Here is a 72,089-nt window from a genome sequence, read left to right on the forward strand (position 1 = left end):
TTGTTTATATTCGATTCAGAGTTGGACTACCATCTCCATATAGCAACTATTTCAGCATCCTTATGCATCATCAGTGAAGATTATGCAGTCACAACTCTGAAGGGAATATAAACATTCTGCCTCTTTTAAGACAAAACATCGCGATGCAATGAACCCACCTTTTGAGACGCAAATCAGCGACATCTCTCGTATTACGAGGAAAACAACGAAAAAAAATCGTTGTTTTTTCGTTTTTTTCGTTGTTTTCCTCGTAATACGAGAGATGTCGCTGATTTGCATCTCAAAAGGTGGGTTCATTGCATCGCGATGTTTTGCCTTAAAAGAGGCAGAATATTTATATTCCCTTCAGAGTTGTGACTGCATAATCTTCACTGATGATGCATAAGGATGCTGAAATAGTTGCTATATGGAGATGGTAGTCCAACTCTGAATCGAATATAAACAAAACCTGCCTTGAACCCTTTTTAATCTTTTTCATTTTACTCAGTTTTTGAGTATTTAGAAACTGTTTTCGGTCCTTTTCCTAGACGAAGAGAAGGTAAATGCGTGGCCTAAGTGTCCTCTATTTGCTTTCTCCTATTTTCGTCGTCTCTACGTGATTATATATTGTAAAATCCGGAGATATGGGATGCAGCCAGAAAGCAGTTTATTAACGAGAAGTCTTAGATTTAAAATATTGTTTATTATATTTTTATTTCAATTATTCTAATTGTTTAAAAAGTAGTAAACTTTGTATCAAAATTTCTATTTATGTTCAGACATAGTTTAATATAGTCTAATATTGTTAACAATATTAATATAGCGGATCGTATAATTTTAGTATACGGGATTGGTCGAAACTCAGAATGAGTATTTTCTGAGTTTTCTTAAATGGAACAACCTGTATTTTGGTATTGTAATGAAATGATATTTTATGGTACTTTTTTTATTTCAGTGTCACTCCTAAGGCACGTCATTTTCTGAAATATCGAGAATTTTCGGCATTAAACTGACAACAGATTACTTGGAGGGTTTTTGAGGTTGCTGAAAATGAAGATGCCTTCCCAACGACACCCGAAGCAGCTGGTAGCTAGGGTCACGTCGTCTTGTAGAGTTTCGGGTAGGTTCAGTACTAGCGGTACATGAAAAGAGATTACACTGCGGTTTTTGAGGTTGCTAAACGCGAAAACGCCATCAGAAGTTATTACCGAAGCACCTGGTGCTCAAGTTACTGCTAAGGAACGTCATCTTCTGGAGCTTCGAAGTCTTCGGCACTGAATGCATGCAAATATATTACTAGGTGGTTTTTGTGATCGCCCAATTCTAATACGCCATCAGAACTGACCCACTGGCCACCTGATGCCCAAAGACACTGCTTAAGCATCACAAAAACCGCCTAGTAATCTATTTGCATGCATTATGTGCCGAAAATTTTCGAAGTTCCAGAAGATGCCATTCCTTAGCACTAACTTGAGCACCATGTGCTCCGGGATTTGGTTCTGATAGCGTTGTTGAGTTTAGAAACCTCATAAACCCCCGTGCAATCTATTTTCATTAACACTAGAAGGACCCTTCTTCTTCTTCTTTAAGTACCGTGCCCAAATTTTTAGGCGTGGGTAGCTTCCATAACAATTTGCCGATATCATTCTCGATCTTGTGCGGCATGTAACAATTAATCTGCTGATAAGCCAGTCCATTGACGAAGGTTTCGGAGCCATGAATACTTCTTTCGACCAATTCCTCTTTTTCCGTCGTACTTTCCATTGAGTATTAACTGCAGCATCCTGTATCTGCTACCTCTCATTATATGCTCCAGATATTCAAGTTTTCTCTTTTTTATCATCTTCATTAAGTCACCTTCGCCTTGACCTACTCTGTTTAAGATTTCTCTGTTTGAAATGCGTTGAACCCAAGATATTCTGAGCATTCTACGATACGACCACATCTCAAAGGCTTCTAATTTGTTCATCATGTTAACCTTCATGATCCAGGTTTCACATCCATATAGTAATACAGGATACACATAACATTTTAGGAACTTGATTCTTAGTTGTAAGTTCAGCTGAGAGTTGCTCAGAATAGATCTAAATTTCATAAATGCTCCTCTTGCGATTTCTATACGAGTTTTAATTTCTTCATCCGGATTTAGTGTCTCGTTTATCCAACATCCTAGGTATTTAAAATGGTTAACTTTTGTTATTGATTCATCATTGACAATTAGTTGCATAGGGCCGACGTCTTGTTTACTAACCACAAGTAACTTTGTCTTTGTTGCATTTATGTTAAGTCCGTTATTGGAGCATTCTCTAGTGACTCGATCTATAAGGAATTGAAGATCTTCGATATTTTCAGCCATGATCGCGGTGTCGTCTGCATATCTGATGTTGTTAATAGTTTCTCCCCCGATTCGAACTCCACATTGTCCTTCCAAGGCTTCATTAAAAATTATTTCTGAGTATACGTTAAACAAAGTTGGAGATAACACACAACCCTGCATTAGAAGGACCCAGTAGGGTTAAAAAGTATCCACAACATTGCATTACATCCAATTTTCTACATATCTTTGTTCCTAAATATCTCAAATAATTAGAAGTTGTCGGCGTGCTACTAACATATTAGATGGCATAATTAGCATTTCTATAATTTAACCCTTAAACGCCCAACCTTTTTTAGGTTCCATGTACGCCCAAGGGTGGGTAAAAAATGTCCACCTCGAAAATAGCTAATATATTTATTGAGAGTTGTTGAAAATGGATTAAACTTAAGAATCTTATACTTAATAAACACAGCATCTTCTAAAATATTAATATAAACAATTTACAAACCTTACAAGAAAATTACAATGTACATCAAAATTAACATACCAGTAAAAGACAGTAATTCAGATTTGTCGATTTTCTCCATATTCTTTCTTTCAGCCTCCTCATTGGCGGATAATTATGTAGGTTATGTAATTATACATCGATAATTTTATGGATTATCTTCCTACCAACGAGAAATTATATAGAAACCTTTAGTAACAACTTTTACCAAGGGTGTACTTTTTATGCCCATCCATATTTAACTCAAGATGCTGCTTTTATTTTCAAAAATATTGGTAGAACCAAATTAACATTCGATAATGGGCTGTCTTTTTAACAATAAATAATTTAAAAAAAAAAATTAAACAGGTAATAATTATGTTACAAGGGAATACGCGTTAGGTGGACATTTTTTACCCACCCTTGGGCGTTTAAGGGTTAATTCATTTCCCCATACTTTTATAAAAACTTGACAGTTGAATATAAATAATTTGCTTGAATAACTTCAACACCATCCCAAAATGGAAAGTAACGATATCGTTTATGTGTCATACGTCTATAAGTGGGCAAAAACAACCATAGTTTGTTCAAAATGCAAGTATGTATGCGGTAAGCACAGCATGAAGTCAAAAAATGTTTCTGTATCCTACGATGATGCCAATTCCACTGAAGCCGAAGACTCTGGGTAAATTCAAAATTAGTATCTGTTAACTGTTCCATTAACGTCTAGGAATAATATAAAAGTCTTATTTTTTAATTAGTCTAAATAAAGAATCACGTTTTTGATTAATTTATGTGTGGACATTTATTAACCCTCCTTGGTCCTCGGTGTTTCTAATAAAAGGTTGGTCCTGCAAGGGTGAATTTAGTACCGAACGCACTCGAAACTCCAGAAGATGACGTGACCCTAGACACCAGGTGCTTCGGCTGTCGTTCTGATGGAACATTCGTTTTCAGCAACCCCAAAAACCTCCTAAGTAATCTCTTTTCGTCAGTTTAATGCCGAAAATCCTCGAAATTCCAGAAGATGACGCGACGTGCCTTAGCAGTAACACTGGACACCAAGTACCCCAAGGGTCGGTTCCGATAGCGTCACCTCAAAAAAATTTTACTTGCTTTAACCCTTAAAGGACGGACTTTTGTTTTTATTAAAAAACTGAAAAAAGAAATCGTGATTTATGTTTTATTTTGAACAAATATTAAAATTATAATAAAAAAAAATAAACAGTTTAAGTATTTTTTATAAAAAAAGAAGATTGCCATATGACAACCGTAGTCCTTCCTACTACCTATATTATAATAAACATAAAAAATCATTACAACTATGAATAACAATAAAGACTATAAATTATTTAGTGTGAAATTGCACATTGCACGCTAGGCATAAGCCAACGTTACATTTAGAGCACATCGTTCTCATTATAGACTTACACATTTTATTTGCACATTTTTTTTCTTATTTTCCGGAGTAGATACCAGAAAATAGCTAAAATCATCATACCTATTATCATGTCATATTCCATGTCCCAGTAGTATTTTTTGCCAGGTAATTCGTTATATCCAGTTATGATCAAAATTATTATAAAACATTTCATGTCGTTGATCCTAATTTGGGGATCTGCTAGATTTTTAAAATGTGCATACCTCGTAGATTCTGTAACCAATAGTTCGATTAATTCGTCATCAAAAAATTTTTCGAAAAGTTCAAAGGGCGTGCAATTACTGTATCCTTCGCAGCTGGATGCTGGAAATGGCCTAGCAGTTGCTTCCAAATCTCCCTCTTTGTCCCAGTCTTCCTAAAATAAATAAAACTTTATCACCTATATTTTTCGTAAAAATACAGCGTATTTTTTTCTCCATTTTAGGTAGCGTCTATTTTCTCCATTGCAAAATCCTTTTCTTTCGAATTGCGAACCTGAAGCTCGGTTGGAGCTCGTAATTGGCTTGCTGGTAAATTATCTACCATACCACCATTAGCCTCATCAGCAGAATCTTCATCGGTCAATTCATTTGTGTCTGGTGGTTCAATGTAGATTCCCTCCACATCTAAATCGTCCGCGTACGTACGCCATTTGTAACGCCTCTTCAAGAGTAAAGCCTCTTCTAAAATAAAATAAAAACATTCAATAATAGGTACTGAAAGAGACTCTGGTTGCCATATGGCAATTTCAGTTTTTACCGCCCTAAAATAATTACACACTAAAAGAAAAAGCCAAACTAATGCAACATTTTTAAAATCTAGTATATTCTTATAAATAAAATCGTATACTAAACAAAAAATAATTTATATTAGGTATTTAAAAGTTACTTACACAAATCTGATGTCCACTTTCTTGCACCAACAAAAATCGGATATATACACAACGATGTTAATCAAACAAACACTAACTTGAGACTGAACTTTCAGTACTACCTTAAAATATACTTATTTTACTATTCAGAACAGCATGCGCCACTGAAAAAATTATTTAGATCACTGCTTACAATGGTTACCATATGGCAACCATAGTCTTTTAAGGGTTAATATTCCAATAAAGCAAACAAAGCATAACTAAAAATATTCCTGTATATTATTATGCTCTGTATTTTCTCTGTGCTATGAGATTGATCAGCATCTTATTAATGCAATTAATTAATTAATTATTTTAATTACTACTCATGGAAACAAAACCAACATTTAATAAAACTTTCCATTAAAAAATATTCTGAGGGCTAATTGATTTTAATGATAATCACCTTTAGTTTGTGGCTTCTAATGTAAATTCTACAAATATTATTTATTTCTATACTATATCATAAATACAAGATTCAAAATGTATACTAAAACCTTATTCTATTGTACAAATTTCTTATATAATAAAATTAATCTTTAATTCTACTATCTCCTCTTCCTTTTAACCAAATTTCATTTAAATGATTCGGTAGACTGTTATTATTATTATAAAAAAAGGAAAAATTTAATTTTCTCCTTTTAAATAGATTATTGATCTCTTCTATGAATTTATAAATGAATAAATTATGCTGGAAAACTATTAAATTGACAAAAAACAAATATGGTATGTAATATTCAACAACTCTCTTCTTTTTACAAATAACCTGATTAACCTTTTTTATCTTTTTTACTTCTTGTCCTGGATTTTGTTGTCCTCGGTTCTCCCACATGTGCTCCTCGGATGCTGCTACGATCTTTCTCTTCCCAAACTGTTTTACCCACAAAAACAGCACTTGCTCGATCTCTCTTGTCTATTTAGTCTCCGACTCGATACAAAAAATCTCAATCTTTATAATTCCGAGATTTTGTCTCTCAGCTCGATAGCTTGTGCAAAATTGATACAAACCTGCTACTCGTTCCAGACAGAAAACTGGAATCTCTTCGGGCACGAGGAGATTGTACTTCTCGACCCGATCAATTTCGTTTCAACAGGAATCTGCTTACACAGCCACCAAATTCACCACTTTAAACAAAATTAGTATTTTTCGAACTGGACTGCTCCCTTCCGATCTTAATTACACAGTAAACTTTTTCCTTCATCAATCTGAGACTCAACCACTCTGTTCTCCCTCCATTAAGCTCTTGGCCAATCACAAGCATTCTCTCTACACATTACATCCCTGCTTTCATTTCTTAAGAGCAAATAGTGTTGTATACAAATTTTCTGTCGTGTCAAATTTCCAGGAGATATTAAAATTATATGTTTTCTTATATCCTAGAAAAACCCTATATTCTAAAACTAAATAAAATTGTTTAATCCCTATTACACGAACATATGCCTGTTTTGGATTATTTCGACAACGAATATTTTACTGTACGAAATAAGAAGAACCAAAGTAAATTGCAAATTACATTGTTGTTTATCGGAATAATTATTAGTGCCATTTACTTTCTTACTTTTTATGTTGCACAGTAAAATATTCGTTGTCGAAGTAATCCAAAACAGGCGTATGTACGTGGAATGGCCTATTACCGTCGATTTCTTTCTAGGAAATCATTTAGAAATATTCTATTATCTATTCCAAAGCGGCACATTAACTTTCTAAAACCGACCGTAATTTAGTTCATTGTTTGAATTACATAAATCCGTACGTATAATCTCTATCACTAACGTTTTTCTCTTTCCACGAAACACTGCTTACGGCTAAATGATATTATTTACAAATTTTGGCTATATACAAGTTTACAACTATATGAAAGTTTACAATCTCGTGGTCTTTGACATAAAATTAATTCCTTAAATTCTCCCCATAAAAATTATTTAACAATATATATTGTATTCGCCTACCTTTCTTCCTTATGTTGTTAAAAAGTCTTGTCTTTTTTCGTTTATAGTTATAATTTTGATTTAATTGTTCTTAGACACACACTTTTAAAAACAGATCTAAAACAAACCCGATAAATTTTAACTTCTGTTTTAAATATCAACCAATTTACTGGTTTTTCCAATAGTCCAGGGCGCATCTGTTTTGAGACGGACGTTGAGAGGTGACTCAAATTTTTTTGCAGAAATTGCTTGAAAATAAATCAAATAATAATATTTGAGTTATCGTCCCTCTCAAAAAGGTCCGCAACATTGTTTAAATAATCAAAATTTCAAAAATTGAAGGAAAAATTCGATTTTTTTCTTCGTTTTGTGATTATAACTTTAAAAGTATTCATTTCCGAGAAAAGTTGTACTGACATAAAAGTTGCGTAATTAAATTTCCTATAATATAGAATTGGTTACAAAATTTAAAAAATAGTCACCCTAGTTGCAAAATAGCAATAATTGCGAAAAGACCATACAAAAACAAGTATTCGCATTTTACGTTTTTCAACCATTTATGCTACACTTAGGACCTTTATATTCCTCCCAGAAAAACTTTATGATACATTAAAACAATACTGTAAATTTCATTAAGATCGGTTTAATAGATTTTGCAAAATAAATTTTGCAATCCAGCTTTCGCAAAAAAAATTCCATTTTTTCAAAATGTTACAGGACTGAAAATAAAGCAGATAGCAAGTTGAATTTTTTTTTTGCTTATAGAAGTGTACTGTATCTTTCATTTGCAATTTTCAAAATTAAAATCGATTAATTACCACGGCGTCAGAAAATTTTTGAAATAAACAATAATTTTTGGTGCTACGCGTAGGACAGCGGTGTTCGATTCACACAAGTTGATTCCCACCAAAATTTTTTCCAATCTTTATCTAATATATTACGTTCGTACTCTATATTTTGTTGTATTTTAATATTTTAATTCCACAAAAATCAAACTAATTTTATTATTGTTTGTGAAATATTGTTTAAACAATTGCATATGTTTAAAAATAATAAACTTTTATTTATTTAAGTTATTAAGTTATTTTATTTAAGTTAAAATATATTAACAAAGAAAGTTTTTGCTAATAAAAGTGTTATTTCAAAGGATAGAGTATGTGTTTTTATTTTGCAATAAACAATTTATTTATTTATATCGAAATGTAATAAAAATTAAAATGTATCAATCATTATCAAAGGTCATTGGAATGCCCAATCAAAACAAACTATCTATCCGCTGTCCTGCGCGTAGCACCAATAATTAATGTTTATTTTAAAAAAATTCCTGACGCCGTGGTGTTAATCGATTTTAATTTTGCAAAATTTCAAACGAAAGGTACAGTACACTTCTATATGCAAAAAAATTTTCAACTTGCTATCTGCTTTATTTTCAGTCCTGTAACATTTTGAAAAAATGATTTTTTTTTACGAAAGCTGGATTGCAAAATCTATTCAACCGATCTTAATGAAATATACAATATTGTTTTACTGTATCATATAGTTTTTCAGGGTGAAATATGAAGGTCCTAAGTGTAGCATAAATGGTTGAAAAACGTATAATGCGAATACTTGTTTTTGTATGTTTTTTTCACAATTATTGTTATTTTGCAACAAGGGTGACTATTTTTTTTTAATTTTTAACAAATTCTATATTGTATGAAATTTAATTACGCAACTTTTATGTCAGTACAACTTTTCTCGAAAATGAATACTTTTAAAGTTACAATCAAAAATCCAAGAAGAAAATCGAATTTTTCCTTAATTTTTTGACATTTGGATAATTTAAACAATGTTTCGGACCTTTTTGAGAGGGAGGATAACTCAAATATTATTATTTGATTTATTTTCAAGCAATTTCTGCAAAAAAATTTGAGTCACCTCTCAACGTCCAAATGTACTAATATTTTTACAGATGCGCCCTGGTCTAAAAGTGCTTCAGAACTAACCATCCAAACATTAAATCACGTTCCCGGGTAATCACGTCGTTTCCGTTGATTACACAGCAAATCCCAAACAGAAAACAGAAAACTAGTAGTAAATTTACACAAAGTTATATTTTGTTTCGTTCGTACTTGTTGCGATAGTGTCCGCAGAGGGTTTAGGCCGCAGAATCATTAAATTTTGCTCTATAAAGTAATTACGAACAACAGTGAGAAGATACGGGAGTGGTTCGGGAAACAATTAGCACCAACAACGAGTAGTGGTGTAATAAAACGTTGGTCTGGGAATAATATCAATGCAGTATTCAAAATTACTTTTAATAACTATACATATTGGTTGTTAATTAATAAAAGTTCATTATTGGATACGATTAGCGGTTTCAAACGTAAATAATAAAAGCAATGATTAAATATTTATTCTTTTAATTACGAATATACAAATATACAATTTTAATTATTAATATTTTATTCAAAATATGTTTTTATTACAAAACTGAACAAACTCATAACAAGTTTAATGCCTGGTTGCACCAACAGATCTTAAGCTACAGCTTGCTAAGCTCTCCTTATAGATAGGGCCTCCTTGAGTATTACTTAGTTTGCACCATAATTTTAGAGTCTTACCTTATTATCGATTATACATATTATGGAATTATGGTATTCTTACGCCCGGTTTCCGAAAGGACGATCGTCTCAAAAATTATGTAATCGGCGATAAACAATAGATTAAATGAGTCAGAAACGTCAACCAAACTAGTTTTAACAACAGTCCATCACCTGACATAAGATTAATCGTTAGTTAACAGCCGATCATGAGTGTTTTGAGTCTCCGAAAGGTCGATTAACCAGTGTCGCTTGTCAAACGGCGGTAAAAATGGACTGTTACCTAATCTGCGACTATCCGTCGATTAACGGGCTGTTAAGAGTTTTTTTTAGTTTTTAATTACTGTAATTAAAAAATTCCGGGAAAAAATTGTCAAATAACACATACAGGGTGAGTTTTTAGTGCGGGATCGGTCGATAACTCCATTATGGTATAAAATATCGAGAAAAGTTATTTAAAAAAAATGTAGGCAATGATATTCTCCACGTTTGGAAAATATGTCCATTTCTACAGGGTGATCAGTAACTGCGTGGTATATCAAATATATAATTTTTTAAATGGGACACCCTATATATTTTTTCATATTTATATTCCCCTCATAATTCTTGTTCATATAATGTATGGTTTTGCATCACTATACAGAGTATTTAACAAGTTATGACCATTTTTATTTCGAAATCACTATGAGATTAACACCCTGTATATAAAGAAGTAATTTGTAGACAATAATTTGTTTTATGTAATAAGATAAACAATATACTGTAGTTTTTAAATTATGTCCAATTCACATCATTGACGAATATTTGTATACAGGGTGAACTACAAAACCAAATTACGATTCTCTCTATTTTTTAAATGGATCACCCTATATTTTATTTTTCAAAATTATTGTATTTAATATACTCTCATTTTTATATAGCATTCCCTATATCTAAACTGATGACTTTCCGAGATATTTTTAGTTTTCTTCAAATTTTGGGAATACATTCAATTTTTCTAGTAGAAATAGGTTAGTATTGAGTGATAATTAAACAAAATTATTTTTATTAGATAAATAACTAACACAAAATATAAACCATAGCAATATGCAGTGAATATACCAATAAATGTGATATTAAGAAATTATCATATTTCCCTAATATACAAGAATCGTAAAATTCCTACAAAAAAAACTTTGTATTGTATATAATAATATAACAAGATTATTTTTATTCAATAAATAACTTATATGAAACATAAATCAAAACAATATACAACTGATGTAACAGTTTTTAGATTGGTATATCAACAGCATTCTAGGCCAAGAATTTTTTAGTAGAACATTCATTTTTATAAGCACTTTTAAACTACAAAACAAAATTACGATTTTCTCAATTTTTTTTTAATAGATCACCCTATATTTTTTTGAAATATTGTATTTATGATACTCTTTCATTTTTATATAGCATCTCCTATACCTAAACTTATTAGTTTCTGAGATATTTTTAGTTTTCTTCATTTGCCATGAATACATTCAATTCTTATAAATATAAATAACTTAACAAATACGTATTATGCAATAATATAACAAATATTTTCATTCAATAAATAACTAACAAAAAAATAATAAACCATAACAAAATTTAATGAATGTACCAATTAATGTGATGTTAAGGATATAAGTATAAAGTAAATGTTGAAAATGAAAACTTTCAACGTCTATGCAATTTTGTAACCGATATTCAAATGACCGAGCCACATTTCTAACATTTTTGTAAGTCAATATTATTAAAAGCTTCTTTTATTCTATTTTTCATATTATCATCAAGCGTTGTTGGATGCTTCTGGTATACAAGGTTTTTTATATAGCCCCACTTGAAAAAAATCAATTTTGGAAGAACTGGAGCACCGTCGTATAAAAACCTCAACCGTCAAAAAATGTGGACCAATCACATAATCTCTAACAATATCACCTTAAACATTTATAGATCACCTAGTTTGAGTGTTAACAAAGTTGGGATTTCTTGATGCATATTAATGAAATTTAATATGAAAATTATATTATTAATAACTGCGGGTCACAACCTGCAATTAGGAATGTGTTATAGTATTTTTACTACAAAAACGTTATTACGTAGGTCAAAATTTTTGACGTAAGAGAACTGTCAAAACATTAGATTGTGACTTTTCATTATTGCCGTGTTTATAATAAACATAGCAATAATGAAAAGTCACATTCTAATATTTTGACAGTTCTCTTACGTCAAAAATTTTGACCTACGTAATAACGTTTTTGTAGTAAAAATACTATACTAAAAATTTCTTGGCTTAGAATGCTATTGATATAATAATCTAAAAACTATTAAATTTGTTGTATATTGTTTTGATTTATGTTTTGTATGAGTTGTTTATTAAATCAAAATAATCTTGTAATTTTATTATACACAAGATACCTATATTTTTTTTGTAGGAATTGTATGATTCTTGTATATTAGGGAAATATGATAATTCCTTAATATCACATTTATTGATACATTCATTGCATATTGCTATGGTTTATATTTTGTGTTAGTTATTTATTGAATAAAAATAATTTTGTTTAATTATCATTCAATACCAACTTATTTCTACTAGAAAAATTGAATGTATTCCCGAAAGTTGAAGAAAACTAAAAATATCTCCGAAAGTAATACAGGGAATGCTATATAAAAATGAAAGAGTATAATAAATACAATATTTTTGAAAAATAAAATATAGGGTGATCCTTTTAAAAAAATGGAGAAAATCGTAATTTGGTTTTGTAGTTCACCCTGTATACAAACATTCGTCAATGATTTCAATTGGACTTAATTTAAAAACTACAGTATATTGTTTATCTTACTACATAAAACAAATTATTGTCTATGAATTACTTCTTTATATAAAAGGTGTTAATCTCATAGGGATTTCGAAATAAAAATGGTCATACCTTGTTAAATACTCTGTATAGTAATGCAAAACCCTATATTATATGAACAAGAATTATGAGGGGAATATAAATATGAAAAAATATATAGGGTGTCCCATTTAAAAAATTATATGTTTGATATACCACGCTGTTATTGATCACCCTGTAGAAATGGACATCTTTTCCAAGCGTGGAGAATATCATTGCCTACATTTTTTCTTAATAACTTTTTTCGATATTCTATACCGTAATGGAATTATCGACCGATCCTGCACTAAAAACTCACCCTGTATATAAATGATATAAATCATATTATTCAATAAAAATAAGATTTTTTTATGGAAGAAATAATTTAAAATATTTATTTAACTTGCAGAACATGGATATCTCGGACATTTTTTATATTTGATTATATAATTTATATTTTTTTTCTTTTAAAAATGTAAGATAACAAGGATGCTAGACTCATAGAGCTATTTTTTTAGAGGCCAGAGCTCTAAAAGGCAGGACCTAAATGATTATAGCGATGTAAATAAGAGGGAAAACGTGTGAGAAATTATAGCAGCTAACTTTGAAGACAATAAAACAGCCGGTAAATAAATTAAAAATAAATATAAAAAGTAAATATATAGACAAAAAATAAAAATACGATTATAAAATATTATAGATCATAAATAAAATGTTTTTCCACCTACCTCTAGCGAAAGTATACTTTTCCGGACCTGATTGTAGGGAGCAAAGTTGTACTTTTCCTCCCTAGGGAGGAAAATATTTTTCCTCCCTAGGGAGGAAAAGTAAAAGTGACGTCATGGTATTTCATTCATGAAATATAACTTATTGACGCCCTGTACAATATCTATTTTCTATTACGTAAGTATCTATACATTTTAACGTTTATTTATAATACACCCTGTATTTTGCAGAACGGTAAAAACAGTAAATTGTTATTTTGATTTAACAATGTTTACATTAATAATTTGACTTATATTTGACAGTTGACAGTTATATTGTACCTACTTATTATTATTAGTTCTAATACATTTTGTTGGTTAGTTACATAAATAAATTAAGTAAAAATGAAAAAATTACTTGTTATTTGAGAAAGGTGGAAAAATCATATGTATAACATGGGAGTAAAGTGCCTTTTCCTCCCTTGAATGATTACTGCCCTCCGCTACGCGTCGGGCAGTAAACTTCATTCTCGGGAGGAAAAGTAGCACTTTCCTCCCTTGTTATACAAATAGCTATTATATCTCCAACTCACTCTCGTCACATTACCTAGCCTCATTTTTAAAATGCTCTCGTTCAATTCTTGCCCCAAACAAAAGTGACAGTACGTAAGAGAGAATGCACCTTTAGAATCTAAAGATACAAGTTTGGATTTAGAGGTTAATATAATTGAAATTTTGAAAGATAACAGCCAATTGTGACAGTATCGCTACCATAGAGGTATATATTAACATAGAGGGAGCCTACCTTCCGCGCTTCCTGACGACAAGATCTCATGGACTGGTTTGCTGCATCTCTTTCTAACACATTGTATCGCAAATATATGATGACATTCAGTGTGAAGATAGGCACGGAAGAGGAGGACAACTGTAGCAGCTTTACTATGCGTAAGAGTGAAACAGCACTAATCCAAATAAAAAAGATGGCGTCGTCACTTCACTCTGAATGACACTCTCTCTATGCTAATATATAACTCTATGATCGCTACCAAATCGTATGTCAGATCATCGATTACATGATCTATGATCATGCAATTTTACAATAATTGGCGTTTGAGAAACCCATCACAGATTAACAGTTGATCAAATCTGACAGCCGATTAGATGATCGGAGATTTGAATAACGTTTCGGAAACCGGCTGTTAGTATAATATATTATAATTATATTATATTAATTCTTATGATATTCTCGACTTAAGCTTAAGATCTGTTGGTGCAACCGAGCATTAATTTTATTTAATTGATAATAATTGATAAAGCATTTTTAGTATATGTTCTATTTGCTTGAAGAATTGTCATTTATGTATTACATTTTTTGCAATATTAGTACATTTTGGATGCATTTTATACACTTTAAAATGCAATTTCAAAATGCAGCACCAATTTTTTATTGTGGACTTTTTTCTTGACATCATCCTGAAGATAATGCAAAAAGCTGCAAATTTCTAATACATATTGTAAATGATTCAGTAAAATTACATTACAATTATTACAATTTATTTTTTACATTAAAAATGGTACAATGTCGCTGGTGAGTAAGGAAATGAGCTCAGGGGATTATATTATTACTATAGTTCTTCCACTATATCTTTATCCATGCATGAAATTATTTATGAATTAGGTACTTTATACACTGCGCGTCATAGAAAACGGGCACCATAAAAAATGGGTCATTTTTTATGTCGCGTATCTCCTAAACTTGTTGTCCAATTTAAGTGTTTTTTTGAATATATTATAGCCTTGTTCTTTGTCAATATCCCTGTAATAATATTTTTGCTAAACAAGTAAACTTTCATTGTATACCGGGTGTACGAAGCAACACCTTGTGAAATATTATAGCGTTTATAAAATACTGAAATTAAAACCTTATACATAGCCTCAGGTTTTCTTAATTTTCTGTTTTTTAATTCATTAGCTTATGTTGGATAATACAAAAGTTATGTACTTTAACAACTAGGCATGCTCTTTATTCACCATTGGCGTGCATACGGGTAATATTTTCGGTCATATTACGCGTATGCGCGGCAAATGGTGATAATAAAATTCTTAATTGCATGTCAAAAATGCGCAATAACTATCTCTTAAAACCCACCAAATTTCATTTGCGTATCTCAACCGGTTTTAGGATAACAAATAAATCGTCAGTTTGTAAGGAAAATTTCAACATCCTGTATCTCGGAAACCAAGCATTTGCGAACATATGTTTATAGAGCAAACGGTCCTTATTTTTTCATGCAAAATTACCCCTTAAAGTTTGTCGCACTTATTTAAAAACACCCTGTACTGATAAAGAGCATGCCTAGTTGCTAAAGTACATAACTTTTGGATTATGCAACATAAGCGAATGAATCAAAAACCGAATATTAAGAAAACCTGAGGCTATAGTTGGCTTTTAATTTCAGTATTTGATAAGTGCTAGAATATTTCCCAGGGTGTTGCGAACTTTGAGAAAAAAACACAGCTTGATCCGTACACCCGGTATACAATGAAAATTTACCTGTTTGGCAAAAATATTATTACAGGGATATTGGCAAAGAACAAGGCTATAACATATTAAAAAAACACTTACATTGGACAACAGGTGTAGGAGATAGGCGACATCAAAAATGACCCATTTTTTAGGGTGCCCGTTTTCTATGACGCGCAGGTATATGTATAAGGTCTCTTTTTTAGTCACAGAAATTAAAAAATTAGCCGTTTGCACATGGATATCATACAAAAATAAACAGAGATATACGGTATGTCGTTGACACTTTGTTTACTATAAATTTTTAAAATTTTCAGTGACGGTGATATTAGCGTATTTGTCTTGTTTATTGGATTATCTGCATTTATTGTTTATTCTGTTTTAGAAATAAATAAATTTTTAAAATAAAAATGTATACCATTTTTATTCAGTTGCAATGCGAAGGCAAAACAATCTTACTTTTCAATTAGAATACGGAGTGCAGTCCAGTCCCCTGAATCGCGATTTTCGGCTCTTATTGGAGCCTTCATCGGAAGGAACGTAGGCACTGTTCTCCATATTTTAACTGATTCGTATCGAGAGGTTTTCCCACCCATTGCAACTGAAGTGATGATAGTAGGTGGCTAGCGCCATCTGGCATTGAAAGACGAAGTAGTTTTCAATCCTAATAGTAAATTATTAATATTGAAAATATTAAAAATATTACTAAAAGATTTTTAAATTGAAAACTTATTGGTACACTTTCCTGGTGACACCTCCAAGACTTCTACAATTTGCAAGTCAAATGGATGCTGCAGTGAAGACGAGAGGGAAGGAATTCTACACTATGCAATTCACATCCCCCGTCTGCAGCTGGTAAAGTTCCAACGGAAAAATGCACCTAGTTACTCTACGGAGTAATACGACTAAAAAATAAAAGTAACTAGGTGCATTTTTCCGATGGAACTTTACCAGCTGCAGACGGGGGATGTGAATTGCATAGTGTAGAATTCCTTCCCTCTCGTCTTCACTGCAGCATCCATTTGACTTGCAAATTGTAGAAGTCTTGGAGGTGTCACCAGGAAATTGTACCAATAAGTTTTCAATTTAAAAATATTTTAGTAATATTTTTAATATTTTCAATATTAATAATTTACTATTAGGATTGAAAACTACTTCGTCTCTCAAATAAATTTTTATTTATTTTATCGAAATTATTACACAAAATAACCAAAATGGCTATCTACAGAACATTGTTAAGTAATTTATGGTTTTGAAAGCTGGTTTATAAAGATGCAGCCGAACTCAGGACATTCGAGAGAACGATACTGAAAAAAGTATATGACACGAGGCAAGAGGAAGACGGCACATAGAGAATCAGGAGAAACGACGAGGTTAATGAATTGAATGAAGGGTATGATAGTGTAAGATTTGGAAAAGTCAAAGACTGTCACGGCTGGGACATGTCGAGTGATAAGGAGATACAAAAATAGCAAAAAAAAATAATAAAATGGAAGCAAATCGGAAGACGAAAAAAGGAAGGCCCAAAACTAGGTAGTTGGATGAGGTGGAAGACAACCTGAAAACCATAAATATAAGACAATGTAGGAGAAGCGCACAACAGAGATCTGAATGGAAGAACATAGCCAAACAGGCAAAGACCCATCCAGTGTTATGATGCCAACAGAAGAAGAAGAATGAATAATGAAGCAATATATTAACATAAAACATGGAAACAACACCAACTATTGGGATGGATGTGCTAAGATTGTAGCATTACAAATTTCTGCTACAATGTTTGGTTAATTGCATTCGTTAATTTTAATGCTATCCCAAGAATAATATCTATTTTTATAAAATATTTGGTGAGTTAATATATCATTAAAAATTCTAAGCCGTCCCTGCTTTTGAGTAATACCGTTTATTTCACAACATAGTAAAATCATAGGAAATTTCCTGTTTACTTGTATAAACATTTATTATTCTAGAAGGATTCGTTGAGAGGTCCCAGTATATTTCCCTTGGTTTTGAGCGCTAAAAACCCTATGATATTATTGGTTTAGAAGTTGTAGCGTTTTACATGTCTGTTCTAATGGGATCAAGGATATACTATCTACTAAGATACTGGGGGTCGAAATTGGGCTAGTAGAAGAAACAGACACGCAAAACGCTTTCATTTCTTGTTTGAGAATATGTTTATTCTCAAAGTAACAATAATAAGGTATAAAGGTTTAAATAAACATTATAAAATGTACACATTTTTATTTCTGTAACCTATGTTTTGGAAAATTATTAACCAGATAACTAATACAAGCGAATTAAGTTTTAGAATATAAGAAAATGATATGGCATAGAAGCCAATAATGGTAAATAATAGCCCAGTATGACCCAACGAGGAATCTAAGATGAATGTCCCTAAATTGGTTCCCATAAGTATGGAATATGTCCAGTAAGTACTCGATATGTGAATTTGAGGATTTTTCAAACGGCGTCCAAATTTCTTTAAATAGTAGGAAGGTCCTCAAGTCTGTGTAAGTATCCTTTGCTTATTTGGTTATTTCAGTACTTCATTAAACCCTCTTAAAAATACAGGTAATGGTTGGAAAAACGCTTCATCTTAGTCTTCTTTAAACCCTCCTACCCCTCCCAACGAACCTACGACCTGCCAACGCACAAAAAATGAGCTGCCGTATGCATGAAGGTTTGCATGTCTGTTCCTTCTACTAGCCCCATTTCGACCCCCAGTATCTTAGTAGATAGTCTATCCTTGATCCCATTAGAACAGACATGTAAAACGCTACAACTTCTAAACCAATAATATCATAGGGTTTTTAGCGCTCAAAACCAAGGGAAATATACTGGGGCCTCTCAACGAATCCTTCTAGAATAATAAATGTTTATACAAGTAGACAGGAAATTTCCTATGATTTTACTATGTTATGAAATAAACGGTATTACTCAAAAGCAGGGACGGCTTAGAATTTTTAATGTTAATGATATATTAACTCACCAAATATTTCAGAAAAATAAATATTATTCTTGGGATAGGATTAAAATTAACGAATGCAATTAACCAAACATTGTAGCAGAAATTTGTAATGCTACAAGATGGTTTGCAGGAGTTTCACGTGTAGGTAAAATACTAAACCAGATCACATTTGCTTCTGTTGCTGCTTCTTTGGCTTTCTTGTTGACTTTTTCTAGCTCTAATTAATGTTCTTATTGAAGTTATACCTCTTTAGGCGCGATTGAGAGTAAAATTTAATAATACTGCGCGCATGCGCACACAGAGAGTATGGCGTTTAGTTGCTAAAATCTTTCTAGTTATGTATAAATATATCAGTGCAAGGAAAGGTGTGAAAAGAATATATTAGTGTTTTTAGTAAATATATTTATTACTTATAATTTTTGTGTCTTTGGACTTGTCTTCCTCGGGAGTAAGATAAGTATTATTAAAACATTGTATTTTATATTTATTCACCTTTTCTGTTTGTTACCGTGAATTGTCATTAGGTACGTCCGAACCGATACAGACAGAGTCCTCGTAGCGTATTTGGTATAGAATTCAGTCGAGGCATTGAAGGATTGAAGTGTCGATTTTTCAAATGTTTTGTATAAATGTACCTATTTACGAATGTTTCTTCTAAAATTTAGGAATATATTAATTTTATAATACATTTAAGTATGTAGTAATTTTCTTTACAATTTCTACTTACCTATTTGTTTTTGTTTATACCTAATATCGCCCCTATCTATCAAGTGTCTGCGTAGGCTAGTGGTATGTGTATCTAGTTACGGACGGGTTAGTACTTGGTTCGACTTTCCATAAGAAATTTTTTTTTGTTTATTATTAATGGTTATTGACATCTTAGACTATTATATGGACTTAAAAATGATTAAAAATAATTAAAATTATTAATCGGGATGTTGCCCAACTATTTACCGAGTTGCAAATTTATAATAATTGCCTATTTCAAAATGCACTTTTGAAATGCATTTTTCTTATGCACAAATGCAATTTCAGATTTCTTATTCATTACATTAGTTCACAAAATTTCCTGAAGTTCTCACGAATCCAACGCACCAAACTGCATTAAAATCCGTCTTACTGCGCCAAAAATCGACACTAAGGCCTTTTTTTGTGCTTTAATGCCTCGACTAATTCTGCCAGAGATCGAGAGGTCTTGAGTTCGAATCCAGTGCAATCCTATACTTTTTTTTATTTTTTTGAAAGCGGTAAGCACAAAATTAGTTTGGTGTATAAAAAAATTAAAACAAACTGTTTAAAGTATATTTATTTTTAAGAAATCATATAATAGAAGTATAACTTCTTACGTGCGTACAAAGTACACACACATTCTTTTTTTTTATTGATATAATTTTCTGAAATGTTTGCTTTGATACGTCTTTATGTCATTTCTATGTTAATAGACCCATATTTTTGAATAGGCCTTTGTTTGCATCTCATGAAACTCTATTTATCTTATACACGTATTCACACACATTTCCAATGTTATTGGAATAATAAAACAACATTTTTATTAAACATTATACCTCGATGTGTATATTTCTCTATACTTTTCAAAACTAATTGACATCTAGATAATTGAGTAATCATCGTATTGACATTAAATAAAAAACAAGTTTCATCCACATGAAAAAAAATACAGCATGTTATGTTTTGACCATCGGGATACAAACCTTTAGAAAACAAAGCAGGATGCCGGATTTTTGTATCTAGTAACAGGAGTTTCCATGAAAATAAACAAAAAGAAATACGAACCGTAGGACAAATGTACGTTATAAAGCTGGCCTGAATTTGTTTCAGCTACAAAGCGTAATGAATATTTTTGAAGCATGAGGGAAATAAACAATGGTGTAGATTTTGTGTTGAAGGTCTTATGTACCTCATATTTGAAATTTTTTATTATTCACATTCGTTTTAGTGGGGTTGGCGTTTAAATCTATAATAAATATTGATATAATTTGGTTAGGAGATTTGTGAAATAAATTTCTTAAACCAAATTGTTCTGGCCCATTATCCTCTTTACATTTTTTTTTCAGATATAACTTTAAAGCATAAATGAGGCATGAGGCTTATAAGTCGAAAGTTGTTACATATTTTATAGTTTTCTGAGAATCGACAGAAAGGAAATAATATGCGTTATTGTCACCTAAAAATTTTACAATTTTAAGGACAAAGCTTACAAAGAGTTACAACCTTAGGAACTAATAAATTTAAGCTGCTGCATATGACAATCAAACAGATAAAAACATTTAAGTTACTTGTATATGTTATAGTCAAAGCCCGAATTTCAGGCACTCCTAGGTTTGACTAGGCAATCCTCAGGTCTGACTGACGATCTTAGTCAAAGCCCGAAGTAAAGTTACAGTTTCGGCCTTTAACTAGTCAAACTTAGGAGAGACTAAGTTGGTCAGGCAAAGGTCGAAATTTAATTTTATGAAATCGGGGTTTGACTAGTCAAACACCGATCAGCTATTAAAATGTCGTAATTTTAGATTAGATTTAATAAAACCTCATTTTTTAATTTTAATGTTTTTTATTTTTATATTGTCGTAATTAAAATTAAAAAAATAGTGTTTATTCTCACATGTTGAGGCATTATGGCATTTAGAGTTGCACAATACGTTACACCTTTTACACTTTTGAAGAGTATTTCGTATTGCAGTAGCATTTTATAAAGCCTTGTCCCCCAAATTTAGAATCTTTTGTACTCATTTCTCTTAGAGACCAGCTTAACGTCTGGAACATCTTCGAAATTAAGAAAATTCTCTTTGCATTCTCTTATTTGATTTCTTGAAACAAGTTTGTTTATTGTTCCGTATTTCGTACCAACTCTATATAAACCGTCAATTGTTTTATCTTTTGTGATACTCAAAATATTTCGAGCATCTCCTTTGGCTGTATCAAAGCTGGGGATACCTAGTTATTGTTACAGTTATTCCGATCGATGTTGGAGGAAACTTTCTTTTTCACTTAATTGTTTCATAGTATTAGCCTGGGTATGAAGACCTTCAATCGCCTTTCCTACATTTATTTTAATCTTTTCTGTCTGTGTAACAATACCTATCCCCAGCTTTGATATAGCCAAAGGAGATGCCCGAAATATTTTGGGTATCATAAAAGCTAAAACAACTGACGGTTTATATAGGGTTGATACGAAAAACCGAACAATAAACATTATTTTTTCAAGAAATCAAATAAGAGAATGCAAAGAGAATTTTCTTAATTTCGAAGATGTTCCAGACGTTAAGATGTCTCTAAGAGAAATTAGTACAAAAGATTCTAAATTTGGAGGACAAGGCTTTATAAAATGCTACTGCAATAAGAAATGCTCTTCAAAATTATGTAAGTGTAAAAAAGGTATTAGGTATTGTGCAACTCTAAATGCCATAATGCCTCAACTCAATATGTGAGAATAAACACTATTTATTTTATTTTAATTACGAAAATATAAAAATATATTTTTTTCTTGTAAGCATTTATTAACAATCAGAATTACAAATTCTATGAGTTAATTTGATAACAAGTACAATAACTTATACCAACTATTATAGTATTGTTCACTAATATGGCGCTATGAAGTACATCACCCAGCGGTTTCACCTCAGTTTCAGCGAAGATCTATGGGCCATAATCTTTGCAATCTTCTGTTGTTTAGTGGCTGCAGTAGTGGTGTAATATTAATTGGTTGGGGTGGCCTTCCAATTTCTCGTGGTGTCTGTTGGCTCTTTCTTGAATTACTGTGTTGACTAACGGGATGTTTATGTCTCTATGAAGGGTTTGGTTGGAAATATACCACGGGGCATTTGCGATGATGCGTAGAATTGTTGATTGAGTTCTTTGGATAATTTGTGTATTTGATTTGCAGGCACAACTCCATAGTTCTATACCGTACGTCCATATAGGTTTGGTGACTGCTTTATAAATTAGCAGTTTGTTCTCAATTGAGAGTCGAGATTTTCGACCTATAAGCCAATTAATTTCTTTTACTCTCAACTCAATTTGTTTCTTCTTCTTTAAAATGTGTTGTTTCCAGTTTAATTTAGAATCAAGATGAAGCCCCAGGTATTTGACAATATTCTGGTGTGGTATGTTGACTTGATTAAGGCTAATATTTGGGCATTGGTCTTTCCTTAGTGTGAAAGTTATATGTGTTAACTTAGTTTCATTAGCTTTTATCTTCCATTTTTTTAACCACTGTCCAATTTGGTCTAGGTGTTCTTGAAGTTTTAATATTGCAGCTATTGTATCCTCTTCAGTTGCAAATATTGCTGTGTTATCATCGAAAGTTGGTAGTTTGTGGAGAGGTTGGTAAATCGGATATGTACAGTACATAAAGAAGTGGACCCAGTATACTACCTTCTGGGACTTCTGATTAAATTTTGTTACGGTTTGATAGTTCATCCTCCACTTTAGTTTCAAGTTCTCTGTGATTTAAATATGATTTTAATAAGTCAAAGTATTTGTTGGGTAGAGATTTTTTGATTTTATAAAGTAATCCTGGGTGCCATACCTTATCAAATGCTTGGCTGATGTCCAGAAAGGCTGCTGTGCAATATTGTTTATTGCCCAAAGCTCTACTAACATTTGATATGCGATGGCATTGTTGCACTGTAGAATTAATATAATATTAATAATTATAAAAATAATAAACATTAAAATTAAAAAATGACGTTTTATTAAACTAATCTAACAAATTACGACATTTTAATAGCTGATCGGGGTTTGACCAGTCAAACCCCGATTTCATAAAAATAAATTTCGACCTTGACCAACTTAGTCTCTCCTAGGTTTGACTAGTCAAAGGCCGAAACTGTAATTTATTTCGGCCTTTGACTAAGATCGTCAGTCAGACCTGAGGATTGCCTAGGCAAACCTAGGAGTGCCCGAAATTCGGGCTTTGACTATAACATATATAAGAGTACTGTAATCTCTTAGTTAAGAAACTCTTATACTGAATAACATGGTCCTTCAGATAGATAAGCTTTTGTCATTTTGCGAAACTTGGAAACAGATGTTGTAGATTTAATGTGCAAATGGAGATGGTTGCATAGTTTTTTTGCAGAGAATATTATAGATTTCTTTACTAACTCGGTGGACGGGATCGGTAAATAGACATTAAAGGTTGAATTTTGATAGGGTAGTAATGATTAGGTCTTGCTGGAATGATATGTAGGGGTTTACGAATTAAGCAAACAGTTTCTAAAATATACAAAAGATGAACTGTTGAAAATTCCGTGAACTTTGAAGTAGCTTCTCCAAAGTGTTATTTTTCTGAGACCAAACAGATACCTTATTGCTCTTTTTTATAATTTAAAATAACATCGGATTGGGCAGCTGTACTAGAACCCCAAAAATGAAGACCATCGAAGATATGGTCGAAGATAAGCTTGCATTTAGAAAGGGGTACATACGTAGATGTTAGCCGATCATGTGACCCTTTGCAAGTTTTGTACATACTATATTGAAAATTTGTGCAAAGAAATCTAAGTTTATGTTTTCTAGGAGCTTTTTAATTTCTTTGTAAATGTTTTCGGGACAATGCAAGACATTTTTCCAGTTTTCATGTTTTTCAATTCGTATACTCGTATTATTTTTCTGATATAAGAATGGACAAATTATTATGCATGTTTAAAGGTCTGTTGATATATCTTGTTTTCTGTTATCTATAAATAGGAGTTTTTATTTATTTTCCATTCGTCCTTTTTTCCTTCTAATTATCTATACGTGCTTAATAATAGTAGGCCACAGTGTCTATTAAACCTATTTCCAATTATTTATTTTATTTTGTTGTGGAGATATTTATCAATATTTTTTTCTAAATTCTTCTATCCCTTCACGTGTGTCTGTGTCTTTACTTTTCCTTTGCTCCACTATTATATTATTATTTTTTTCTGAATTTCTTTAATGATATTTTTATTCTGGTGTTGGTTTCTTAAATTTATAATTTCGAAGATTTTAACAGTCACCTATTTTTTTTGTACCTGTTGGTTTCTGCATTTTAGATTGGTTTTAGTTTGTTTAATTATGGCTTTTATTTAAAACCATAACTTGTAAGAATATTCTGTGTGTCCAACTCGTTTCTTTTTTCTTCATTAAGTTTATGTTTGGTTCTGGCTCTTTCTGTTTTATTTTGTTTCCTTTAAGTTGCTTTTAGATTTGACTACAGGCAAGGTATAGTTTGGTTTCTTTAACAGAAAATATGAGGCCATGAGAACCAAAGTGGCCTAACTGATAAGAACATTATTATACATAATCAAGGAAAATGATCAGAGGCTAACCATATCCGATTTTTTTAGTAATTGTTTGTTAGCCTGGATGATTCTTGGTCAACCTACAATTACTAAAACAATCGAACATTGTAGAAACCTGCCCCAGTGTAGAAACCTGCCCCATTGCAGAAACCTGCCCCATTGTAGCAACCTGTGGATGCCCCAAGTAGAAACACTGTACATCCATTTTTTTATATCAGTTTTATTGCATTTTTGGATTTAGGGTGTTGTTATCTACCAATTACCAAGGAAGAAAAAAATAAAAAAAATAGTAGAAACACAATTTAACATTGCTATAAAACACATTATATTATTACATTCCATCTTCACTTTACCAATTTAAAACACATATCCATATCCCCAAGTATAAACACTGTAAATACGGGATATACAGTGTTTTTATTTCATTTTTGGGATTTACAGTGATTTACCGTGGGAATTGCATGATTTACATTTTACATTCGCCAAGGACATTGATATTTCCAAGGCAATTTTTAGTGGTTTGTTAGTTATTGATGGTTATTGTGATAAGTGCAGTAGAAGTTTGTCGTTTAAAAAAAATATTTAAGTTTATTGTATTAATTACTTAAATTATATTTTTAAAATTAAGATGGGTGTTACCTATTAATTATCAAATATGAATAAAAATCGAATAATATTTTGACATGCTCAATTCGTATTTATAACTTTCTTTTGCGCCGGAAGTGACGAGAATTTATTATAAACAATTTAATTGTTTAAGTTATTATAATTCGTAAACTAAAAAATATAAATAGTCTTTACAAAATGAATTTTGTTCTTAAAAAAATCTACAAAATAATGTTTTGTAAACCTTGACCAATAATTAGAAACACAGGTGCTGCAAAAACATTTCAAAATTACAGAATTTAGTCGATTTTTCACTTGTAAGTTGGCTGAATTTTGAGTAAGATAACTTTATAATAGCTCAAATTAATAAAAAAAACTACAAGGTGCAAAACTAAACCAAACGAAAATTTTTTATTAAAAACTGCCTAATATAATTTGTTTATGTAGAGAATTTAATATAACTTGTATACATATGTACCTATACAGAAATAATAGAGAATTTTTTTCTTTCAATAATAGAGAAACTTTCAAAAAAAAATTTCTTTGATGCCGGAAAACGGATGAACGTTTTGGCGTAATTGGTCAGTCTCAGAGACACTAGTGGACAATATTTTCCATAACCCTGGATGACAGCAATTACATGACCCAGACACTGACTATTAAATTGTTGCAATTTGTTATATATTTATTAAAGGAACTTGATGGTAATGCAACCTTTGGTGGCACTTAATGTTAACAAGTGGGAAATTTTATACTATATTTTCAGGTTTCCCAAAATAAAACACTGTATGTGTTCAAAACCCAGTCAGGAAATAAAATTCAGACATAAAAATATTTACTGAAAAACAGGAGTATTTTTTACTAAATTAATGTGTGTTCACTTTTATTTCAAAAAAAATAGAAATTTAAAAAGTTGAGTCCTTTACGTTTTCTACTCTGGTGAGCATTTTTCGAATTAGCCTTTGATCATTTTCCTTGAATATGTAAAGTAATGTTCTTATGAGTTAGGCCCCTCTGTTTCTCATGGCCTCATATGATCCTGAGATGCTGCCAATTGAGGGACTCAAGTCGAAATTTTACACAATACTGAAGAAACAATTTACAGAAATATGCATTGATTATCGGACAGTAAGTTAGAAGGGTTATATTTTGAATATCTTCCTGCGAGCAATGCGTAGTAGAATATTGTAGAGAGTATTAGAGGAGATACTTATGTAGCAATACTCATTTCGATTTTAGGAGTGGCTTGGATACATGAGAAGCCTTGTTTTTTATCCAAGTACTGAGTTTTTTTTAATCGTCATTTGTGTGTGTGTGTGTGTGTGTGTGTGTGTGTGTGTGTGTGTGTGTGTGTGTGTGTGTGTGTGTGTGTGTGTGTGTGTGTGTGTGTGTGTGTGTGTGTGTGTGTGTTTGTGTTTTATTGGCACTGGTTTTCACCACCCACTGACCAGTCAATTTCATAATGATTTTTTAGATTATAACTTATCACTAACTCAGGGGAGTACTGTGTAGTGTGTGTGTCGAGTAAATGTCTTGTTACTTTGCAAAGTCGACCTCATTGTTTTTGCAAAGAGACGCTAATTGTATCCGAACGTCTGCGGTCCCTCCGGTGAGTACCGATCCCACAAGGACAGAAACTATTTTCATTTATTAATTTATAATAAACGAAAAATTTCTAACCCTGGTGAGATTCGCACTTAAAACCATTCGGACCTTTCGATCCAGAGGTAGGCGCTCTTACCACTGAGCCACAGAGGCGGTTAATCGTCATTTGAAAAGTATTGTTATGAATCACCTTAGCATATGTGTAAGTTAGTAAGTCAGACTAGTAATGGATCTGACAGTTAAGTATATTTGTCAATTAGAAGTTTTGCTATTATTTTTGTCAAGTTTTTTGGAGATTTAATTTTGTACTTTAGTTTATTAAGAATTTAATAAACTTTTTAAAACACCGTAATAGTTCACTAAATCCCTGAACCCATCTAGAATTACAACGGTATGTTGCAAATAATTTTTTTTTCGAAAATGTATAACAAACTAAAAGGAACATTTTAATCATCATCATTCTCTTTGCCGTATCCCTATGGAAGGATATATCCCTTATCCCTAAGGAACATTTTAAAAATTATGTAAAAAACAAGGGATCACTATAGATTATACTGTTCACTTAATTTAACAATGTATTTGTACCTATTACTATAAAAAATACATAATCTGTAAGTCTAAATTATTAAGCATTGCACCACATAGCGGCATAACAAATGTCAATAAGTTCGTATCCATTTTTGACTATAGCTTCTGTAACATTTACTATTCCATCCATGATATCTTTGCAATTATCGAAAGACACCACTGCACACAGACTTTCGGCTAATTTTGTAACATCCTTAAACAAAAAAAAATGTTATTTATAACATTTTTTAATAAAATACTTCAAAATTTAATAATAGAAGACATAAACGAAAATTTCAAAAATAAAAATACGACTGACGCCGAAAAATATTTTATTTTAATTTCCCATGCCATCTTGACAAAAATGTATGCTACGTCTCATATCAGAGTAGACATTGTTTTTGATCAATAATTTAATTTTTTATTAAAAAATTACTACTCAGTAAACTGTTTTTCAAAAATGAAATAACCATTTTCAATTTTGTTGGAACACGAAAATACAGCCGCATTATATTCTAGTTCAATCAGAGAGTGCCGCAAGCACCTTTACCGGTTTCGAAACTTATTAGTCTCTCATCAGGAGGCACATATGCTGCTCTCTCTGACCCAACCAGGAGAAACCCCGGCGTGCAGTTACGGGTTGCAACGAACGAAATGGCAAGGATGTCCTAGCAGCAACTGCTAACAAAAGACTAAATTTTCAATCTAATACTACATAAAATAATACTAAAATATTACTCTACATCCCACCAGATTAAAAACAATGGGAACCTTAGGTCCCCTTAAATGTGCAAGCCATAACGGATACTGAGACTAAATAAGATGGGAGAATTTTACAATTTATTGAAAATTAATTTGGTTATTCATTTTTGATTTGCATGTTTACTCTGATTGAAGTACGAAGGGAACCATTCTCGTTGGAACTTTACCGCGCTGAGCAGATGGGACGTGAATTATAAATTGTAAAATTCCCTCATCTTCTTTAGTCTCAACATCCGTTATGGCTTGCAAATTTTAGAAGCCTCGAAGGTGTAAACAGAGAAGGTTCCCATTGTCTAAATCTGGTGTGATGTAGAATAATATTTTTAGTATTATTTTATGTGCTGTTAGATTGAAAACTTAGTCTTTAAATTGTTTTTATTTATATTTGCTTTAGTGTCTTCAATCAGTTTTTATTTTATGCAAAATTAAAAACATGTTAAAGCTCAACGTCATAATAATATGCATAATGGTGACTGAAGTCAACTAGTTCTTAAGCTGAAGTCTAACGGTGGAAATTATCGACAGTGGTAATGTAAAGTAAGTTTACAGGTTTCTATTTATTCTTTAGATTTTTATTTCGCACTTCTACTAGTTTCCTATCTTTTTATTTTACAACGTATTATGTTTTAAATCTTTTGCGTTATTTTGCAGGTTCTTGGCGCACTCATATATGATAGCGTGTACTTACTTCGGTATCGTTTTCCTTTATTGAATCTGATATTGCATTAAGAATTGCTAAGCAAGGCAGACACCACATATTCCCAAGTCCATGAGATCTAAAAGGTATAGATAATAATATACATATCAAATTTCACAATAATATGAACATATACAATAATGCAACTATGACCGTCCGACTATACAAAATACGAAATCTATAAAAATTAAACGAGGAATTTGACAGGCAGATACTTTATCGTCCAAACTCTTTAGTTTAAAATAGACTATTTAGAATGGGAAATAAGCCACAATATTATTAAAAAATGATTTTTATTAACGTTTCTATTTTTATTTTAATATTGTGGCTTATTTCCCATTCTAAATAGTTAAAATTGTAAAAATGCCACAAGAAAATAGCTTCAGAACAACATTTAAAATAGACAATGAGAAAACGGCGGGTTCGTTGGAAAAAATATTCTCAAGAGATTTTTTTGCATAATCACATTCATGAGATACCCCAGAATAAGGTGCAAGAAGTCGTCCACGCGAAAAGTGGTCCAAATTTTTTTTAACAGTTTTTTAATCAAATTGCAAAAATTCTTATTTTTATTTCGGACAATTTTTTTTAGGTTTGTTAGACCATTTTGGACAAAAAAGGTGCCTTGTAATTTTTCTCTAGAGTTGATGGTTATCGAGTTATAAGGAATTTAAAATTTGAAAATCGCGAAAATGGCCATTTTTAAGACTTAATAACTCGTTTAAAAATGATTATTATGAAAGTCAGAAAGTGACCAAATCAAATTTTAAAGCCCCCCTATATGATCCTGAACAAGTTTGTGTCATTAATTTATTACTAAGCTGTTATTTTTAATTATTAACAATAAGCCGTAAGATCGTATTGACGCGGTTGTGAATGTGATTGCGAGTAAGATACCCCACTGGACTGCCGGAATGACATCTCTCTCGCACTCACCATAGGCGGCCGCCTAATACGTGCAGGCGCTCATTATTATTACTTAAAAATAACAGCTTAGTAATAAAATAATAACAAAAATTTCTTCAGGATCTTGTAGGGGAGGCTTTAAACTTTGATTTAGTCACTTTCTCACTTTAGTAATAATAACTTTAAACCAATTTATTAATCCTTTAAAATCGCCTTTTTTCGTTTTTTTTCAATTTTAAATTGTTTATAACTCGAAAGCGATCAATCTTAAAGAAAATTACACTAGACCTTTTTTGTCCAAAATGGTCAAAAAACCTAACAAAAATTTGTATGGAATCAAAATTATGATTTTTGCAATTTGATTAAAAAAAATTGATAAAAAAAATTTGGACCACTTTTCAGGTGGGCGACTTGTTGAGGCTTATTCTGGGATGTCTCATGAATGTGATTATGCAAAAAAATTTCATAGGAATATTCTAACGAACTCGCCGTTTTCGCCTTATCTAAAAGCAATAATTAAACATGCTTTCAAACAATTGGAGTGGGACGCCAAAGGAACAAATTTCGAAGGCGAAAGGCTCTCCCACGTACGATTCGCAGATGACATAGTTCTTACAAGAGACAACTTAAACGAGATTATGACTATGCTTAGTGAGCTAGACGCCACTTGTAAACAAGTATAAACATAAATTTTGGAAAGACACAATACAGGAAAAACCTGGTACCAAGCGAAAATTCAAAATTTGATTTCAACTATATAGCATTTGTCCATAAATATAAAAACTTTAGGCATGAAATCCAAATTTCCAGGGCCAAAAAATCTGTCGAGCTACAAAGAAAAATCACCTTAGCATGGGCCGCATATGGAGCTCTATCAGATCGACCAATGTGTGCTTCCAGTCATGACTTACGGCGCCGAAGAACTATAGTTAACCCAGGCCACAGCAACCAAACTTAGAGTGGCCCAAAAAAAATAGAAGGATCACTACTTGGACTGACTCTCAGAGACAGGGTTAGAAACGAGGAAATTAGAAGAAGGACAGGCATCACAGATGTCATAGAGCGAATAGCATGGCTGAAGTGGAATTGGGCGTGCCATGTAGCCAGAATGAAAGATAGGAGGTGAACAAAAAAAATTACGGTATGGAGCCCACGATCAAACCGAAGAAGAGTAGAGGTAGACCACCTACACCATGGACAGACGTCAAAAAGGATGCTGATAATTCGTTACAGGGAGCCCAAGATCGACAAAACTGGAAGAAATTAGGGGAGGCCTATGTTCACCTTTGGATGCCGAAGTCTGGATGATGATGATGATAGCTCATTAAAAACTATTTGTTTTCAAACTTGTTTGTCTATTTTTTTTGACACTTTTTTCTTGTGACAGTTTAATATAATTCACTATCTTTTTAGAATTAACCACAATTTGAGTTTAAAATAAAATATTTTTATTATCACCTTTCTAGCCATACTTCGAAAATAGTTGTAAATTTTAAACTCAAATTGGGACAAATTCCAAACAAGAATAATAATAATTTTTGTCTGTATTATAAAACTAAATATTCTAGAGAAACACAACAAGCTTTGTGTCTGCATTTAAATGATAAAAGTCATCAGAACTTTTTGTCAATAGGATAAGAGTAGTAAATCCACCTATCGTTTTTCCTTTATACCTCTTGACACGTGCTTCCGATGAATTTGACAACAGACGTGCAAAGAAATTAGCCAGCTTTTCCAATAGGTTGTATTTATTTATAGTATGGAACAATGTTTGTCCACCACGCCAAAATTCGTCCAAATTAAAATTATTAAACTTTAAGGGCCGGTTGTTCGAACGCTAATCAAAAATGGAATTAACTGATCATTATCAAATATTTAATTACTGTCACCAACTGTCAATGTCAACTTTGTTTGGTTTGCTGAAAACATAATTTTTTACAATTATGAGATATTAATTAATTATTTAATTTTAAAACGCTGGCCTCATACGCCAGTAGACGTGGGTTCGATCCCTGCCAAAGACAAACCATTTTCATTTCCAATAATGACACGAGCCGTCTCACCGTGCCTCGGAGAGTACGTTAAGCCGTCGGTCCCCCTGGGCTAGTGTACATCGACACTAGTTACTTGAAACAGGGTTAAAGATGTAATTGGCGCTGGAACTATTCGAAAGGATCTCCCCGGCAAAAATGCCATACGATATTATTATTATTAATTAATTATTTTAACTATTGTTATGTTAATTAATAATTAATAATTAATAATTAATGAATCAAACAATTATATTAATTATCATAATGATAATTAACATAATTGATTACAATCAACTGATTGACGTACGAATGAGGGGTGTTGTTATTTGATGGTTATTAAGGGGACTTAATTATAATCAACTTCTTGATTAGCGTTCGAACAGCCGGCCCTAAATAATTTATTGAAGCGGTAACTTAATCTTCTCTTTGGTCACGTAAATAATAGTCTGATCCTTATACAGGGTATCCAGGAACTCTACCGACAAACGAATACAGGAGATTCGTCAGATAATTTTAAGACAATTTAACCCAATTCACTTAGTCCAAAAATGCTTCCTAAGGGAACTAGAGCTATTTGAAGATGGCGACTTGTAATTAGTTTTTCTTAAATACCTCCTGAACGCTTCTATTTAAAAAAACAAAAATTGGCATGCCTATTTATCTTACAGAGATAAATCGATTCCATCCATTGCAAATTTCTAGTACATGTCGTAGGCGTCCATGTTGGGTAGGGCAACGGTTACTTTATCGCATAACTTTTTTGTCTTTAACTATTAAGCATTTTTGACTCCGTATTAAGGTATTATTGTACTAAAAGGTGCTCTTGTTTTTAGTCGATAGAATACACCGTTCTCTAGAAAAATCGATTTGAAAATTTTTCGTTCTTTAAATTAAAAAAAAAAAATTCTAAAACAACTATTTAGAAAAACGAAAAATTGTACGTTTACTTATATTCCAGATTTCATTAATTGCTAATTTATAACTTTTTTGACTTTAATTTTTAGGCATTTTTGACACTAGATTATTAAATTATGAGGTATTCTAGTAGTATAAGTTACTCTTGCTTTAAGTTGGTAAAATACACCGTTTTTTTTTATTTTTCTCATTTTTTTTTCAAATTCAAGAGACGAATAAGTTTCAAATCGATTTTTCTAGAAAACGGTGTGTCCTACCGACTTAAATCAAGAGTACCTTTTAGTACAGCCATACTTCACAATTTAATAACCAAAATGAAAAATGCTTAAAATTTAAAGACAAAAAAGTTATGCGATAAAATAACCGTTACCCTAACCAAAACGGACGCCTATGACCGGCACTATAAATTCGCAATGGATGGTATATATGTGAAAGATAAATAATATGTGTATCATTTTTTGTTTTTCTAACTAGAAGCGTTCTGGAGGTATTTAAGAAAAACTAATTACAAGACGCCATTTTTAAAGAGCTCTAGCTCCCTTAGGAAGCATTTTCGGACTAAGTGAATTTGGTTAAATTGTCTTAAAATTACCTGAGGAATCTCCTATATTCGTTTCTCGGTAGAGTTTCTGGACACCTCGTATAACAAGAATCTGATTGTAAGATGGTCATGCAAATATTAATTACAATAATATTGACATTGATTAAAATAATTGCTACGTCAAAATAATTAATTTAAATACATATACTTACTCGCTTTCTTTTTCTGTGGGGGATCCATAGCAAAGAGCTGAAAAAATATAAATAATTCTTTTATATTTTTAAACAAAAATATATAGGGTGTAACAAAAATACAGGTCATAAATTTAATCATATATTCTGGGACCAAAAATATTTCGATTGAACTTAACTTACCTTAGTACAAATGTGCACATAAAAAAAGTTACAGCCCTTTGAGATTACAAAATGAAAATCGATTTTTTCCAATATATCAAAAACTATTAGAGATCTTTTATTAAAAACAGACATGTGGGATGCCTATGGTAGTAGTATCTTAAGAAAAAATTATAGTTAAATTTGGACAACCCACAAAAATTGTATGGGGGTTTTGTACCTTTAAACCCCCCAAACTTTTGTGCACGTTTCAATTTAATTATTATTGTAGTATTATTAGTTAAACACACTATCTTAAAAACTTTTTTGCCTCTTAGTACTTTTTCGAAAAGTCAGTTTGTATCGAGATATTTTGAATATTTGTCAAATCCACCCCATATTTGTATATGGCTAAGAACGATTATGGAGACTTGATAATAATAATATGAAAATTTATTTATGATTTACAATTTTTAGGTATATTTTGAACCATATTAAAAAAGAAGTCACATCTCGATAAAAAGTGCCTTCTCGAAAAAATACAAAGAGACCAAAAAGTTTTTAAAACACTGTGTTTTACCGCAGTAAAAGTTTAATTGGAACATACACAAACATTTGGGGGGTTTAAAGGAACAAAACTCCCATAAAATTTTTATGTATACATATTAAAAAAGAAGCTGCAACTCGATAAAAACTGCCTTATCGAAAAAATTCTGAGAGGCAAAAAAGTTTTAGAAATATTGATTTTAACTAATGGTACCACTTTAATAATTTAATTGGAACGTACACAAAAGTTTGGGGGGTTTAAGGGAACAAAACCCCCATAAAATCTTTATGGGGTGCACAAATTTCACTATAATTTTTTTAAGATGTTCCTACCATATGAATGCCACATGTCCATTTTAATAAAAAATCTTTAATAGTTTTCGATATATTCGAAAAAATCGATTTTCATTTTGTAACTTCAAGGGGCTGTAACTTCTTTTATGTGCATATTTGTACTAAGGTAAATTAGGTTCATTCGAACTATTTTTGGTCTCAGAATATGTGATTTAATTTATGACCTGTATTTTCGTTACACCCTGTATATTTAATACTGCATTCATTAAAAAACATTTAGTGTCATAGCCAGGTAGGTAGAATATGGTATGTCTTTATTAACATTTTACGCAGCAACAATCTTAACTACGTAGGTATTTTGATATGTCATCCAATATTAATAAAGTAAAAATTAGTCTAAGTTAATATGTATTTTTTTGAAAAATTATTCTTGATTGAATATTTTCACGGCCACTTAATAAAATTTCACGTAATTTTTGTTGCAATTAATGGTTGGCTTAAGGAATAACGAATCGCAGATACCTCACAAATTAAACAAATTAGGTATAGAGAATGCTTAAGAAATAAAAATACCATAAAATATAGTGTCATTACAATACAGGGTATTCCATTTAATAAAACTCAAAAAATACTTATTTCGAATTTCGACCAACCCTGTATACTAAAATTAAACATTTCGCTACATTTATAATGTTTAGCCATAGTAAAAAGTATCAAAAATCGTTTAAATATAAATAGATATTTTGGTGTCAAATCATTACAATTCTACTGGGTGTGAATATTATTACGAAATTAACAAAAAAACGTAATTATCTTTTATTCTACGTCATATAATATTACAAAATCCTATACTGTAAGAAAGAAGACCTCGAGTAGAATGAAAATATGTACAAATATACAGGGTGTTACATTAAAAAAAACTTTGTGTCACCCTGTTAATACGGGCAGCCCTGTATATTTGAAAATATTTTTAAATTATGGTCATATCTGTGACCCAACTTTTACCTAAATAACTTTTTCTCGTATCTCTTACGACAAACGAGTAATTGGACTTCCTTGCACTAATGCCCCACCCTGTATATTTCTTGACCTCATTTGTTAATCATCTCAAAACAAATCTATTACAAAGTCCTTCTCTTTGATTTCCCCTAACTAAATAAACGCCTAATGAGAGGTTGTGCCTTGAACTGACCACGACCACACTGTCGTCGAAAGCTGCTTAACTCGGCCACGGCCTCAGGAGCTTCTTGTGATATCGGATTTCTAAACTCTAATCACGTAATGACTAACTGCCGCTTATTATCTCTCTTTAGCTCTTTTCCAATTTCACGTCTTAACTAGGACAAATACCTAATTATGTCCTTAAGCAACTTTGCATTGCATTGAGCTTTTTCTTGGAGACGAATCAGTCTTTAATTTCCACTATAAAAAAAACTGCTTTTAGAAACAGAGTGCCAAGGAAAATATGCAGTTTTATATACACAGTTACTAGTAAACAGTTGTCGAAGTACGTAGGAAAAATGACAAAATTAGCTCCAAAAGAAGTTGATAGAATATAGCTATTTTCCTAACAAGTGCAGAAAGTCATTCTTTTCCGCACGCGACTGCAGTTTTCCGAACGACGCGAAGCGGGAGTTCGGCAAGCAGTCGAGTGCGGAATAGAGACTTTCTGCAAGCGTTAGGAACAATATTTTTCTACGAGTCTTTAAAAAATGACCAAATCTTAATCAATTAATTTAATTAATATGAAAATACATACACAAATTAATTTTTTGACATGGTTGTCAAAACCAAAGTTTCAGCATAATTGGTTAGCATGACGACGATCTTGGTTTCCATGACGACGATTCAAAACCACTGTTATTGTCTACTGATTTGACTTTCGAATATTATGTCAAAATTATTTTATTTCATCGAATTCTCGCGTTAATTTCATTAAAACATGAACAAAATAAAATATATTTGAAATAAATTAGTAAATAATATCTAAATATTAGTTTATTGCATGTATTATAATTACTTTAAGGCCATATTAGCATATCTAAATTAACACGCGTGCGGAAAAGTAAAACGCATGCGAAAAAGTAACACGCGTGCGGAAAAGTAAAACTTTCTAAACTAAAATGCGTGCGCGAGAGTAGACATTTTTGCACGCTCGTAGAAAAAAAAATTATGCTCCAACAATTTTTTAAAATTTATGCTCCAAAATTTTTTTTAAAAAATGTTCTTGTTTTTATTTAGAATAACTCAGTAGTTAGTTTTTATGGTATCCGATTTATCCTAAAACCATTTGAAAGGTAATTGTAAAAGCTATACAATCGAGCTCTACAAAATTTTGCTTAGAATTGGTCCCTTAATCGACTTATGGGGTTATTTTTAATAAAATAATTTTTACCCCGAGAAGGGAGCATCCATCTCCAGGGTAAAAGCGCAAGTTGGCGCCATATCATTTCTATTCCTTGAGGTATCGTCTAACTACTCACCAATTTTCATGAAAATCGATGGAGGTTCATCAACATCTGAGGTCAAAACCTTTAGTGACTGTTCAATTAGCTATTTTCTAGTTTCATGTCTTAACTAGCACAAATACCTAATTATGGTTTTAGGCAACTTTGCATTGCACTCAGATATTTCTCAGTGAGAAATCGGTTTTTAAAAACGAACTGTCAATACGGATGGAATGGGCAAGCAGTGAATTTAATGCGGCCAGGATGAGAGAGTATAGTCAGGGAAGAATAGAAGATAATTGCCATCTTTCGTAAACAAAAAAATTGATAGTGGTAGTCAGGGTTGCCAGCTTGGGGTGTTTTCCCATTATTTTGGAGTAATTTGAAAGCGTCTAGATGAATTTGTCTAAGCAGAAATGGTTGGGGGGGGGGGGGGGAATTATAAGAGATTATAAGGGGCCATGGTAAATTAAATTTGCTTATTATACATAGAACTGTATATTATACTCTCATGGACGTATGAATGCGATATTGGCGATAGGACTTATGAATTATTTCCAGAGCCTTCTGTTGATAAGTAGTATAATTTTGGTTTACTGTTCTCTACGTTTTACTACTAATTTATTAAAATTCGGGAAAAATTTAAATTTAAGGGGTTTAAGCTCAAATTTCAGGAAATTTCAGTTTCTAAGTGGGGGATTTATAAAATCACATCTGGCAACCCTGATGATAGTTGTAGCAAATTTTCCCTGGCATGATCTGTCTCTCTTTAGGACCCCTCACTTGTATGTTGGCCGCAATCTCGCTTCACTATTTGAATGGGATGGAAGGAAGTGTTATATTCTGACCAACTTTAACAGGTCACAGATATGTAAATTTGGTTATAGAACCTGTAATTAGGCTCTGGAAAGGTGAAAGGGAAGAAAATTTAATTCTCTTGCACGACAATGTACCTCCACATACCAGCAGAGTGACTACAGCCTTCTTTGAAGCGGAAGATAACACTATTCTGAAGTGGCCAGCTTGCTCAGCCGACCTTAACCCTATAGAGCATTTATTGGATATGTTTAACAGCAACAATTAGAGTTTGGCGGGATAATCCACAAAACACCGCATGGCTATTAGTGAAGCTGCACTTGCAGAATTGAACAACGTAAATAACAAAATGTTAACAATTTTATTAGGAGTGTGCTTACGCAAATTTAATGCTTACAGAAGAGCTAGAGGTGGTAAAACTGACTAATATAAAAACATAAATCAATAAAAAAATTGTATTGTATTTACAACTGTATTTACAATTATTGTAAAAATGTATTTACTACGAATAAATCCTATGTGCGATGAGTTAAATAGTAGCGGCCTTTTTGCGCAGGACATATTTCAAATATTACTAGTTCTCTAAATATAGTTTGTTGAAATTGAGAATTGTGCCGCTTTATTCAAACAAAGGACGTTCGATCAGGTAACCATTGCCAATTATTTCTAATGCAGGACTCATACTGGGATAGATATTTAAATTAAATAATCAAATTGGAACGAACTCACTGAAATCTTTTATCATTTCCATAACAAATTTAGAGATTCTCTATAATACTGCTGGATTTGCCTCTATTTTCGGTTATTTTAGAGGCCTTTGTTTTGTCGACATGAAACGAAAACCACTGGAATTTGTTTAGCTCTATTTAAATTTTCATAGGGTTCATTTTCTGAAAATAGGTATTTTTGTATTAAATCAAACCACAGGTAAAAATTTTAATTCGAGTAAGTACTCTGTACAGTAAAAATGTTGACTGAGTCACAAACGAAGAAATATCACGGCAAATGGACAAAAATCCTGAAGCGTTTGAAATATATGATAGTCAGGTAGCCTCTAAAAAAGTGGACTCGAATCAGATTGACTCTAAATGAGTTTGGAACTGTCTTAAGAATCTGATTAGGATCATAAGAAATAACGAAATACTTTACTCTGGTTACCTAGACTTACTGGTATCAAAAGAAACAAAAAAACCCACTTACCAGGGAAGGCCACAATAAATAATAAAAATATACTGCAACATCCATCTTGCTTACAATTTTTAAAAGTCATGGAGGAGACACCAGAAAATGGTCCAATAAGTTTTTCAATCACTGAAGCATCCATCTGGCTTACAATTTTTAGAAGCCATGAAGGTGTCACCAGGAAAATGGTCCAAAAAGTTTTTCATAGAAACAACTTTTAAAATATTAATTAAATATTATATTAGGCTGAAAAACTTTGACTTTGATACAATAACTGTTCATAAAGCCAGAACCATTTATTTGAATAGCAAGAAGTATAGCCAAACAAAAAATTTCAATTTGGGTGGAACAAATGAAACAAAACCACTGGTACAAATAAACGGGTCAAAAGCATTCAAAGATTTTGTACACGAACCTTTGAATAAGGGATCCAAAGTTCTACTAGATATCACCAGAAATGACCTGCGAAATATCGTGGGTCTCATAATAGGACAATGTCGCCTCAAAAGGTTCATAAGGCAAATCGGACTGACGGAAATTACGAATTGCAGATTCTGCCGCTGATGCGACGACAGCGAAACCCGTTATGTGCAACTGATCACGCTTTAAAAAGTTAAGGCTAAATACATTTAAGTACTATCAAATTTAAGAACCCTATAACTTTGTAGGAGTGTCATCATCATCAATGGTACTACAGCCCTATGAAAGAGCCTCGACCTTCCCAAGTCTATTACGCCAGTCAGTCCTATCCATTGCCAACCGTTACCAGTTTGCTACGCCTATTTTTCTTCCATCCTCATCTGCACCATCCTTCCATATAAGTTTTGGCCTACCCCTATTTCTACTTCCCACAGGTTGTGACATAAGGATTCTTCTAGAAGGGTTGTTATGCTGTGATCTTGCTAGATGTCCTGCCCATCTTAGTCTTCCTATTCTTATAAGAGGTACTACGTCTTTACCACAAGATATATGTTTATATCTGTGGTATACCTCGTAGTTGTACCTCCCCCGCCAAATACCATTTTCACAGATGCCAACGAATATTCCTCTCAGGATCCTTCGTTCAAATATAAGCAGAAGGTTTTCATCAGCCTTGGAGATGGTCCATGTCTCTGATCCATATGTCAACACTGGTTGTATAAGGGTTTTGTATATGGTTATTTTTGTTTTTTGATTTAAGTTTCTGATTCTCATATGTCTACTCAGTCCAAAATAGCATTTGTTCGCTAGGATTATCCTTCGCTTGATTTCTTCCATCATAACGTTCTCCTTGGTGATCAGGGAGCCCAAGTATGTGAATTTGTCCACCACTTCAAAGGTAGAGTTATCGATAGTGAACTGGTGACCGATGTTTCTGGCTCTATTGTTGGGTGTTGATGGGCTCTTAGTTTTCTCCTCGTTTACTTTCAGGCCCATATTTTTTGAGGCATTTGAGAGGGCGGTATACATTTCTTATAGTTTGCGTGTTGTGCAGGCAACTAGGTCCACGTCATCTGCATATGCCAAAATTTGGGGTGAATTATTAAAAATATTTCCTCTGTTGTCTATTCGGGCATCTCTGACCGCCTTTTCCAGAGCTATGTTGAAGAGGAAACACGCCAGCGCATCTCCCTCTCGCAGCCCAACATTCGTTTCAAACGCCTGTGATTGTTCGCTCTGTATTTCGACTTTGCAAACGACTTTACGCATTGTAGCCTTAACCAATCTTATCAGTTTATCAGGGATGTGGAATTCATCCATGGCTTCATACAATTTGTTTCTTAGAACACTATCATAGGCCCATTTAAAATCTACGAAAAGATGGTATGTGTCGATATTGAATTCATTTTTTTTTCAGTATTTGCCTTAGCATTTGCCTTGTATGAGTGTCACATAACGTCATAACAGACCGGAAAAATGCTGGACTAACGAAAAACTTTAACATATGAATGAGCCATAATAAACAATAATCATGTAATGAAAGTATTAGTGAATGTGTAAGTAAAATAAATACAAAAAACATAGAGTGGACAATAGAGATTACACACGGAAAAAATTATAGTGTTTTACTACTAATTTTAAAGCTAGTAACAAATGTTATACTGTCAAAACCAAAAACAATGACGTATAATACAATTCGAAAAAACATGAATATCACTACCAAGTTCTTTTAAACAGTATGTCCCTGTAAGTTGTATCCATATGGAAAAATGTTATTTTATTAATTTTACGAAAAAGGTACGATTCATAAAAAGCTCTGCATGTTCCAAAACCTAACATTTAACCATCACGTATCAAATTTTTTGAATATTATACGAGGTATGTCAAAAAGTTTGAATTTCACTTAAGAGTAAAGTAGTTTTATTTTTCAAAATATTGAAAATTGCTATTATGAAATGTTGTTTGGAATAAAAACTATATTTTAGTATGCAATTACATCCTTCCAATTGAAAATTTTTTTTTTCAAAAATTATGGATAACTAACATTATTTTCAGTTATTTCAATTCAGATAACTCTTTTATTATTAATTTTACGAAAAAAAGTGGTTCTATATAAAAAGTTCTGCATGGACTAAAACCTAAAATACAACCATCTTATGTCAAATTTTATCAATTTTATACGAGGTATGTCAGACAATATGAATTTCGCTCAAGATTAAAAAACGTTGATTTTTCACAATATTGAAAATTATTATTATGAAAAGTAATTTAAAATTAAAAACTATGTTTCCACTACATTAAAGATCCATATGGATATCTCTTGTACATCTATCATGGCTACAGTTTTGAGAGTGAAGACTACTGATCATGTATATTGGAGTGCAAGATCCGGCAGGGGAGGAATAAAAACACAGAACCATGGGGCCTCCCAGGTCGTTAGCAAGCGAAACTTCCAAGTAAAAGGAAAGGATACGCCTAGAAAAATTAAGCAGTTTATTAAAATATGCACCTGGAACGTCAAGACCATGTAAGAAGCAGGCAAAATTTATAATGCCATCCATGAAATGGAAATATTGAATATCGATATAATGGGCATAAGTGAAATTCGATGGCCTGATGCCGGAAAATGTCAAATAAACGAGCACCAAGTATATTACTCTGGAAATACAGAAGGTCAACATAAGCATGGCGTCGGAATAATTTTAAATAAACAAATAAAAAAATACGTTACGAATTTTGTTCCAATATCCGAGAGAATCAGGTTCATTCAATTGGATTTATTCCCAGCAAAAACCAACATAATCCAAATATACGCACCCAGAGCAGAAAAATCAGACGAAGTAATAGAGGCTTTTTATTATGATTTAAGGAAAGTCATTAGTTATTTAATAAATAAAAGTTTCAAAAACTCAATAACATCATTGAAAACCTACCCTGGTGCAGAGATTAAGTCAGACCATAACCCACTTGTCGGTAAGTTTCGTCAGAAATTAAAAAAAAATCCACAAACCTAATACTACAAGATACGATCTCAAACATCTAAGAGATGATGACATAAAGCAAGAAGTACGGGAATATCTGAAGAATAACATATCTAAGTCAGAAGTATTTAATGATGTTGACACAGAAATAAACCACTTAGAAAACATTGGGAAGGAAATAATATTAGACCAATACCTGCGACCGAAAAAGACAGAAAAGTAAAAAACCATGGATGACCGACGCTATATTACAGATGATGGACATAAGAAGAGAATCCAAGCGGAAAGACTATGTTGCATATCAGTTTCTAGACAAAGAGATAAAAAAAGCTGTCAGAGAAGCTACAAAGAGAAATGTGGAAGAATAGTGTGAAGAAATCGAGATATTGGACCGTAAACACAATTCCTTCAACCTCCACAAAAATATCAAAGAAGCAGCAGGCATCTATAAATCAAAAAGGCCGGGACACTTAACAGACGCTTAAGGAAATCCAATAGTTGATATTGAAGAAACCAAAACAACATGGATGAACTATGTGACAACAACATTTGAAGACGATAGGAATGTCACCATCACACAAAATAAAAATGACGATACCGGACCACCTATTCTCGAAGCGGAAGTAGAAGCTCCTATAAACAACATTAAGGAGGGAAAAGCTGCAGGATCAGACGAGTTCTACTCAGAATTTTTGAAAATTATGGATCAAGAAGAAGTAAAAACTTACCTTGATCTTCAACAATATATACCAAAGTGGAAAAATACCGCAACAGTGGCTAAGATCAACTTTTATAACAATTCCTTAAAATCCCAATGCCAAAAAATGTGAAGATTATCGAATAATAAGCCTTAGAAATTTTTTTAAACATTATACATAAAAGAATATATAAAAAGTGTGAAGAACACATAACAAAAACACAATTCGGCTTCAGGGATGCATTGGGTACTCGAGAGGAACTTTTTGCAATACAAGTTTCAGAGATGTAGTGACGTGAATTGTGATATATATGTGTGTTTTGGGATGTTAAGGGATAGTGATGCGTAAGATATAGCCTCTCCTGTTCAAATGTCAACCTCACCTGCTCGTATGGTGATCTAGATCATGGTCATCTGGTACATCCTGCTAGACAACTAACGAGGCTCTGACGTCCGAGTGTTTGCCGGAATAAGCAATCCACCATTTACTGGCCAACGGCTTCGGGCGGACGAGCTGGTAAATGGAAGGGCACTCTGTTGTCCTGAGACTGGGAAACTGGTCTCAAAGGCGGAAGAACCAAGAAAGTGGTCAACGGCATCAGAATGCAGAAGGCAACGAGAAACCACTGCATTAAAGGTCCCTGATGACATCTCTAGAAAAGCTATCATGGCAAATCCAACTAAAGTGGAAATAGTTACTAATCATGGAATACGGAAGCCAAGATTCGGCAGGGGAGGTGATCCACCTTTAGACCACAGGGCCTCCCAGGTCGTAACCCAGCGAAACCCCTGTGACAGAACTGGAAAAGTGTCTCTAAGAACAGCAGAGTTGATTATTAAAATATGTACCTGGAATGTGAAGACAATGTATCAGGCTGGAAAAATTCATAATACCATTCAAGAAATGACCAGACTCGGAATCGGTATAATGGGCATAAGCGAAATGAGGTGGCCTAATAGTGGTGCTTGTATTGTTGACAACCATATGGTATACCACTCAGGAAATGACGATGGTCAACATATATATGGGGTTGGAATAATCGTGTCTCCCCAATTACGTCAATATGTTACAAATGTTATACCTATTTCTGAAAGATTAATAATAATCCAACTGAATACTAGCCCCGTCAAATTAAATATATTACAAGTGTATGCCCCCACGAGCGATAAACCAGAAGAAGATCTAGAGCAATTCTATGAGTTGTTGATAAAGTCAATTAAACGACTTAAAAAAGAAGATATAACAATCATTATGGGTGACTTCAATGCGAAAATTGGTAAAGGGAGAAGCGGTGAATTCATAGGTGATTTTGGTCTAGGACAGAGAAATGAAAGGGGAGACAGATTAAAACTGTTTGTAGAAGAAGAAGAATTTACAATACTTAACACATTCTTCAAACTACCACCAAGACGCTTGTACACCTGGGTCTCCCCGCAAGATCAACCAGGAAACGTAATACGGAATCAAATTGACTACATAATGGTGAACAAGAGATTCCGTAATGGATGCCTATCGGTTAAGGGTTACCCCGGTGCTGACGTATCATCAGATCATGTTCCTGTTGTTGGTAAATTTAGGTTTAGATTCAAGAAGGTTGCAAAAAAGAACAGCAACAAAAAGTGCGATATGAGAATACTAAAAGATAAGAAAACAAAAGAGACAGTCGCACAGATTCTTTCAGAGAAGCTAATTAATATGGAGCAAACACATAATGCCGAAGAATCACTCCAAAATATATGTGAAACCTTTAACAACATCAGAGAAGAACATCTAATAGAAAAGAAAGAGATGAGAAAAAGTTGGATGAACGACAATATACTACAACTTATGGAAGAAAGAAGAAAATCAAAAAACAACAAAATAATGTACAGCACGATTCAGAGACAAGTAAGAACTGAAATAAGTAAGGCCAAAGAAAATTGGTTAAAATCACAGTGTGAAGAGATAGAGTCGTTAGAGCAAAAACATGATACGTTTAACATGCATAAAAAGGTGAAACAAGCAGCTGGTCTTCAGAAATCCAACACAGCTAGCAAATTGCGAGACCAACAGGGGAATATCATCACAGACAGAAATCAAGAAATCTGCATATGGACAAAATACATACAGGAACTTTTTGATGATACTAGATCCGAACAACCTCCATCCTACATATGTGATGACCACTTACCAATCACATCAGGTGAAGTGGAAAGAGCAATATCACAACTAAAAGATGGCAAAGCTCCTGGACCTGACAATGCATATGCTGAACTCATAAAACTATTTGACACCGACGGTACTCAACGCCTAACCAAAATATTTAGCGACATATATTTAAGCGGAGTAATACCAAAAGCATGGTTGAAGTCGACGTTTGTTGCTTTACCAAAGAAAACAAAGTCCGTATCCTGCAGTGATTTCCGAACCATCAGCTTAATGAGCCATATTTTAAAGCTATTTCTAAAAATTATACATCAAAGGATATATAGACTGTGCGAAGAAAAAATCAGCCGAACACAGTTTGGTTTTCGAAATGCAGTGGGTACAAGAGAGGCTCTATTTAGTATACAAGTGCTATTTCAACGATGTAGAGACGTGAATTGCGATATTTATGCATGTTTCATTGATTACCATAAAGCGTTCGATACAGTAAAGCACGACAAGCTGATGGAGATATTAACCAATATTGGAATAAACACCTGTGATTTAAGGATTATCAGCAATCTGTACTGGAATCAAACATCATCTATCCGGACAGAGACAGGAGAATCCGACGATATCAAAATCAAACGTGGGGTCCGTCAGGGATGTATACTATCCCCACTGCTGTTCAACATCTACTCTGAGGAAATCTTTCAAGAAGCATTGGATGATGTTGAAGCCGGAATTAGAATTAACGGAGAATGTATCAATAACATAAGATACGCAGACGACACTGTGGTATTCGCTGACAGTTCTGAAGCCCTACAGGAGTTAATGAGCAGAATCGCAGAAGTCAGTCAGAGATACGGACTTTCACTAAACACTAAGAAAACCAAATGTATGATGATCTCTAAGAATGAACAGCAATTTGGACGAATCAGTGTGAATGGTCAACAAATAGAAAGAGTAAAAACATACACCTACCTTGGTACGAACGTCAATGAAAATTGGGACCATTCTATAGAAATCAAATGTAGGATAGAGAAAGCAAGATCTGCATTTCAAAAAATGGCAAAGTTGTTCAAATGTCATGATTTGTCGATGCCCATAAAAGTCAGATTACTACGATGTTATATATTTCCTATACTGTTGTACGGAGTTGAGTCGTGGACTCTCACAGACGCCACCTGCAAGAAAATTGAGGCTTTTGAGATGTGGCTTTATCGTCGAATCCTGAAGATATCTTATACCGACCACATTACTAATGAGGGTGTTTTGCTGAGAATGAAAAAAGAAAAAGAGCTGTTAATCAAAATAAAAACAGCCAAAATCGAATACCTCGGTCACATCATGAGGAACAGTGAGAGATATGGACTGTTGCAACTGGTCTTGCAGGGAAAAGTAGAGGGAAAGCGAGGACCAGGAAGGCGAAGGATTTCCTGGCTGAGAAATCTACGAACGTGGTTCAACACAACCACTACAAATCTTTTCAGAGCAGCAGTGTGCAAAGTGCAGATTGCCATGATGGTCGCCAACGTCCGAAACGGATAGGCACTACAAGAAGAAGATGTGTGTTTTGTTGATTACCAGACAGCGTTCGATAGAATAAAACATGACGAACTGATGAAAATATTAAATTCAATTGGTCTAAACAGCAGAGATCGCCGTATAATAAACAATATCTATTACGAACAAACTGCAGCTGTTAGAGTAGGGGATCAGTTAAGAGACGACATAAAGATAAAAAGAGGTTTGCGACAGGGATGTATATTGTCCCCATTATTGTTCAATACATATTCAGAGCACATTATGAACCTAGCGCTAACGGACATAGACGAGGGAATACTTATAAACGGAGAACGATTAAACAACATAAGATACGCTGATGATACTCTCATTTTTGCATTGATTCTTGAAGGTCTGCAGACACTTGTCTCCAGGGTGGCAGAAGTAAGTAGCAGGTTTGGGCTTGATTTTAACATCAAAAAAACCAAATACATGGTTATAAGCAAAAATAGGATACCACCTGGTCAATTACTAGTTAACCAACAACTTATAACACAAATCAACAACTTTTGTTATTTGGGTGAAAACTTGTTATTGGGGTGAAATGAACAGTGGCACCAATCGACGGAAATTAAGATAAGGATCGAGAAGGCAAGATCAGATTTCGTCAAAATGAAAAAAATCTTTAACAGCCACGATATAAAATTGGAAATAAACGTTCGTTTAGTAAAATGCTACGTATTCTCCGTTCTTTTATATGGCGTGGAGTCATGAACCTTAACTGAAGCATCACTGAAGAGCCTCGAAGCATTTTAGATGTGGTGCTATAGACGCATGTTAGGATTTCCTGGATAGACAGAGTTACTAACGAAGAAGTTCTACATAGAATGGGTAAAGAGCGCGAACTGGTCGTAACCATAACAGGTCGCACACTGGAATACCTGGGCCATATAATGCGCAATGAAAAACGATATGACCTATTTCGGACCATACTTCAAGGTAAAGTGCATGGGGAAAGAGGTCCAGGACAAAGAAGAATATCCTGGCTGCATAACCTGCGAAAATGGTTTAACTTAACCACTACCAGACTTTTCAGGGTAGCAGTCAACAAAGTCAGAATAGCCATGTTAGTGTCCAACATAGGTAACGGATAGGCACCATAAAAAGGAGAATTCAAATATTCTGAACTATAAAGGTACTGTACTTTTGATCTAAATTTATCTTTTTTGTCTTACCTCGTATAAAATTGATAACATTTGATATAAGATGGTTGTATTTTAGGTTTTAGACCATCCAGAACTTTTTATTAAGAATCACTTCTTTCGTAAAATTAATAATAAAAGAGTTATCAGAATTGAAATAACTGAAAATAATGTTAGTTATCCATAATTTTTAAACAAAAATTTTTCAATTTAATAGATGTAATTGCATATTAGAATATAGTTTTTAATTCCAAACAACTTTTCATAATAGCAATTTTCAATATTATGAAAAATAAAGCTATTTTACTCTTGAATGAAATTCAGACTTTTTGACATACCTCGTATAACATCTATAAAATTTGATATCTGACGGTTGAATCTTTGGTTTTGGACCATGCAGAACTTTTTATAAAGAATAACTTTTTTTCGTAAAATTAATAATAAACAAGCTGAAAATGCGAGCATTATCATAACCATAACGAAAACTTTGTTTATTTACGTATTTTAATTCATAATATGGAAAATTGCTATTATTAAAAGTAGTTTAGAATTAATAATTATGTTTTAATGTGCCATTATACCATTCTAATTTAAATCTTATGAACTATAAAGGTAGTTTACTCTTGATCGAAATTCATATTTTTTATATACCTCGCATAAAATTAATAAAATTTTACATATTATTATGATGGTTGCATCATAAATCTTAGAAGATGAAGAGCTTTTATGAAGAATAACTTTCCTTCGTCAAACTAAAAATAAAATAAAATAAAAAATTATAAATGAAAATAATGTTGGTATCCATAATTTGAGTAAAATCTTCAAATATTTTTTTCCATTAGAAGGATGTAATTGCACATATCAGTCCATAATTGTTTACAACTCAGACACATCTGGTTAGTGATTTTAGTCAATAATTTTGCCAATTTGGCAAAAAAAATAATTACTAATTAGTTAATAATTACTAAATAATTAGTAATTTTGTCAATTTTGGCAAAATTCGCAAAAACAAAAAAATTACCTAATAAAATCACTAGCCAGTTGTGTCGAGTTTAGCAAACCGACTATGTTTTAATTTCATAGCAAATGGAACAGTCCATTTATCATAAAGGGGAAGCCGTATACTCGTATAAACCTTTTTAAAGCTGTTAATAAATTATTGCTTTTAAAATATACTCAAATTGTATTTTTGAACATCTTATTTATTCTATATAATAATTAAATTCACCATCAACGATTTCAGCTGGACGTGTAGTGTGTTGGAAGAAAATAAGACGATTGTGATATCACATTTTAGATTTTGAGATCGATTATCTCGAAGACGGTTAGAAATATCGAAATGCCGTTTTCAGATTTGGATTCAGAAGAAAAAACTACATAGGAATCCATCGATAAATCTGATCTGAGTATTGCAGGAGCGGCAACGCAATAACACACACACTTCTGCGAATTTATAAACGAAATGTTTTCGTTAAAAAGCTTTCCATATGGATACAACTTACAGGGACATACTGTATAATATTACTTACCCAAGCAAATCAAAAGTATAATACTGAAGATGTTCTTCATATTTAAAGAAATAATTTATAAAATAGCGATTTAAAGTAAACAAAATTCATACTGCTATTAAAATTTCCTATATCATATTTTCTTACCGATCATAATGATTTTATCTTCAAAGATAAGATAAAAACTGTAAAAGACTAACCTGGTTTAATATAAAAATATTTATCAAAAATCAGGTAATCAATATAAAATATGACAGTATGCAATCCAAACAATATTCATTAGATAATATTCATGTGTCTATCTGTCTTATAAAAGGAACATAAACCATGATATCTCGCACCAACAAGAATCGAGACCAGATATCACATAACGTTATTTATTTTTTTAGCTTTATCACATAACTTAATTAACAAATATCACATAAATAGTTATTAATATTAATAACTACTACTACAGTTGAGTCTGCGAGTCTTTACCCGTTCGTCATTAATACCTGACGAGATAAAACACATACTTTTTATCTAGCGTCATCCTCTTCCACGCATGAAACTAATGACAAACCAACTGCCGTCTGTTATTAAGTAAAAACACATGTTATTTTTATGAACGATCTAGACTCAGTGCATTGAAAAGAGATAGGTACAAAGAAAGACGATTGGGGATGTTTTCACATATTTTAAATACAATTTCTGATGTTTTGGTTTGTTTACTTTTGTGGCTGTCAGTTTGTTGAATTTTTAACTGTTATTTTGTCGAAATTTGAAGTTTTTTATAGTATACAAACAGTTATTTTCACAACTAATTTTATATTGGAGTTAGAAATTTTATGATAAGTTTATGTTATTTTGACGATAAATTTTGACAACGTACAAATAACCTCATTGTTGACACAGTTAAGGAATGCTTGTGTTTAATGCTCCGCCAAAGTAAATAACATAACAAAAAGAAAATATGTTATCGAATTTTTTTATAACTAGTTTATTTATTTAGTAATCAATGATAACAACTGAATTTATTAAGCTAGTTCAAATGTAGCTGTAATTATGCACCAAAATTTTAAAGCAAAACTTAAATTTGACGGTTTTGAGTGAAACGGTTAAATGTATGCGTTAGTTTTGTTGCGCAGTGTACACAAATTCATTATGTTTGCAATTCATGAAACTTTAACTTATTTAGTGTTACTACTTGACAAACCTTTCCAAAAACCTCCGCTAATTTAACTTAATGATAATATCGTGATATAAATCAGTTACAGTAGATAAGTGGCAGCAAACACCGTTCTTCTATTAATTTATAGTTGCCATTATGAAAATTCGGATTAAATTCGTTTTCTGGTGCGTGACTTGTAAAATTCATTAAAATGTAGAAGAGCAAAAAGGGCCCAAAGAACCACGACGAACGACCCGGGCGTTTATTAAGGGGAAAACGTTAGAAAAACAACTCGAGCTTGTTTCAATTTTCTTTATAGTTTTCGTATCGTTTGTTGTTGGAAAAAAGATTTGCGAATAGACTAAAAAGTTGATAAGTAATTAGATAGGGGAACAAACAAAAAATATTTTTTGCCTTTCCAATTTTCATCATGATTTCGGTTTAATGGAATTTAAGACACAATGAAAACTATTTATACAAGTATGTATATTTCTAATTGGTTAGTTTAGGTTAAACCCATTCAGAAGTAAGTATCAACTCTCCATTAGTACAGTGGGCTGTATTTTATTTTTTTTTGGGAGGTAGGAATCTTCGCAACACCGTCTGGGAAGGTTTCCCAGGTATGAAGGATTCAGTCCATCCTATGTGTATCTTGACGGGCCGCCTACCGACTAAACTCACCCCCTCTTTCTCCAGCCGACGGGCCTGGGACCGCTCTTAATTTCTACAGAGGGCTCTATTAGACTCCTTCTACTTCGTGTAGTTCCTTCTCCTATTGGAGGTTGGCTATCATCACAGCAATCCGTACCTTATTGGACTTATTAGATTCCAGATCATAACAAAATTAAAAATTAAAATATTTACTCACATTGCATGTATCTGGGAAGTGGCTCTTAGAACTAGAAAAAATTCGGGGAAGCCTTTGTATCATCTTGTACGCAGAAGACTGAATAATTATGATGATGAACCTGTAAATGTTTATGAATTGGAGTTCTGTGGAAAAAACCAATTTAATGACTTTATTTTATTTCTCCTTCACCTTTTTCTTCTTCTTCTTTCTCTTTGTAAACAGCTCTGGTTGTTCATTGGCGGATCAATGATCATTGGTTCAATACCTCTATGGAAAGTTGTTACTCCATCTTTTGGCCTGTCAGTCGATACTTCTGCTACCGATTGGTAATTTATGCTGCTATCTTGACTGTACGTATCTCCCTCATTCTTCTGATGTGATTATGCCATTGTCTACTAATATCGTAACTCATTTTGTGATCTCTCAGCGTATTTCCTATAATTCTCATCACTGCCGTTTCCAGTAGTCTTCTTGTTGTGGCTGTATCGGGTCTTGTCTCTGAAGCATAACATCATTGGTCTTACACTGGCTTTATAAATTATTGACTTCATCTCAGTACTAATATATCGGTTTTACCATATAGCGCTATTAAGAAATCCTGAGGGTCCATTTGTTTTTTGTCTTGATTTATCACTCCTTTATCCAGGTCTCCGTAGCTTGACAATATGTTTCAAATGTATTTCCAATAACTGTTCAATATTGATACCATCAATTTATTTATATTTTACACCTGCCTGGTTCTTTATTGATTTCTATACTGTTTTAGTTTTCTGAGATGAAATTTTCAGATTGAAGTATTTTGCTTTTATGTTATAACTGTGGACTAATCTTTCCAGGCTATCTTCATCTTATGCTATCAGTATATTTCATCGTCTCCGCAACAGAGTACTTTCACTTCTTTGTTCCTTTGTTTCCCATTCTGTATATATATAATCAGGGCCGGCGATAACGGTCTGCAAAAGATGAACTGCAGGCGGGCGCCCCTGCTTGAGAGGGCACCAAAATGAGCTTTTTCCTGTTAAAGTTTGTTTTTAAACCAAGAGGAATAAACTAAAAAGACAGACTCACCCCCAAGAAAGTCACTAGAAAAATCACTAAATACATCTTTTTTTTTGGTTGAACATATCGGCCTTTGACGGTAATCCATACGTATTATATTATACTAACACGTCGCTAAAGAGTTTTAAAAACAACTCCTTTTTATATAAAAAATCCACACAAAAAATCACGGATATAACTTAATTAACCTGTGAAATGTCAGAAGCGTCAAAATTTCATTAATGTCAAAATGACAAAACAGTGGAGTATACTTGCCTGAGGTTGGACCAATTACAAACAAGCATCACAGCGCGGTAAATTTGAATTACTCCTCTTGGTTTAAAAACAGACATAGTGTTAAACAAAATACTAATTTAAAAAATTCGAAGGTCGCATATGCTAATTTTGCAGGCGGGCACCTTTTACCCTAGCAACAGGACTGCAAGGACTGTATAGGTATAATATAATATAATTATACTATGTAATATCATACTTAACATTAATAGAAGCTGATATTTAAAATTGAACATCAAATAACTGAGAGAGACTAATTGCAGCGAATCTATCGAACGCTAGAAAAAATTTATTACACGTATATAATGATAGCACCCAATTGACAAGCCCGTGCAAAATTGGCACGGAACAATAATAATTGTATGGGTATTTTACGTATGTCATAAATTAAATCGAAAATGGCCAGGATTGAAAACAATGACGATTTTGATTTCCCTAACGTAAAAATTGTTTATAATGGAAAGCAAATGTCATCTGTACAGCGGATATTAATTACTCTTTGTCCTTATCCTGAAGAGTGTGATGACGCGTTTGCAAATATTAACCTCCGAGTAGACGTTAAATAGTCTAGGTGATAGCACACAACCCTGTCTAACACCTCGTTGTATTTTAATTGGCCTTGACATGTTACCGTTGGTCTTTATGGTTGCTGTCTGATTCCAATAAATAGCTTCTATAATTTGAGAATCTCCTTTGTCGATTCCGATGTCGTCTAATCTTTATATTAAAGTCTTGTTCTCCATCCAATCGAATGCTTTTTCAAAATATTCAAAAGACACAAAAATATCTGCTTGTTGATCTCTGCACCTTTGTGCATTCTCTCATCTGTTCTAGAATTACAATTTTGCAAATGAGAGTGAATGAATGAAGACACGTTGTTTAATGCCCGTTTAGGTATATGCCTCTTCAAGGTACGGAATCTCCCTTTCGGGAGCGCAGGGGTGGCATTTAAGAGTAATGCAGATGGAGAATCAAATCTGCTGGTGGAGCGAAGGTTTTAGAAGGTGATTGAGTTTATTTATTAACGCAGAAGCTAAGGAATGTAAGTGAAAGAATGTGAACAACCTTATAACCTAGCCAGCGAAGGAACTAGGAGGTTACCATCATTAATTGGAAACGGCTCTTGGATCAGCGTTTGGAAATGCAGCATGTTATTATCTGAGATATATTAGGGGGACTTTGTGCTAGTATGTCGTAATATTCATCAGGAAGTTCGTTTTTGGCCAATTGTAGAAGATTGTTTGGAGGGAGGAACTTTTTTCTGGGTTTCCTAGTGAGTATGTTGCCGAACCTATTGCAAAGCGTTTTAGGGGCATTTTTAGCTCTGGTATTTGAGCCATTGATCGTACGTAGTTCGTATTAGCTACCGTAAGAACGAATTTTCTCCTCTAACGGGGAAATTTTAGCGAGTGAATGTAGGCGACGGATACTGCCAGTGCTTCCTTAGGCACTTTCTGAGAATTTTACACTCTGTAGAAACGATGATATTAAAGCAATTTTGCTATTTATTTAATGACTAGGATCACTCTGTATCATATTATTCTGTTTTAAGATAGATAAGGCAGCAAACATCCGGTCAGACAAAAAGAAACGCAATTGACCTAGATATAATTATTGCCTGCGCAAATTCAGATACGTCAATACGTATCCCAACAATAATTCCAAATCAGAAATTTAATGAACATTAGCCAAAACTGTTCGAGTTTCAATTAGCCCACACCATCAGATATTCCATTTTCAGGTAATTCGGTTGATTATGACATAAATAATGATCTAGCTTATTTACAGGTCTAATCTAGAGTTAATTAATAGATAGAGAACTGCGGCATTAGTGATTTTGAAAATTCGGCTTAGTTAATAAAAACTAATCCGAAATATGCGTAGGGCATTAACTATTATTTATTTAAACATTGATTAATTATTATCAGAAGTCATGGTGTTTATTGCATTAGAAACATTTTATTGCATTAGAAACGATATTGGTTTAATGAACTTGTTAATTTTATTTGGCCTTCTATGTATGTTCTGAAATGTTACCGCGGTAAATACAATAAAACTTAAAGCTAAAATCGATATCAATAAAATAATAAAAATAATAAAATTAAAGTCACCAGGTTTCCGGGTTGAACGGCGTCGTTGGTTTCTAGGCTGAGTTTTCGACGTTCTTTTTGACGGCATTATCAGGACTTTCCTCAGTCTCCTGAGGCTTCAGATACTCCACTCTACACTACTCACAGTATTGTGGTAAGATAGAATTTTCAGAAATAGAAATTTCAGTCAAAATTGAGGCAACGAGAACCAGAGTGGCCTAACTAGTGAACATTACTTCTCTATTAGAAGAAACTTCTCGGTCAACATACAATTATTACTAAACTATTGTTAGCCTCTGATCATTTTCCCTGTTATCTAAAGTAATGCCCTTATAGGTTAGGCCACTTTGGTTTTCAATTACTCAATTCACAACTCGTACTGTATATCATTATACAAGTGGGAGCAGACATTAAATGTTGAATAAATGATGATACTTCTGGTAATGAAATTTGATTAATTTTTGAAGTTATACTTCGTTAGGCGCGATTGAGAGTAAAATTTCATAATACTGCGCGCACGCGCACACAGGCAGCATGACGTTAAGTCGCTAAATCTTTCAAGTTATGTATACATATATCAGTGCAAGAAAAGTTGTGAAAATAATATATTAGTGTTTTTAGTAAATATATTTATTATAATTTTTGTGTCTTTGGATCTGTCTTCCTCAGGAGTAAGATGAGTATTATTAAAACATTTTATTGTATATTTATTATACTTCACCTTGTCTGTTTGTTACCGTGAATTGTCATTAGGTACGTCCAAACCAATACAGACACAGTCCTCGTAGCGTATTTGGTATAGCACTAGGCCAGAAATCGAGAGGTGTTGAGTTCGAATCCGGAGCAATCCTATACTTTTTTTTAATTTTTTTTGAAAGCGGTAAGCACAAAATTATTTTGGTGTTTAAAAAAATTAAAACAAACTGTTTAAAGTATATTTATTTTTAAGAAATCATATAATAGAAGTATAACTTCTTACGTGCGTACAAAGTACACACACATTCTTTTTTTTATTTTATCAAAGAATTTAAAAAGTTGATAATAAAATAAACAAAACAAGGTAGCATCCATACATTATTGACAATTTATTATTCAATAACTAACTAACAACTATTTTTTTGTTTTGATTTCAAAGCCAAAAGTCACCAAGAAATGATAAACATTCCATCGAACCGATGCAAACAAGCCTTTGTGGGGACATAGTTTTAAAATAATAGACATTTATGGCGCATATCTCAATACATTTAAAACCAGGTTCAATTTTTCACATACAAAAATTAATCTTATATTTTTACTGTATTAAACTTATAATTTACAATCCTTAGTTTTAAATAATTCTTAAGACAACCCTGACTAACAGTTGGTAGCTAGTTTCATGCCTACTTATTACAGAAATTATGCCTAAAAATTGCAACGGGGATTCAATCTCTTAATTGTTGACCAGCAAAGGCAAGAGAAGTACATATACTTCTCTTGTGTTAGCTTTCTTCTTCAAGTGCCATCTTCGTTCCGAAGGTTGGCGATCATCAGGGCTATACGTATTTTCAAAACTGCTGACCGAAAAAATTCGTTGTTGCTACAGCTATACCATTCCCGTAGATTCTTTAGCCAGGAGTTTCGTCTTCTTCCTATGGACCTTTTTCCTGCTATCTTTCTCTGCATAATTATTCGAAGCAGTTCATATCTTTCGCCTCTTGTAATGTGTCCCAAGTATTGCAGTGTGTGTTAGCTTTAGAAGGCAACAAATCTCTCTCAGTACGTAAACCTTTTTCTGGGTTCAACTAATAACGCGAACTTTTGTTTGGGTTCAACTATTATCGCGAACCTTTCTTTGCAAAAAATTATTGCTGAACAAACGCATTTTCTCTGTGTGCAATAGTATAAGACGTTAAACCGATATAGATAAACCGCTAATCCGCTAAAAACAATCAAACCGCGTGTGAAACTGTCATATGTGATGTGAGTCTATGCGTGAGTAGGGAGATAGTCACTTAGGTAAAATTTTTATAAACTTATTTGTAAATATTGTTTGTATATCATTATCTCTCTCTCAGTCGACACAACTTTCAAATAAGATTATTAATTACATATTATATGTACCGGGTGTCCCAATAAGAATGGCTCTCGGCCATATCTCAGGAACCGTTTATAGCACAACTTTGAGAAAAAAATAATTATAACCAAAGTTGCCTCGGGAAAAGCCTGGAAATTATTTTGATAATTTTAGGTTCACCGCTAGAGGGCGTAATTGAATATCAAAAATAAAAAAATCAAAATTTTACAAAATTTACCTAACGAACGGGCACTGGAAATCCGATCCAAGATATGTACCGGTCGTAATTGTGAAATCACTAAACAGTGGAAGCAGATACTAAATAATAACGAAATAATGATATTCCTAGTAATGAAATTTGATTAATTTTTTAGTTTATCAAATAATGGAAAAATATGATAATAAAATAAACAAAACAAGGCAATATCCACACACTGTTGACAATTTATTATTCAAACTATATTCTGTTTTGATTTCAAAGCCAAAAGTCACCAGTGAATAATAAAAATTCCAGCCAACCGTTGCAAACAAGCCTCCATAGGGACATAATTTAAAATAATCGACATTTATGGCGCATATCTCGATACATTCAAGACCAATATTACGACAACATAAAACTTTTTAAACAAACTTTGCTTTCCTAACGAGGACAGAAGAAGTGAACGAAATTTGATAAAGTTCGCCAAGTTGTAATAAGAGATTTGGAAATTGGAACAAATGGTTCGTAATAGCAGCGATAAGAACTTTTTTGATTTACTGTGGAACTGAATTTTTCGTAAAACACTAGATTCGGTCAGATACGTCGAATTAATACCACTGTCTGTAATCTTTGCTGTAAACAAACGATTTTACTTCGGCAAAGAAAATTTGAGATGGCTTTAAGAACATTTTTGGGCACACAGTAATTATTTTGTTGGAAATCTGCGAGAAAGGGCACTCAGTTTTTTACACACGTTCTTCTGAGGAGACTGTACCAGAATATATTAACTATGCGGAGTGTTCAGTAAAAAATGGGATATCCATTAACTGAATCGCTTATTTATGAAAGGATATAAGTCACATGAAGTTTTGAGAAAACTTAAAGTGTTTATATTTGAAACAAATAAAAAATTTGTGATTTTTCCTGGAATATGAATTATTTTATTATAAGTTTGATAACAGTATTGTATGTATATTAATATTTTTTAATTAATAGATATTTTATTTATTATTTTGTTTTTCTGACTTATATCTTTTCACGAATTAATTTTAAAAAAATGTCCAAACAATTATTTTTGTTCGTATTTGTCCAAATTAACAAAAAAAAGTTTATTGGCCAACTTTAGTACCAGTTATTAACACATGAAATATTTTAAAAAATAAAAATAAAAATTAAAAGCAGTTTTTTCTAAGATACTCATACGTTCAGGATTTTCCACTTCAGTGGTTGGCCAACCAATTATTTCCTCATAAAATTCTTAATAATTTTCAGGAAGATACCTAATAATCTTTTATATACCAATGATTTTTATGTTAATTGAAATTTGTTCCATAGGATAAGCTTGTTCCTTTATAAGTTAAACATTTTCATTGTTATGACTTTTTAGAACAAAGGAACTGGTTAGTGCTCCATCGATAAACTTCAATGCTTCAACAAGTCCTTTTGTTGTTTTATGATTATATCGAAAGTTCATAAAGCTGGAAACGGCGAATGACTCCTTTTGTGAACGTTGAATAGATGTAGCGGAAGTTTCAACAGAATAGCACGTTTTTTTCTAATATTTGAACCAACAATTTTTAAAATCCAAAATGTCATTAGTTCTTACCATTTGTACAGTAAATTTCTGCCTTAGTTTGCGTTTGGGAAATTTATAAAACTGTATAAGTCAATGACATATATGTTTTCATGAATAAATGAAACATTTTGTTCAGTGCGTATCTATTAACAGTACTGAAGGCTTATGTTCCGTTTATGACGTTCGTTTCTTTATGTTTTAAACGTTAGATATAAGTATTGAAAACAGATTTTTGTCATAATCTCAATTTATCTAAAATAGGGACTTATATCCTTTTCTAAATAAGCTATTCAACTGTAAATTATTTGGTATAACATTTCGTTTGTTTACATGAACAATACGTCAATAATGACAAATCTGGTGCTAAATCGTAATATTTTTGTTGATGAAAGAGCATCTTATAAGTGATCAAATACATAAGATTCGATTAGACAGAGAAAACCAGACAAATCAGCTCCCACGTAGGCTGGGCAGCGCTTGGTAAACTAAATTAGAAATTTAAATCGAACTTACCCATATGCCTCAAAAAGGAAAATCTTTGACCAGTGTGTGTTACCGGTAGGTACTCACTTATAGAGAAGAAACCGTAACACTCACAAAAAGGGTAATGAATAAGATTCATCTGGATGTGGAGCGCCAGATATTGGGTATCTCCCTGAACGACCGAATTCCAAACGAAGAAATACGTCGGAAAACAAAAAGAATAGACGCTGTCGAAAGAATCGCATCGTTAAAGTGGAATTGGGCAGGACACGTCGACAGATTATCAGACAACCGATGGAAAAAACAGAGAATAGAATAGAATAGAATAATTTACTTGTCTGCAAGATGATTTACATGATATAGGATACGTCAGTTTAAAATACAAATATATACGTATATAAAATATCACTTAAAAATTATTCTAAGACAAAATAGCAACAGTACATAGAATCAATCATTTACATCACCCATATATTCGCTTACACTATAGAAACAATTTTGCAATAGGTACGATTTTAGTTTGCCTCGAAATTTATTTGGGTTTATTTCAGATCTAATACTATTGGGAAGATGATTGAAAAGTCTTATAGCCATATAATACTGGAATTTTTCGTATCGTCCAGTATTATGTTTTGGTAGTGTTATAAAGTCATTTTGTCTAGTGGGGTACTGATGATAATAAGAGTTTGAATGAAACGTAGTTACATTATATTTTACATATAGTATACATTTAAAAATATAATTAGAAGGTACTGTTAAAATGTTATATTTTTTAAAATATTGTCGACATGAAAACCTGTATGGCAAATTAAAAATTTGTCTAATTATCCTTTTCTGAGAGACAAATACTCTTGTAGCACTCACAGAACTACCCCAAAGATTTATATTATAGGCCAAGTGAGAATACACAATTGCATAATAAATATTCAATAACTGTTCAATTGTAAAAAAACTTTTTAATTGTAAAATTGCGTAATAGCTACTATTTATTTTCTTGCAAACGTGATTAATTTGAGATTCCCAGCTCATATTACTATCTAGATACAAACCCAAAAGTTTAGTGGTAGTTGTAAAATGAACCATGCTATCATTTACTTTGATAGATAACTGACGACTTGAGTTAGATCTATAGTAGAATTGCAAGCTAGTGGTCTTTTTAGCATTAACAACCAAAGCATTCTTTTTACACCATCCTGTAAAGTCTTCTGATATAACATTCAGTAAGACAGTTAATTCTTCAACACTTGAAGCAAATGTAGCAATAGTTGTGTCATCTGCGTACATAAATATGTTATTTGAACTGACATACCTGAGCATATCATTAACATAGCATATGAATATTAAAGGTCCCAGTATTGAACCCTGAGGAACCCCAATATCAACATCACCATAGTATGATCGACAGTCATTAAGTTTAACGAGAATTTTTCTAGAATGTAAATATGATGACAGCCATAATGAGAACTGACCCCGAAATCCAATATTTTTTAACTTCTCTATAGCAACTCTTACGTTTATAGTATCAAATTCCTTTGAAAGATCAAAGAAAAGTGCACCCACAAAATCACCCCGATCCAGTGCATTGTGAATGAAACTGAGTAATTCAGCAGTAGCACCCTCTGTTCATCTTCCAGACAGAAATCCGTGTTGGTTAGAATATAATATATTGTGTTTATTAAGGAAGCTATACATTCTTTTGTACCCAAAACAGTAGGTACCATAACTGGCCTATAATTATCTAACAGAGAATTATCTCCACTCTTGGATATTGGAGTTACAACTTCTATCTTCAAGCTATGTGGGAAGATACCTTGGGCCACTGATAAATATATTAAGTCTGCAAGTGGTTTAGCTATATATTCACTAATATACTTTATTAATTTAGTCGATATGCAATCAATACCTACTGAGGTAACATTTTTCAAGGAGCCAATAACCTCTCTGACCTCACATTCATCTACAGGAAAAAAATAAAATGATTTATCTACATGTTGTGTAGTGTAATGATCAAAATTGGAATCTTCAAAAATATCTATGATTAGATATATATTATCGAGTGGAGGCTACTACAGGAAGAAGTACGTAGCAGGGGACGCCCACCAATCAGGTGGATCGACTATCTGAAGCCTGTTATCAATAACTGGATGCAAGCCGCATAAAGCAAAGACAGATGAAAAGAGCTAAGGGAGACCTATGCCCAGTCCGTGGACGGTCAGACAGGTTAATGATGAAACTTGGTATAAAATAGAAAGATTTTACTTCTATCTTTCTATCTATCTATTAGCCTTGTAACATCCAATATTGGACATAGGCCTCCCCTTTGCTCTTCCATGTTTCTCTATCCTGAGCCATGTGCATCCATTTTGAGCCGGATTGATGTTTTAGGTAATCTACCCATCTCATTTTTGGTCTCCCTTTCTTTCGTTTGTATGTCCATGGTCTCTACTATGTAATAATCTTATTCCGTCTTTCGTCTATTTGGCCGGTGAATTTGAATTTTAGTTTAGTTGTTTGACGAGTAGCATAAATATACTTCATTAAACTTAATCCAAAAGTTATAAGTTGCCTGTAATATTTTACAACTTAAGGATTTTTTGGCTTTATCTTTCTGGATAAAATAGGTTAATTTGACAAATATGGGGTGATCTAAAAACCCTCACATTTTTGTTGCAGAATATGTGAGCGTTCTCTATTTTCTGGTTCTCGAATTCCGTCTGTTTTCTTTATTTTTCTGTCAAGCTTACTTAGTCGTTTTCTTTGTTTTTTCTTTTCTTTTCTATACTTTCTCTACCTTCTTTCTAATTATATACTAACTTCGGCTACCTTTAGTTTTAAAGTAGTAGTTGCGTAGCATTAAAAATTGTAATTAGAAAAGATTTCCTATTCAAATATTAGCAACATAAAAAATAATAGTTGATGATTTGATTTTTTTTTATTTAGATTTGATTTGTTTTAAAACCCAACTACTATATTTTCCGACTAAAGTTTATTTACAAAATTGAAAGATTATTCATTATTCCACTGTTATTTATCAGTTTTTTAATTAAATAAAAATTGTTCGGATATTGTTTTTTCATATTTTAATGATATCCATTAGCAAACACAACACACAACATCCAATATAACCTTTCAATATTCAACATTTTCACAAATTGATAGTGGCTGCGATAAAATAAATATAATTATGTAAGATAATATTTTTTGTGTTGATGGTATAATAATAAAATAGAACAGAAAACCATTCTATTTCAATATGTAGAGTGCAACATATAAAACTTTTTTGTAAAAATTTGATATAATATCGAACCGATTACAAAATTAAGTAGGTGATTTAAACGTATCAGATAGTACAGAAATTTTTAAATGTCTGATCTATTTTTTATCTAAAATTAATCTTATTCTTATTTTATCTGTTACCTAGGGCTCGGAATTATTACAAACAAAATTTAAGAGCAAGTGGGTCTGGGTCTATAAAGGCAAATATTTTTTATAAAAAGGTAGAAATCTTAGCATATAGGTAGCATAATATAGACAATATGTTCGTCAGATAGCCAAGCAAGTCAAGGAGCTCGACCGATGGATCTAGTGGATGTATGTTCGAACCCTGGCCCGGTGAAGAAAAAAATAAAAAGGCTAACGCAGTAGTCTAAAATTCTATACATAAATCGATGGCTTAGACTAGAAACCGCCGGTGTCAGATTGGGCAATGAGGAACAGAAAGGCAAGGTATAAGTGCTTGATACTCCTCCATAGGTCTCTACTGGAAGGGCCATGAAACCGGTGTTAATTTAATGTAGACACATAGGCAAAAATCTTATTATTTATTAGACAACTTAACCTTTCCTTATAAACACAAATATATGTACACAACCTAACAAATATTAAAATAATAAATTTAAACCTGAATAATGGTTAATTAATAAATAAACATTGTAGCAACTTTAAATTGTATCAATAATAGCTAAAACTAATGCTTCTCATTATTGTCGGTCTTAAAACTATCTCTTATATCACTTAAATTAGTTTGTACATTGAAAAATATACCTTCTATATCTACAGATGGAAATGTAGCATACCTACTTCAAGGCTCGATTTAAAATTCTTTGGAAAATGTTCCACTCAACACTTTAGCAACATTAGATAAAATCGAAATATTTCATTCTTGTCAAAAACATATTTCATTATTTTAAAAACGAATTGAATCATTTCGTCCAGCGTCCAGGTGTCGAATATTATTATTTTGTCACCCAATTGGAAAAAATTTGTAGACCTTGAATTAGCCTTGTCTGTCCCATAGAGTTTGTAACCACAACTTCTCCGTCATTAGAGCAGACAGAATGATAAATGGGATATAGAGAGAAAACTTATAACTAAATTCCGGATTATAAGCATAACAAAAATGTCAAAATAAGCACTTATATAAGCAAAAAATGTCGCAAAAATAAGCATATATTTATGAAATACGCAAGGTTTAAGAAAAAATACCTGTAATTAAACATGGGTGTACTGATATAAATAGTAATAAAGGGCATTAACATTAAATTACGTTTATTTTTAATTATCGTATTATTAAATCAATAAAAAATTACAAAATTGTTAAACTATAATACATATAATAAAAATCAAAGAGTAATTAACGTATATTTTTTATTCATGGCCATTAGCATAAAAACAATTAACAATAATATGTTTTTCAAAATTTTCTTGTAAAAAGCTATGTCTTATATCTTTACACATATGTATATCTTTATACTTAGAAAAAGTTTTTTTAACATCTACAGATGTGATTGGTACATATTTGAATTTAGACAAATGTACCGATACTGTGAAAATAATTTTACGACAATATAATAAATTTAGGCTGTCTGCAGACAAATATTAGTTTATTACATGGACAGGTATAACGATGGGTTTCCCGTTTATCTCATAAGACCAAGGTATTCAAATTATTATGATTTGTTAAACAAAGATAAGCAAAGAAAGCAAAAATAAGCAAAATGCTTATAATCCGGACTTTATAAAAAGGTGATTCATTTAGAGGTACATTTTTCAAAAAAAAAACAATGAAAAAAATTAATTTTGTTTGAAAATCTTTAGTACCATACAAAAGAACCATTCTTTACAATTACTTTTTAGATAATTTCTTTAAGATAATTTCTTTGAAATGTTGGCTGTTACTACGGTTAAGATGGTTCATTCTGAAGTTCTAATTCTAGATGACACATTTGAGCATTTCGATTGGTATTTGACCAATCACTCACTTTAGGGTGGCAGTGAATAAAATTAAGATAGCTATGATGGTAACCAACGTTCTGAAAGGATATGGTACATGAAGAAGAATCACTCGATTAAAATTGACCTTCAATGTCTCAATCGCAGCCGGTTTATTCATATATACTTTTGGCTTTAGATAGCCCAAAAGGAGAAAGTCAATTCACTGGTCACCAATTCACTGGTCCGAAGCGTGAAATAAATTGTTCAACGAATCGTTCTCGCAGTAAAGCCATGCTTTCACGGGGTATATGGCAAGCAGTGCCATATTGTTGCAACCGAATATCGTCGAAACCACGAGCTTTAGTTTTAGGCATCAAATAGTCCCATAAAATGGTGAAATGTCGGTCTCCATTCACAGTAACTGTCTGGTCGGCCTCTGTTTTAAAAAAATATGGACCGACGATTCCACCGACCCATAAACCACACCAAACAGCTGTTTTCTTTTTGAAGTAATGGCAACTATTGAACCTCTTTGGGTTGCTCATCATCTCAAATATGAACATTTTTTTTTTGAAAACAGTGGATCTTCTGCAAGCTTTTAAAAAGTCCATCGACTGAAACAGTGAGGACATTTAAAAGAAATTATCTTTAAGAAGATATTGTCAAGAATGGTTCTTTTTAATGATAATACCAATTTTCAAATAAAGTTAGTCTTTTTCAGTGTTTTTTCTTTTTAATAAAAATACCTCTATACGAATCACCCTTTATAACCCAAGGAGGGTATTAATGGTGAGAAATTTGACCTAGTACTTCCTCTTTATAGAGTTGCAATTTGAAGTACTGTTTTAAGTCTCCAAAAATAGTACTTCTTCTTGTAGTGCCCATTTGTTTCGGATATTGGCGACCATCGTGGCAATCTGTACTTAGCACATTTCTGCTTTAAGAAGATTTGTAGTGGTTATGTTGAACCACGTACGTAGATTTTTCAGCCATGGTCCTCGCTGTTACATCCTATTCAATGTGCCTTAGTAAGACAAACACACATATAATCAAGCCTGCATGTCCGTTCATCTATCTGTCCTCGACTATAACTCATACGTTATTGAAACTGATAGAATGACAATAAAGGCAACGAGTTAGAGCTTGTAAGTAACGCTATAGTTGCAACTGGAAGTACCTACTATTTTAAAATCAAAAACTAACAAAATATTGCAAGCGATATATTACTCAGAGCGCCTTAGAAAAACGAGAAAAAATATATACTGTTGTGATCTTACTTTTGAAATCTAATGATGTTCTCAGATGTAATTTATCTTAATTAATTAATCAATAATTATCTCATTAATCAAACAGATCAAATACCAATATAGTGTCCGTCTCAGGGCTAAATTATAATATCAATTACTTACTTTCGTGGCTTTAAAGTTTTTCTCAGTGGATTCCTAGTCGGGATAGATAAAAGAGAGTAAAATAACACACACATAGGGATTTCAATTAGAAATTATAAAAATCGTTTATTTTATCTAAATGGCAATAACTGCTTAATATTTCTTATATCTTATCTTTCTATCTTTATTTAATACAACAGTTACAAAAATGGGAATCTTATTTCTTTTTGTCTCCAAATTTATTTTATTTATAATGAACTATTATGATTTATCAGTAACAAATTGATTTAGGTTTGATGAAATTTTTTAATAGTGATTGTGTGGCTCAATTTTCAATGTGGTATTTAATACACAAACCATACATTCATGTCATAACAAAATAGACTGACCTTTACTGATGATTTGACAATGTCTTCACACAAAACAGGTTTCCTATTGGCTTGGGTTGCGATCCAACGACTCGTCTAAGTCTTCCAGTAATGTCTCTGCTCCTTTGAAAACTACGCCTCGTACAGCACTCGTTTCTGCCTTCTCCTGATGCCGTGTTCCACCTTTTTTAACACTTCAACAAAACCGGGATACTCTAGACTCAAGGAGTTATATACTATCTCGACTCAGCCGATCACTCGTTCCACGATATCTTACTTTTTATTTTTCAAGAACAAAACTAACAAACCCGGCGTTTCACTTTTTTGTACACTCTTCTCGAAAACTGGACTTCGCCTTTCGATCGCTCAAAACACACTCCCTCTCATTGCTCATTCATTCTCCTCCTTCCAAATACCCCTTCCAGCATTCAAAAATCAACCAATCCAAAGCAACTTTCAATTATCCGTATTTACCAACACAAACTTTCCTTTTTCTAAATATCTTAATGGATTTCAAGAAAAAATAATATTCCCCATTTCAATTTTATTTTCCACATTAATCCTCTTTACAAATTTAATAACCTATTATCTTATTTACTAGAATATGAGTTATCGGTGGTTATTGACAACCTTTCCACGAACATTTTCTTTTTAAACATCACTCTAATTGTTTACTTGAGTCGTATTGTTCCTGGGGTTCGTAAACAATTCTCCGAAACACTTTCTTAAAAACTACCGATACAAAATTTGTTTTTTACAGGGTGTTCCAAATTTACATGCCCGCGGTCGAGAAAAACGAAAACCTTTATTTTTATTTGAATTTTAAATATAACTATAGACTTTTATTTCTTATGTCAAATAGGAATATAACAATACTTTCGGTTTTTATATCACTCCCGGTTAGAAAAGTATAATCAGATGTTTTTCTGAAAATGGGGAAGGAATGCGAAGTCCATAAAAACCATACAAACGAAAAAACTGGAGTATCTAGGCCACATAATGAGAGGAGAAAAGTACTCTCTGCTAAGACTCATAATCCAAGGAAAAATCTCGGGAAAGAGAAATGTGGGACGTAGGAGGATTTCCTGGTTGCGAAATTTAAGGGAGTGGTATGGGTGCAGTTCAATACAGTTATTCAGAGCTGCAGCCAACAAAGTTAAGATTGCTGTGATGGTAGCCAACCTCCGATAGGAGACGGTACTGCAAGAAGAAGAATCAGAAGTAAAAAAACATAGTCGCAGAAATAGTACAATATATCAGTCATTGAGTATTGAAAAGTCGAGAGGAATAGTTAGCTACGTTTTGATGTCATCTCCGGTTAAATAATTATAACCGAAACTTTGGCAAAAATAACTCAAAATACTTGAAATCGTATATCAATTGAGGCAAATTTACACAAAGTTAGTTCAAATATCGACCAGTTTTACTTCCAGTCATATTGAAACGCCAAAATAAAATAAGGTTTTACATTGTATGACCATTTTTTTATCCCACATATGTATATCTCATAATTTTCATTAAGTATTTTAATAATAAATCACTCCGAAATAGTTCAAAATTGTTTCTTTACTTTCGTAAACCTCAAAGTCGTAACAAAATTATGTATCTCTACGTCTACCAGGTCTGAAATTAAAATATTCTTCTGCAGCTTATAAAATCCCAAAAAGTTTTTGTAGCCGCAAGCCCCGAATTAATTTGTAAAGTGACGGTGAAATGGAAATGTATTGAAGCGTCACAAAAATTTTAAAAACTTTTCCGTTGAGCTGCGTTTAATTCGAACAATGTAATTGGCTCATTTTAGGCGTGTCGAAAGTATCGGTAAAAGGAAAATGATGTTATTTTATTTAAAAAATAACCAGTTTGTTAAAAATTGGCAAATGCATATCATATTCAAGATCCAGATTGGTAGATATGCATTTACGTTAGTTTTAATGCACACTCAAATTCATTATTCTCTTAATATTCTCTCTGCTATTGGTTTCATTCTGAAAATAACAGAAATTACATGGTTGCGTTGTTTTCAACATACAGTGTAGCAGATGGATTTCTACTACAATATTTTATAAAAAATATCCATTAATTTTAATCCTATCCCAAGAAAAATATCAATTTTTCTAATTTATTTTGTCAGTTTAAATATCTTTAAAATTTCCTAAGCCGCTCCTGTTCGAAATATTTCAGAATATTTTCGCAACAAAGTAAAATCATAGGAAAGTTCCTATTTATTTGAGTAGCATTTACCAACTACGTAGATAGTTATTGTGAAATCATTCATTATTCGAGAATGAGTCCTCTAAAAGGTTTGGTGTTTTTCCTTTAAGTTTTGAGCGATAAAAATCCCATGTTATTATTGGTCTGCATTTTGAAAGATCCTTGAGTTGTAGTTGACGATTGGTCAATAGTTTTGGCCGAACGATCGAGAAGAAATGCATCGTTGGGACGCGAGAGAGACGTGACGATGTAAAGCTAGTTCTAAAAGTACATCACTTCAGTAAACATCTTTTTGTTAGAACTCAACCAACAGACTCGTAGAAAGTCGCACTTTGCCGGCAAAATGGTTTTATTTTTATGGTAAAAGAAGTGAAAGACTGGCAGTTTGCCCAGTAAATGTCAACGAATATAATGACAATAGTTTCACGGCATTTTAATGGATATATTATTGTGAAATAGTTCTATTGTTATGCAGTTTGATTTGCCGGTAAAAGAAGTGCGTGGTTTCCTGGTTCCTGTCCTTTATGTAGCTGTTGCTATTTTTATGATGTTTTGGATTTGTTCATGTTCCAGTAAGAAATGCCCGGATGATATTATTTGGTATCGATTTTATCCAGTTTTGTAATGATTTGGATTTGAATGTCTTCCCTCCCTCCAATCCTGAATGGAAAATTTTGAAGTTCCAAGTGTTGTGACATGGATTTTTGTTTTAACAAGGTATGATAATGTTTATTTTAAATAATTCACAAGTGGATATTAATGGTAAAGGTTTTACATAATTAAATATGTTGTTTTCAACATGGATTCTCTAAAAATTTTATTGTAAAGTAAATAATAAATGACAGTGACTTTTGACAGCCATGTCAAATTTTTGTTTTGGTACACTGCTAAAAATAAGGTTAAAAATTGTAAAATCATGTATTTTGTTATTATTATTCATTTCTGGTTTGAGAATGTGTCTATTCTCAATAAAAATAAAAAGGTATTAAGGTTTAAATAAACATTATAAAATGTACACATCTTTATTTCTGTAACCTCTTTAATTTAAAAAAATTATTAACAGATATCTAATACAAGTGAATAAGTTTTAGAACAGAAGAAAATATAATGGCATAGAAGCCAAATGATGATAATTTGTAGCCCACTATAACCCCAACGAGGAATCTACGATGAATGTCCCCCAGTTGCTTTCCAGTAAGTACTCGATATGAGAATTGAGGATTTTTCGAACGGCGTCCCAATTTGTTTAAATAGTAGGAAAGTCCTCAAGTCTGTGTAAGTATCCTTTGCTTTATTTGCTTATTAGATTTTGTAGTCATTACTTCATTAAACCCTATTAAAAATACAGGTAGTTGTTGGAAAAACGCTACAAATAGCGCCCTGTACGTGGGGCTCGATCCATTTTTAGCCCCCCTGATCCCATTAGCATGTGCCCAATACCATGTCCTTTTAGCCTCCTTTCGGTCTCATTTGTACTACAACTGTTAGGCAGTGCCCGTCTTGGGCAGCCGATCTCAGTTTGTGGTGCAGGTGTTTCCGACAACATGGAAGCTCGACTCTTGTCATGTTTTGTATGCCCATTGTTACAAGTCTAGCTTGTAGACATGTTCAACTAGTAGTTAGCCTATCTACTAGTCCCCAATGTCTTTAGCCACCCCCCACTTAGTGTTACACTTTTAATACTTGTAACGTACACCCTGAAGTTTGACCCGAGTAAATATCACCCTAGTCTTTCCAAATAGTTTTGCCCAGATTCCTCTTGTCTTGTCCCTAGAAACTGTTTCAAGTCTTTTAGTGCCCCCGAAACTGTTTCAGTCTTTTAGTTCCCACAAAAGAGCCCATTTTTATAAATTTTGTTCACGAATGTTAATAATTTTTCCAAAGAGGTGTAAGTATGTACACATTTTGTTGTGGTGTTGATTTGGTCATGCTGCTGATTGTATAGGCATGTACCATTTCATACATAATAGTGTATTTAACTTGTAACCCCATATTATGTAAACCGTAGTATACTGGTATTGTATTTTATGTATCGTACAACAGAATAGTATGTTAAAAATTGTGACGTACTTACTATATTGTATTGATATTGTACCCATGATGAAAGCATTGGTTAAATTTTTTGGAAAATATTTATGAAATATATAGACAAACAGTTGAGTAAAAATAAAGTAAAAAATTTTTTTAGAAAATTTTGGTAAAAAAAGTAACGTTAAAATTTTTTAAAATTTTGCTAAAAGTTACAATTAAAATGTTTAGAATATTGAATCCACTTATAGAGTATAACAATATGTTATATTTTTTTGCATGTATTCTTGTAGATCATCAGTTTTTTACAGAATAAACGTTTTTTGTGATTATTGATTTGGTCGTTTGAGTAGATGTGTGATAATAGTTGGTATGGTCCGTGTATGAGCTAATTCGGTATGGTCTGTGTGAGTAAGTCCCGTGATTTTCCAGCGAAGCCTATCTATATTGGGTATATTATTGCCACAGGTTAGTTGGAGAAGTCATCCTTGAAGAAGTAACCCCATGAAGAAGTGAAGAGGGAAACCGTGGTGAGGCCCCTCCACTTGTTCATGAAGAAGTGAAGAGGGAAACTGAGGCGAGGCCCCTCCACTTATTAATGAAGAAGTAGACCCCTTGTTTTTTCAAGCAGCCAGGAGAAAAGCTATCACTTTTTGATTTGAAGATAGCGTACTCTGTCGACACTGTTTTGAAAAAAACCCTTGATATATGGATTTGTTCATGTTAGAAGTGAAAAAAAAGTTACCCCATGAAAAAGTGAAGAGGGAAACCGTGGCGAGGCCCCTCCACTTATTGATTAAAAATGATGTATGTTTTCTTGTATCTGGCATATCACAAGTGTAATACTCGTGATGAGGAAGTGTTGTTCAGTTGTCTGAGAATACTCCCATTAATAGTCGGAGCAAGAACGGTTTTATTTGTGTAAGCTCATATAAGAACCAAGTTTCAATATTATTTGTGTTTGTAAGCCCATGTATATGGAGTATGACTAAGAACCAAGTTTCGATATTATTTGTGTTTGTAAGCCCATGTATATGAAGTATGGAGAATGTATAAATGCCCTATGAGTCTTTTGTTCCCTGTTTGTTTGTCTATCCCTTTTTTGTCTGGAAATTCTAGAGTCTGTTATCCCGTAATGTCTGTTAGCCCATGTCCCTGATGGAGTTTGATTTTTTTTGGCGAATAGTTCGTTGACCTCTCTTGTGTTTGTTTATTGAAAGTAGGCTAAGAGCAGAAGCTGTGACAAGGCTGGTGAGCTTAGGATCTGGCCGCGTTGAGTACAGGTGAAGCTTGCTTTCGGTGGATAAATGGAAGTGGTCGTTCGTCGGAATTGTCATTCTTTCCAATGTCCCTTTGGTCTTTCCCTTGTGTGTTTGCTTTCATCCCTGTTTTGAAAAAGTAGTCTAACCCCAGTTTGGAAGAGTGAAGTCTACTCATGTTTTGGAAAAATAAAGTCTA

The 72,089-nt window shown here is 32.6% G+C and overlaps 1 protein-coding gene and 2 long non-coding RNA genes across 3 annotated transcripts in view; 1 reads left to right on the forward strand and 2 right to left on the reverse strand.

The window, feature by feature from the left end:
• Positions 1–19,999: 19,999 nt before the first annotated feature.
• On the reverse strand, positions 20,000–27,742 carry LOC126884855 (uncharacterized). Its single transcript, XR_007698167.1, has 2 exons — positions 25,153–27,742; positions 20,000–25,116 (listed from the first exon to the last, which is right to left on the reverse strand). It is a non-coding gene; the product is annotated as an uncharacterized LOC126884855 (long non-coding RNA).
• A 32-nt stretch (positions 27,743–27,774) lies between these two features.
• LOC114329044 (uncharacterized) lies at positions 27,775–49,875 on the reverse strand. Its single transcript, XM_028278055.2, has 4 exons — positions 49,711–49,875; positions 33,846–33,882; positions 29,230–29,317; positions 27,775–27,993 (listed from the first exon to the last, which is right to left on the reverse strand). The coding sequence occupies exons 1-4, from the start codon at positions 49,748–49,750 to the stop codon at positions 27,838–27,840; spliced, it is 321 nt and encodes a 106-aa protein (XP_028133856.1). The 5' UTR covers positions 49,751–49,875; the 3' UTR covers positions 27,775–27,837.
• An 18,550-nt stretch (positions 49,876–68,425) lies between these two features.
• LOC126884853 (uncharacterized) overlaps positions 68,426–72,089 on the forward strand; it is a 3,723-nt gene continuing 59 nt past the window's right edge. Inside the window, exons 1-2 of the long non-coding RNA XR_007698165.1 lie at positions 68,426–71,161; positions 71,209–72,089. The exon at positions 71,209–72,089 is cut by the window's right edge and continues 59 nt beyond it. This is a non-coding gene — a long non-coding RNA (uncharacterized LOC126884853). The remainder of the gene's footprint in view (positions 71,162–71,208) is intronic.

Source organism: Diabrotica virgifera, chromosome 5 (genome assembly GCF_917563875.1).
Source record: "Diabrotica virgifera virgifera chromosome 5, PGI_DIABVI_V3a".
Classification (NCBI taxonomy): Eukaryota; Metazoa; Arthropoda; class Insecta; order Coleoptera; family Chrysomelidae; genus Diabrotica; species Diabrotica virgifera.

What these genes read in the sequence shown, in the direction of transcription:
- LOC114329044 (XM_028278055.2), bottom strand. Translation starts at nt 49,750, where the DNA reads ATGAAGAACATCTTCAGTATTATACTTTTGATTTGCTTGG. An exon ending in CCCACAGAAAAAGAAAGCGA is followed by an intron (nt 29,318 to 33,845) that starts GTAAGTATATGT and finishes TATACCTTTTAG; the next exon opens with ATCTCATGGACTTGGGAATA. An exon ending in TAAAGGAAAACGATACCGAA is followed by an intron (nt 27,994 to 29,229) that starts GTAAGTACACGC and finishes TTTTTGTTTAAG; the next exon opens with GATGTTACAAAATTAGCCGA.